This window comes from Arvicola amphibius, chromosome 10, assembly GCF_903992535.2.
Source record: "Arvicola amphibius chromosome 10, mArvAmp1.2, whole genome shotgun sequence".
Classification (NCBI taxonomy): Eukaryota; Metazoa; Chordata; class Mammalia; order Rodentia; family Cricetidae; genus Arvicola; species Arvicola amphibius.
Window position 1 is genome coordinate 33,462,597 of NC_052056.1, and position 72,089 is coordinate 33,534,685.

Here is a 72,089-nt window from a genome sequence, read left to right on the forward strand (position 1 = left end):
CATCTTAAACTAACCCATAAGTCTTGTCTGTGTTAGCCATGTGACTTAGTGCCTTTTATCAGTGAGGCATTCTCATCATGCTTCCTCTGCATCTGGGTGATGACTGCAGACTTAGCCTTTCTTCTTACCAGAATTCTGCTATTCTGGTCGCTCTGCCTATACTTCCTGCTTGTCTATTGGCCAATTAGTGTTTTATTAAGCCAATACAAGGACAAAACTTTACAGGGTACAAGACAATTGTTCCACAATACTTCCTTTTTCCCCCTTTTCAAAACAAGAAATCTGAATCTAATCTCTGAAGGTTCAAGGTCCCTGCCACCACCAAGAAGCATGTTCTTGGCTCTTCATAAACACCATTTAAGTGTTTGCTGGTGGGGCATCTTTTTTTTTTTTTTTTTTTTTTTTTTTTTTTTTTTTTGGTTTTTCGAGACAAGGTTTCTCTGTGGCTTTGGAGCCTGTCCTGGAACTAGCTCTTGTAGACCAGGCTGGTCTCGAACTCACAGAGATCCGCCTGCCTCTGCCTCCTGAGTGCTGGGATTAAAGGCGCTGGTGGGGCATCTTGAAAGAACTGCAAGGGTTTTGCTGCTAAAATTGAGTCAGGAAGCCTCTCTTAAATGAGATGCACTTGCCTCTATGAAACAGAGCCTACCCAAGAAAATGCTGCTACCAAGAAGCCATGCTTGACTTATATTCTTTTTTGTCTAGAATTACCTCCCAAGCTCTCTCAGGTTTTATGTGGATGTAGTTTCCCCACTATGTCACCCATTTTGTTTAAAGAGGTTTCTGTCCCACCAGATCCCTCAGTCATCCTGAGGTCCCAAAGAAACACAACAGAGGCCTACCTTATTATCCTTAATTATATGGTTGGCCTATTAGCTTAGGCTTCTGATTAACGAACTCTACATCTTAACCATAATTCTTGTCTGTGTTAGCCATGTGACTTGATACCTTTTTATAAGTTAAACATTCTCATCTTGTTTTCTCTGTGTCTGGGTGATGACTACAGACCACACAACCTTTCTTCTTCCCAGAATTCTCCTATTCTGGTTGCCCTGCATATACTTTCTGCCTGGCTATGGCTAATAAGTTTTCACTAAACCAATACAAGTGACAAATCTTTACAGGGGTATAAGACCATTGTCCCACAGTACACCACATAAATTAAAAAAGCATATTCCCTAGAAAAGATTGCTACAAATAAGTAGGTAAATTGATAGTAGTAACTAACTTTTTGTTTAATTAATAATTTGGCAATTGGTTGGTTTTATATAAAAATAGCATAGAAACAGGTGTTAGTTTGTTCTCTCTTTTGTGCCAAATAGAATTCAGAGGGAGTTAATTCTACCTTCTAAACCCTGTATTTCCCTACCTAAGTCAGCCATACAATTCATAGCAAAATGGAAGGAAATAGAGAGTATGGAGAGTAATCTATGACAACCTGACACGCAGAGGCCATATAAATATATTCTATCCTTAGTACTAGTCCCCTATCAAGCCACACCATAGTTGCCTCATCAGGAACAAAGTATTACATTACATGTGGCTTTAATGATCAAAAAAACAGTAAATCATCAGTGTTACCATGTTTTTGACAAAGAAGAACACTTGAGAGTATGTAGTGTTTGGGCTAACACTATGTAGTTTTATGTCATTATTATCAAAAGTGTGTTAAAATAATATGTCTTTGTGATATCTTACAATTTGCCTGGCAAATTCTTTTATTTTTAATGTTGAATTATTTGAGTGTGAGTCCAATGGCTACACTAGAACACATTCAGATTAATTGTACATGTGAAAACTTTGGATATATAGGAACTGATTAACTATACAGACTGAACATATAAGTAGGTAAATCCCCTTTGTTGATATCTTAAATAAAAATCTGATCATGACAGAGATAAATTGTGGAGCTATATTATCCCTTTTAAAGGAATTTTTGTGGTTTTAAGGGTAATGGAAGTGATCTTAGATCTTAGAGAAACCTGAATCTTTTTCATCTTAATATAGTGAACTGAATCTTTTCCATCATAATATTGTGGTGTTAGCATATGATTTTAGGTGTCATAGAATTTGTAGTAGAAGTGATATTCATGTGCAAAGTGCCTAACACTGACTTCTTTGGTTTTGTGACTTCATAAGGACACACAACAGCATGTCTTTAGATGAGCAGTTTATTGTTTAATTATTATTAATATTTATTAATATTAATATTATTCACACACTGTGGTGGTTTGGATGAGAATTATCTTCATAAACTCTCATGTTTGAATGTTTGGTTCTGCTCCCAGTTAGTGGAACTCTTTTGAGAAGGAGCTAGAGTCTTGTTGAAGGAACTATATTATTGGGGATGAGTTTTGAAGTTTCTAAAGCTCCCATCCCTCTCTCTCCCTGCTTGCTGCCTACAGATCAGGAGGTAAACTCTCAGCTTATGATCCTGAGCCATGCTTCCTGCCATGATGATCATGGACTACCCCCTGAAACTATAAGCAATCTCCCAATTAAGTACATTCTTTTATAAGACTTGCCTTGGTTATGGTATGTTTTCATAGTAATAGAACAGTAACTAAGAAACATACACTGCATTTATTAATGTTCTATAAATCAAGGTCATGGATTAAGTGTTTGAGGGCCCCTCCAAATGCATATGCTGCAGCCTGAATGCCCAAACTGTGAGTGTTTGGGTGGTGCTTCTGAGAAGTAAATAAGTCCTGAGTGTTAGCTACTCATGTTGGCTTTAGTCTCCTTAGGAAACATGGTATGTTCATCACTTTTCTCACCGTTCTGACAAAATGAACTTAATAATAGAAGGACTTGCTTTGACTCCTGGTTTTAAGATAAACTCCATTATCATGAAGAATGCATGCTACCAGGAACAGGCAGCTGGTCACTGCTTCCCTGGTCATAAAGTAGAGACCAGTGAATAGGTTGTAAGTTTAGTCCCTCACTCTCATTTTGTTAAGGACCCTCTGCTCTCACACATCTCTAGTGCAGGCTTTCCCACCTCCTATCACCCAGAATAGAACCTTCCTCACAGATGTGCCCCCCAGGTTCATCATCTGGATCATTATCAGTCCTGTTCAGCTGACAACCTAACACACCGAGAACAGAATTTTTCTTTGCATTGTGAGATGGGAGAGGATATCCATCTATGAACAGGATCATAGGCCATCATTAATCATTAGATTGGCTGGTGCCTCCAGTTTAAACATTATTAGCTTTCATAGCTAGAAGAAATAATACTTTATGATTTAAATTGCCCCAGCATATAATATGTTCTTCTTTCAATTGTTCAACAACTGGACTCAGATATTCAGTATGTCATAAGGGTCTAGGCTCCTGGGCAGAGGCCCTCTGATATTGGGTATTGCTTTTGTTTCTGGTTTTATGACAAAGGGTAATAAATAACTTTAGGTGCACATTCATATTTGTCTCTGAGATTATGTGACTGCCTAGGTTTTCTCCTACCCTGAACCTTGCTCAACATATACAAATCTGTACCCCCTAGTGTGTCATTCCACATATCTGTAGATAGTTTATATTATTGACCAATTGACAAGGGCATAATGCTTGGTAATGAATCTACCCCTTACTGTTCTTTACAATAGAGTTGGAATCACGCATCAATGCTAACTGCCCACAGGCTAGCTCCTGTCAGTTTTCCTGACTAAGACCTTTATGACATTGTCCAGCCTGCCACAGTCAGGCATGTGTAACTTGTCATGATATTGGCATATCAAAATACTATGGAGTGATTGTGACTATTTTCTTTCTTTGGACAACTTTCTAAGGATAAATAAACATATGTAGCTATATATACAGCTATATTTTAATTTTGGAAATGTTAACCAAATGAGATATATATTTATATAAAGGTCAGCAATATTCAAAGAAATTATATAACATACATGAATTGATATCAATCATATGGTGTCTTGGCTCTTCTTTTTATATTTACAGGATTTTTCATATCCCTCCAAAAAATGCTTAATGACTGAACTTTTTCTCCTTAACAGTAGCTTGAGCTAAGAAACCAGAAGAACAGACAGTGATTTTGAGAATCATCATATAAATCAGCATGAAAGGATTCATTGTCCATTGGTAGAGATTTAGTGAATAGCATTTCCATAAAAACATTTGGTTTTATTTGATTCTTAATGTCTTTAGTAAGTCCGTGTGGCTGGTGAGTCCCAGGTGCTAAAATTGGTCCCCTGGAGAACACCCATGAGGATGAGGGGGGGTTTGGCTGCCTCTGTGATCACACCTGCTCCAGCTTTGCTGGTTACTTGCTCTGAGTACTTATTTTTGTCCTCAAGTTCCTTTGATTATTAGGAATCATCATGCTTGAAAAGCCAGCTCTGCTACTCCTCCACAGAGTGAGGGAGGGAAACGGCACATTTTGCAAATTTCAGTGCTTTTGAAAGGAATAATGAAAAGGAGGTGGTGCCGCTTCAGAAGGCGGGCTGCAGACGGAACAAAAGGTTAACTCCAATTTCTGCTGAAAATAGAAAGTAAAAATAGTAATGATGATCTATACAAGAGTAGAAAACACAGCAAAGTGAAGCTATTCATTTAGAATCAGCAACTTCTTTTAAAATAGCCTTCGGTTATTCAAAGGGTTTTATTTTACAAATTGGCAATCAGTAGGCACGTCCGACAACTGGTTCATTGTGTCTTTTCTGCCAACTGTTAGCATCTGTCTTCCTTTGGATCATCTGAGGAACCTCGATGTTTTGGGGTCGTTTTTCTGAGGAAAAAAAATGTTCCAAATTTCTCTCCAATGTTTGCTTTAAAGAACTTAAAGCTCTGTCTGTATTCAGTGGTTTTCTGTGTTGTCTCTGTGGTTGCTCCCCACTTTCTCTACCACTGTAAGTGAGAATATTCTTACTTTTAGATGTCAGACTTTTTGTCTGCTAAGGACCTCACTCAATAATAAAAGGATATATATATATACATATATATACACACATACATATATAATGTATATATATGTGTGTGTATGAAAAGAAAAATATACAAATGCAAATATATTATATATGTATACAACCATTATATATATATTTATTTATTTATATATACCTGCAGATATGAAGTTGTTTTTCTTAGACTGTTTTAAAGAATGTGGAAGGGGTGTTTGGAGGGGAATGCAAGTGAAATTCAGGAATCCATTCTGAGTATTTCATATGTGAGACTTTGAATAGCAGTTGAATAATCTGAGAAGATGGGTGTTAGTTACTTCATGTCAAGCCAGTCTGTGATCAGTGATGAATACCTTCAGATCCTTTTGAATTAGAAAGAAGGAAAACAGCAGCAGCAGCAACAACAACAACGAACCCCCTCCCAGTTCTCTGCTTGTTAGAAAGAATGACAAAGATTGGAACTGTATGAAAGAAACCAGGAATGACATAAATGATATATTAAATCTGGTAATTTACACTCGATAAAATTTCTTCTGTTATGACCAAGATGTTTCTTTAAAACCCTGCTGAGAAGCAGTTTCTTAAGTATTCCAGGCAACAGTCTGACGATGGGAGCTTGGACATCTAGTGCTCACAATTATGATGGCATGGCAAATATAAAACATTGCTTAAAGCAAACTCTTTTATTAACAAAATACCCTAGGTGAAGATTTTTTTGTTTGTGGACTCTTTGAACGAATAATACCATAGTCTATATGAGACAAGAATATAAATCAAGTGTTTTATATGTGTGACAGACCTTTTAGAACAGGACACTCATAATCACATTCTGAAGTACAGATATTCAAATCCCTGGTGTGGGTGAACTTGTTGTTTACAAAGATACTGCATTTTGAATAATTTTATTGTGGTAGATTGTGCAAGTCTTCCTTAATCTATTCCCTGGATTTTTGTTCATAAATTACAACCACTTCCCACTTTGCCTTGTGACTATGACAGAGTTTTCACCAATAAAGTATAAGCAACCATGCCATTTACAGATTCCAAATGTGTTTTAGAAAACCATAGATATAACCCCATTTGAGATCTTCTTTTTCTTTTTCTGGAAAGGAAGTCTGAAGGCGGAAAAGGTAGGAGACAGTGTGCTCACTGAAGATGAGAAAGTGGCTGACTAAAATAAGAGAACATTGCTGGGAGGGACACACATTTGGGCTGGAAAGAAGACTTAGTGGGTGAAGATGCTTACCTCCAGAGTATTCAGACTTGAGGATCAAAATTTGGTTCCCAAAACTCACATAACAGAGGAAAGACAGAACCAACATCATATAGTCATCTTTTCATCTATGATTCCCATGACATGCATGTCCCTTATTATAAAAATATATAAAATTAAATTTAAAAACAGAAGCATAGTACATATTTGGTTTGCCAGGTTATTTAGATGCTAAGTGAAAAACTCCTGTTGGCTGCGTTGGATTTTTCTCCTTATAGGATTTCATACAAATTTTATTTCGTGTTATAAATATAATCCAGGTATTCACTTATTGCTATAGTAAAAGATCTGCCTGACATTAGTTCATCTGCTCTGTGTGAATAGATATGTATGTGATCCTTATACTTTGTCTTGGATGTAGCCTGCTAACTAAGGTATCTTCAAGATTAGGAGCAAACTATTTACTGTTTTTTTTTTTTGTGTGTGTGTGTAGTGTGGATCGCATTTTGATGTGGATGTGTTTTAAATGCTTTAGGTACCAAGTATTTTGCAGCACATTTAAATAATTAATTTTTATGCAAGTACAATGCTCCACATTATAGTACTTCATAGAGATGTGAATGAAGATATTAAAATCTTCTTTAAAACTGGATGAAGCTGGCAGAAACATTGGTGTTGGGATGAGAAACGGAATGGTTAGACTACAGTTCCTCTCCTATCATCAGTCTGGCTCATTCACTTCCTTCCACTGGATCCTCTTAGTAAAGCTCCCATTTCCTCCAAACAGCTGGTAGTCTTGTCTCCTAATGATATACAACACATTACAAACTGAGACTAATCTAAAAATTCTCTTCTGTAAAGATAAGCATATGGTTTAGAAGATGAAAAATGCTGACTACGTGATTACTTTCCTGTCTGCTTGGATTGTACAGGATCATTAAGCCGTTCATGATTTTTCTGTGGACTTAATTTGTGGATTGGGGACAGGGAGATGAGGAAAGCAGAGAACTGAGTAACATTTATTTGGCAGACAAAGGGTTTGAATCCTGTTGTTCTATATCTTTCTCATCTGAATTGATCATCCAGATTTTTAGTGACCTTCCAGGTCATTATGGGTCATGATTATCTTTGAATCTTAAAACAAACAGAAAAACAAAACAGTCTTGAGATTTTGTAGTTCCTTTCCTATTTCAAGAAGTATATTTTATCCTCTGTATAATCTTGAGAAAGGAACTAAAACTTGTCTGAAATCCCTTCTACAACCCTTATTAGTCATATGATAACGAAATACTCCTCAATTTATTAAAAAAATCTAATGGCATTCTATGTTAAAAGTATAGTCCCAGTTGTGTGTAAGAGTGCAGACAAAATCCTTTGCATGGGGACTCCTGTATTGCAGGTGCCATTTCTTCAGCAAGTAATTTAATATATAACAGGAAACAAAAATAGGTAAGAGGAATCCTCGGTTGGGTTAAGTAACTTGTTTAATAAAATACAAAAACCTCTAACTTTTTATTCAAGGAAGTAAAGCGTTTAGAAGGGAAATGTTTAAGTGCAGGTGGTCCCAGGGACCTTACTTCGGTCTCATAGCAGTGCAAATTTAATTCACAGCAGTTTCACACGCACCGCAAGTACAAGAACATGGTTTTGATCTGAGTGAGCCAACTGGATTTTAAAAATGAATTCATGAATTCTTGTTCCAAGATTTTAACGTATAGAGTCCTTGTGTGTTCACAAACTTTTTTTCCCTATTTGTTGGAGGCTCAAATGGTTAAAGTTAGTCGCACTGTTTACTTTTCTCAGAAATCAAGGGCTTGTTTTTCATAATGGAGAAAATGACAGAGCCCCACATTGGAGCACCGGATTGAGCTCCCAAGGTCCTGATGAGGAGCAAAAGGAGGGAGATCATGAGCAAGGAAGTCAGGACCGTGAGGAGTGCGTTTACCCCTTGAGACGGTGGGACAGATCTAACGGGAGACCACCAAGTCCAGTTGGAATGGGACTGATGGAACAGGGGACCAAACCGGACTCTCTGAATGTGGCTGACGGTGGAGGAGGACTGAGAAACCAAGGACAACAGCGATGAGCATGAACTCTACAGCATGGACGGGCTCACTGTGAGCCTTGTCAGTTTGGTTGCTCACCTTCCTGGACTTAGGCGGAGCTGGGAGGACCTTGGACTTAACATAGTGAAAGGAACCCTGATGGCTCTTTGGCTTGGAGAGGGGCAGAGTGGGGGTATGGGTGGAAGGGAGGGGAGGGAATGGGGAGGAGGAGGGGAGGAGATGGAAATTTTTAATAAAAAAATAAAATAAAAAAAGAAAAAAAAACAAGTAAAACTGAAGCAAACATGTAATCCGTGACTAGAGTAAATGTGAAATTTAACTTGGCGTACTGTGAGTTTGGAAGTTCAAAATTTGTCTTTAACATTAGAGAGTTTTTGGAAATTCCATAATAAATTCAGTCTCAGTTTCCATTTTTCACTAAGAATAATGGCGATTCTGCTAGCATTTATCGAGAAACTGTAGAATTAGTTTCATGAAAAAGAATTTGTTGACCCAGGTACTAGTGGCAAACACCTTTAACCCCAGCACTCATAGACTGGAGGCAGGCAGATCTCTGATTTCGAACCCAGCCTGGTCTACAGAATGAGTTCCAGGACAGCCAGGACTACACAGAGAAAGCCTGTCTCAAAACAAGCAAGCAAGCAAACAAACAAGAAAAAGAAAAAAAACAAAAACAAAAAAAACTAAACCACAACAAAAAGCATTTGTTTTAACCCTACTGGGAGTTTAGAAAAGCCTCACTAAGCATATGCCCTCTAAGACTAAATGATAAAAATAATAAATAGTGTTGGCGCTGAAAAAAACCAGTAAAAACAGTAGCACAAGAAATAGACCCAGAATCTCAGCCTCCTTTTTCCCCTTAGTACTTCTTAAGAGAAAAGACTTCATTTTGTAGTTCTAAAGTAAAATTATAAAGTAAATTCTTATTTTAGAGTAAATTCATATTTTTTTGATTAAATGGGAGGAAATGAATTACTCAGAAGACAAGCTACTTGGGCTGACCACCTGCTAGCATTTCATTTCTGCACATGAACCACCCAGTGGAACAGACCTCATCACGCTTGGTTGTGGGCTGACAGCCTGTTAGCATTTACTTTCTGCATATGAACTGTCCAGTGGAACAGTCCTGATCACGCTTGGTTGTCTGTTAACGCAGTAGAAAGCAGTTAACCTGTAGGAGTTAAACTCTGGATTGTAGGACCCATTTCTTCATTTGATTCGCTTGACATCCAAATCAAACAAAGAGGCAGTTGCTGAGTTGTTCATTTCAATATTTTTTACCATTGTTTTGTATGAGAGCTAAATTTTAGCATGACTTTCTCCCCTTCATTCTTTAGAAAAAAAGAAACCATGAGAAATCTAATAAACATATTGTACCTCCTACTTGAAAGTCTTTTTGGTGACTTGATAGTTCATATTGTGTTTTGAACTAAAAAATAAAAGCAGTGAATTTATTTTACTTACTTTAAAATTGCACTTGCATCTGATGTTCTCCACAGTTTTTCCTTTATAAATTCAATTTTATAAACTTGTAACTTACCAAAGCACACACAGTGAAAAATTATGTCATACAAATACAATAATAACATTGACAAGTTATATTTGAGTACATCTACCTGATGATAACTAGGCCATCATAGTCAAGTATTTCAAAATAATCTTTGGACATATGGGTTACTTTTTCAATGTGGTAACAAAAATATTAAAAAAATATATTTTTCTGTTCATGCAGACAATTATACCTTAAGTTTGTCATTCAAACTAACTTCAGGCTTCCATAAATAATAATTAAGGAGCCCACAGTAGACTGCTTTGTGGTTTTTTTCTTTTTTTTTTAATCCACTGGATTTCTATTCTCACTAAGAAATGAGATCTATGAGACCAGTCTAGATCACATACAAAATTTTTCAGGAAAGTTCAAAAAATGTTAATTGTGATTTCAGTGAGGTGGAACATAATTATGGGACTATTTTTACTCTTAGTAAAATCAAAGAAAGAATGTAATTTTAAAAGATGTCTCTAGGATAATCTTTTAGACTATTTAATGACTGAAAAAGACAAAAAGAAAAGAAAACAGGAATGAGTTTTCCCATCTTATCAATAGGCAATTTGCTCATAACTATTGAAACCAAGTTTCACTTTTTATAAATTCTTTTTTGACTTTAGAAAATTTTAGGACATTGACTAAAAGCAAACCAAAACAAAGAATAAGAGATGCTCATGCATGTTTCTATTTGGTTGTCTAGGTGTCTTAATTGTTTTTAAGTTTTTCTGCTCTATTTATTTGTTTATTTATTTATTTATTTTTTAATTAAAAAATTTCTGCCTCCTCCCTGCCTCCCATTTCCCTGCCCCTCGCCCACTTCAATCCCCCTCCCTCTACAGTCCAAAGAGCAATCAGGGTTCCCTGCCCTGTTGGGATTCCAGGGTCCTCCCCCCTCCATCCAGGTCTAGGAAGGTGAGCATCCAAACAGGCTAGGCTCCCACAAAGCCAGTTACATGCAGTAGAATCAAAACCCAGTGCCATTGTCCTTGGCTTCTCAGCAGCCCTCATTGTCTGCCATGTTCAGGGAGTCTGGTTTTATCCCATGCTTTCTCAGATCCAGTCCAGCTGGCCTTGGTGAGCTCCCATTAGATCAGCCGCACTGTCTCAGTGGGTGGGTGCACCCCTCGGGGTCCTGACTTCCTTGCTCATGTTCTCCCTCCTTCTGCTCCTCATTAAGACCTTGGGAGCTCAGTCCAGTGGTCCAATGTGGGTCTCTGTCTCTATCTCCATCCATCGCCAGAGGAAGGTTCTATGGTGATATGCAAGATATTCATTAGTATGGCTATAGGATCGGGCGATTTCAGGTTCCCTCTCCTCAGCTGTCCAAGGAAATAGCTGGGGACATCTCCCTGGACACCTGGGAACCCCTCTAGAGTTAAGTTTCTTGCCAACCCTAAAATAGCTCCCTTAATTAAGATATAAACTTCCCTGCTCCCATATCCACCCTTCCTTTATCCCAACCATTTCATTCCCCCAAGCTCTCCCATCCTCCCTTTCACACTTTTCTCTCCCCATCTCCCCTTACCCCTGTCCCACCACACCCCCAGGTTCCCAATTTTTGCCCAGCAATCTTGTCTACTTCCAATATCCAGGAGGATAACTATATGTTTTTCTTTGGGTTCACCTTCTTAATTACCCTCTCTAGGATCACGAATTATAGGCTCAATGTCCTTTATTTATGGCTAGAATCCACTTATGAGTGAGTACATCCCATACTCATCTGGGTTACCTCACTCAGGATAGTATTTTCTATTTCCATCCATTTGCATGCAAAATTCAAGATGTAATTGTTTTTGTTTTTTTTTTCTTACTGCTGAGTAGTATTCTAATGTGTATATATTCCACACTTTCTTCATCCATTCTTCAATTGAAGGGCATCTAGGTTGTTTCCAGGTTCTGGCTATTACAAATAATGCTACTATGAACGTAGTTGAACAAATGCTTTTGTAATATATAGGGCGTCTCTTGGGTATATTCCCAAGAATGGTATTGCTGGGTCCTGGGGTAGGTTGATCCCCGATTTCCTGAGAAACCGCCACACTGCTTTCTAAAGTGGTTGCACAAGTTTGTATTCTCACCAGCAATGGATAAGTGTATCCCTTATTCCACAACCTCTCCAGCAAAGGCTATCATTGGTGTTGTTGATTTTAGCCATTCTGACAGGTGTAAGATGGTATCTCAGTTGTTTTGATTTGCATTTCCCTGATCGCTAAGGAGGTTGAGCATGACCTTAAGTGTCTTTTGGCCATTTGGATTTCTTCTGGTGAGAATTATCTGTCCAGTTCGTGCCCCATTTTTTAATTGGGTTAATTAGCATCTTATAGTCTAGTTTGTGATTTTCCTTCTATTACTTTTTGTAAGGCTGGATTTGTGGCTACATATTGTTTAAATTTGTTTTTATCCTGGAATATTTTGTTTTCTCAATTTATAGTGAATGAAAGCTTGGCTGGGGATAGTAGTCTGGGCTTGCATCCATGGTCTCTTAGTTTCTGCAGTACATCTATCCAGGACCTTCTGGCTTTCATGGTTTCCATAGAGAAGTCAGATGTAAGTCTGATAGGTTTACCTTTATAAGTTACTTGACCTTTTTCCTTTGCAGCTCTTAATATTCTTTCTTTATTCTGTATGTTTTGTGTTTTGATTATTATATGGTGAGGGGATTTTTTTTTTGATCCAGTCTATTCGATGTTCTGTATGCTTCTTGAACCTTCAAGGGAATATCTTCTTTAGATTGAAAAAGTTTTTGTCTATAATTTTATTAAATATATTTTCTGGACCATTGAGCTGTACTTCTCCTTCTTCTACCCCTATTATTCTTAGGTTTGGTCTTTTTATTGTGTCCCAGATTTCCTGAATATTTTGTGATGAGAATTTGTTGGATTTGCTGTTTTCTTTGATCAGTGCGTTTATTTTCTCTATTATATCTTCAGAATCTGAGAGTCTTTCTTCTATCTCTTGTATTCTGTTGGTTAGCTTGTTACTGTAGTCTCTATTTGTTTACCTAGATTTTCCATATCCAGCTGGCCCTCAGTTTGTGTTTTCTTCCTTGCCTTCATTTCAGTTTTCAAGTCTTGAACTGTTTCCATTATCTGTTTGATTGTTTTTCCTTGGTTTCCTAGGATATCATTTATAGATTTACTCAATTCTTCAAACTTTTTGTTATTCTTCTCATCCATTTCCTTAAGGGAGTTTTTCACCTCCTGTTTAAGGGCCTCTATCACTTTCATAAAGTCAATTTTTTTCTACTTCTCTTCTTGATTGAGGTGTTCAAAATCCTCCTTTTGTAAGATTGCTGGGTTCTGGTGATTTCATGTTGTTTTTCAGATTGTTGGAAGAATTCTTGCATTGGCGCCTGCCCATCTCTTTTTCCAAATGCTCCTTTATGGATCTTCTTTTATAGAATCAGGTGTCCTTGCTTGCCAAGGAGCTTGCAGACAAAGGGCCTACCTTGCTGCAGGCAGGCTATTGAAACAAAGAAACTCCTGCCAGCCTGGTTGCACTCACTACACAGTCCCAGCGCCCCATCAGGCTGAGCTGGGGATGTTATGACCCCGAAGAGGGTAGGAAGAAGGGAGGGTTTGTCTGGATGTAAGCTGGGTGGGGTAGGAGGAGAAAGGCAGTAGCCAGGAAGAATAACCCCAGCCGGAAGACCAGGAAGTATAGGGGGTTAAGCAGTGTCTGTGCTCGGTCTCCCAGGCTGCTGCCACAGGGACAGGAACTCACTCACCTCCCAGATGTATCTTCTGGTATTAAGATCAGGTGTCCTTGCTGGCCAGGGAGTTCGCAGACAAAGGGCCTACCTTGCTGCAGGCAGACTATTGAAACAAAGAAACTCCTGCCTGCGTGGTTGCACTCACTACCCAGTCCCAGCACTCTGATCAGGCTGAGCTGGGGATATTATGAGCCCAAAGAGGGGAGGAAGAAGCTCTGTTCTTTTTTAAAACAATGTATTTATTATATATACAGTGCTCTGCCTGCATGCCAGAAGAGGGTACCAGATTTCATTACAGATGTTTGTGAGCCACCATGTGTTTGCTAGGAATTGAACTTATAACCTCTAGGAAGAGCAGCCAGTGCTCTTAACAACTGAGCCATCTCTTCAGCCCTTTCTGCTCTATTTGAAAAATTATTTCTTTTATATTTTGAGAACAAAATATAATCCACCATTTTCCACTCCCTTTGCTACTTCCAAACTCCCCAATATACAACCCCTCTGCTCTCATTCAAACCAATGGCTTCTTTTTTCATTAATTACTGTCACATTAATTGTTTTCATATATACATCCATATATATATACACACATATATATATATATACACATACATATATACATAAACACACTCAGCTCATATAATGTTGCTTGTATATATCTTTTCAGGGCCTATCATTTAGTATTAAATAATTAGTTGGTGTACTCTTCCCTGGAGAAGACTATATCTCCTATGCTCAGCTTTTCTTAATGACCTGTAGTTCCTTGTACTGGACTGAGTTCTGAGCTTTATGCTGTCCAGTTTGGCATATCTATTGTTGCTGTATCCAGCTCTTTTGGACACTTTAAAGGTGCAGCTGCTGGCATTACTAGGAGATGCAATCTCCCAGCAATGGTGCTCTGGTTCTTACAGTCTTTGTTTCTCTTTTTCAGAGTGTCCATTGAGTTTTAGACATAGGCCTTTGTTTTGTAGATCTATCAGAGGGGACTGTCCTCCTATAACTCCAAGTTTGAAGTGCTGTGGTTTACTGTAATGGTCTCTATTGCAAAATAGAATTTTCCTTATGTATTTTAGTCTTTCTCTTCTCAATAATCCACAAACCCTACTTTTATCAACATTTTTTATCTCCTTCCTTCCCTCCTTCCCTTCCTTCCTACCTTCCTTCCTTCCTCCCTCCTTCCCTTCCTTCCTATCTTCCTTCCTTCCTTCCTTCCTTCCTTCCTTCCTTCCTTCCTTCCTTTCTTCCTTCCTTCCTTCCTTCCTTCCTTCCTTCCTTCCTTCCTTCCTTCCTTCCTTCCTTTCTATTTCCCCATTTTGCTATTCCCTCATATTGCAACAAGCTATAGTGAACCATCATAATTCAGTTAATTTTTTCTTCATTGTATCCAAATATTTTTGTTTGTTTTTGTTTTCAAACACAGGGTTCCTCTGTGTAATTTTGGAGCCTGTCTTTGAAATTGCTCTGTAGCCTGTTGGAAGGAGGGTGCTGCTTGTTGGTTCCTAGCTGCCTGGCTAGCTTGGACCCCAAATAATCACAAAGAAACAGTACTAACTGAATCACTGCTTGGCTCATTAGCTCTGGCTTCTCATTGGCTAACTCATATTAATTTAACACATCTCTATTAATCTGTGCATCATCACAAGGCCGCAGCCTACCGGCAAAGTTTCAGCAGATCTAACTCTTGCATCTCCATGGCATCTCCCTCACTCTGCTTCCTTTCTCCCAGCATTCACTCTAGTTTTCTCCACCTAGCTCTGTTCGTTTCCCTATCACAGGCCAAGACAGTTTCTTTATTCATTAATCAATAAAAGCAACACATAGACAGAAGTACCTCCCACACCAGTAGCCCAGGCTGGCCTCAAACTCACAAAGATCTGTCTGCCTGTCTCCCAAGTGCTGGGATTAAAAGCATGTGCCAGCACCAGCCAGCCATGTCTAATTTTTTTGTTTTTGTTTTTGTTTTTTTGTTTTTTGAGACAGGGTTTCCATGTCTAAATTTTTGTGCACACATGATTAATAGAAAAAAAAAATCTGTCTAACAACCTCTACAGTTAGCAATAACAGAAAGAATAGTTTCTTTGTCATGAATCCAGTTTTCTAGGGGGAAGTTCTTCAAATTGTTTTATTATATTGAGGGTGCTTGTTGGTTCTTGGCTGCTCAGAGCCCTGAAAGAATCACACGGAAACTATATTATTTAAATCACTGCTTGGCCCATTAGCTCTAGCTTCTTTTTGGCTAACTTTTATATCCTAGTTTAACCCATCTCCATTAATCTATGTATTGCTGCATGGCTGTGGCTTACTGACTAAAGTTCCAGCATCTGTTCTGGTGGTGCTACATGGCATCTCTCTGTCTCCATCTCCTTTCCCCCAGCATTCAGTTTAGTTTTCCCTACCTCCCTAAGTTCTGCCCTATCAACAGGCTAAGACAGTTTCTTTATTCACCAATGATATTCACAGAATATAGAGGGGAATCCCACATCATTATTTTAAAAAGATTCTTTTTTTCTTCTTTCATCAGAACTGATAATAAAATCTGAAGAGGGAATGGATCTTTCATTTTTATCTTATATCAAAAACATACAGTAAAATGCAGTTTCATTTCTCCATGTAATTCAGTTAATAAGTAAAATATTAGTACCAGAAAGTTAAAGATTATAGTGAATAATTAGCTTTAAGAATTCTGTTTAATTCAATTTCCTGTCTTAGTATATTTAATAAGGCATAGGATAAACTGGTACAAGCAAAAAAGCAAAACCAAAAATAAATTCCAAGTGTGGATAGTAAAATAAAAAATGAACAGACAAATAAATAAAAATCTGCTCATATCAATGACTGTAGTGAGCAACAGTCAGAAAGGGGTGATGAGTTGCTTGCTTTAAACTGTTACTTCCATCTTGATTTTACCTACTGTATTTACCCATCTATAAGATGGAGGGGCCAAAGTAACAATGTATATTCTTCATAAATCCTAGAGCTGATTGTACTATTTTTTTTTGTTCCCCATTTGCCTTCACTTTGTCAACTTTGTTGTCAGGCATGAAGTAGCTATCTTAAATCAAAGAAAAATAGGAGTTTTACTTCAGTTCAAAAAATTTCTTTGGAGACAAATTATAAATTATTCCCCAATCATGAAATGCATATAGTTTTCAACTATGACTTATTTCAGCTGTATTATAAGATAACTAATGACCTTCAAGACTTAAAAAATGGTTTTAGTGTTCCATCAAATAGATATTTTATACATTATATGGCACATGGTTTTCACATGTCTATGGATATAAAAAAAGGTTGTATTGTGCCTTATTTATATGCACATTTATGAAAAATTTCTGACAGTTAATATCAAATCTTGGCATGGTAGCTACATTGTATACTGATTTTCTTGCTAGGCACCAGATGCTTTCTCTCTCTCCTATGAGCCTTGATGTCCATGGTCCTTCTTCCAGAACTTTCTTCTTTTCATGATTTTGCAGGGTCTGTCACCATACCCCCCATGTCTTTGTTTAAAAGTCATCTTCCTAGTAAGTACCAATTCTACCCTAATTTCAAATTTTATTATAAGAAATGATTGTTATGTAGTGAATGTTTTCTATAGTCTTACATACTTGTTGTAAAAAGACCAATGTGTTTGAGATAGGTATAAACATCCTAAAGCATTAAAATTGTCATCCAATCTGTCTAAATATCAAATCTCAGATATTATTCTCTTACTTTGTTGTTGTTTTTTGTGAAATTTATTTGTTTTCATTTCAAAACAGAATCACTTGGGTCCAAGGATGAAATTCTACTCTTTCTGCTTCTGTCTTCTGAAAGTTGATGTCACAGGTGCATACATCCAAACTCAGTTTTATGTGACCAAGGTCCTTGTGTATGTTAGGTAAAGTCTCTACAAACTGAACTACATTCCATGTCCTAAATTTTTATTAGTATGCATTGATTTTTGTCAATTCTAACACAGTATACCTGTTATTTACAGTTTTTAGTAGGTGTTATTAGGACTAATAGCAGAGCTCTATGTATCATGATGTACATGATACATATTTCAGCATATGAAAATATAGTACATTTGATAGTTTCAGTCATGCATATAATTTTCCATTTAAACATGACTTATTCTTGTGTAGGTATTGCCTTTGTCTAAAGTCATCCCATGCAATATTATGCATTATGTGTTCTGTGAATCCCAATTAACACCCAGCTAACAGTTCTTCACCTTTACCCATTTCTACTATGGCACGGAGTGATTTTGAAAATCCCCATGGAGAGAATTGCAAACCAGTTTTAGGTGTAAAAGCATTTATTTAGTTACACAGTCAATACAGTTCTGAAAGTTGTCTAAACAAGGTGTACTTGAACATATTTTTTTCTGGGTGTAATTGTCAAGAAAACTTCAAACTGGTAATTAAGGAATAGCAAATGGTATCCCCATGGGAATCAATCATCGGGTAGTAAAAAGCTTAACCTTTATTACACAACTTAAGTACTTAGTAATATCTTCTATTTAAAGTGACTTCACAAAATGTAAAAATTAAAAAAAATAAAGACTGTATTGTGGGAGGCCACAGTCACTCCATTCCATCTTGACATAAGGTCAGAGAATTCAAACTTGTTCTTGCTCCTCAAGGCTAAGTAAGAAGGTATGTAGGAGGGTCTTCTTTCTATGTGTTGCTTTCATTGGTTTGATAAAGAAAACTGCCTTGGCTTTTGATAGGGCAGCCATTAGATGGGCATGTTAGACAGAACAGAATTCTGGGAGGAAGAAGACAGTGTGGCAGATGCCATGACTCTCCTCTCCAAGATGGACGCTGGTTAGACTCATGCCAGTAAGCCACAGTCAAGTGGCGGTATACATTAATGGAGATGGGTTAAACAAATATGGAAGAGTTAGCCAATAAGAGGTTAGAACTAATGGGCCAGACAGTGTTTAAATGAATACAGATCTCCGTGTGATTATTTCAGGCATAAGCTAGCCAGGTGGCCAGGATGACAAGCAGCCTGCCAGTCCGGGAATAAGCTAGGCAGGCGGCCAGGAGCCAGGTGGTGGGAAGTGGCCCACTGCTCCCTTATTGCAAGAGAGATGTTTGATCAAAGGCACGGTTACAAGATGCTTTGAGAATTAAGGAGATGATTATGCTTGTTTATTCTTTGAACCATGGTAAGGTAGTCTTTTACTCTACCCTTTTTGCTGCAGGTATAAAAGGGGATATGAGAAATAAATTCTGGACTGCTGCAGTATTCACTGAGAGTCCTCTCAATTATGTCTTCTCTCTTTTGTCTCTTTCTTTCTTAATCCACACTCCCCTCTTTAGGCACTGTTCAACATGTTGACTAGTCCCAACACTATATCTTGATAAACTGTACAAAATTTGTGTAGATGAGAAAAAAATCTATTGTATAATACCAACTAACATTTTATATTGTTTTTCTTATCTTAATAAATTAGTGAAGAAAATGTGTTGTGTAAAACTTTTCTTCTACAGGGGAACACTTTGTTGTGCACCATTGCAAAAAGTTTTGCTTACCATTCTATCATTATGCAGAATTCAGCATTTACATTTTGGTGACAAGAGCTAATATTTGTGGTCTTTCACTGGCATTCAAAAATAATGACCACGGTAATAACCTCTATAAAAACAATTAGCTTTCTGTGAGCACTTGTGTGCCATACCTGTGTTCACTGATTTCCATATATAATTTAGTTTTCAGGCCAATACTTTGATGTTATCATATTTATGTGAAAGATAAAAAAGTGTCATATTAGCCAGAGAAGTGGATTAAGCTCAACTATTTTATTTTAGAATTCTGAATCTTCATAATAGAATCTTACCAGTGCAACTAAAGCAGATGGGCATTTCTTTTCTCACCATTTGTGCTTTGTACTGTTTGGAGAATTCTCTTGATTGCGAAGCTCACACTTCCAAAGATTTTAGTTGTATTTTCTGTGGCCCATACATGCTCAAAGAACTGAATGTAATTATTAACTTATTGTTAGATTTTTTACAAATCATGAAGAACATACTCGGTTTTGTGTATATGAAGACTTGTATTCCTCTTTTTCATCTTTTTCTGTTTGCTGGCTCAGGAATGATGCAACAGTGTTTTGTTTAGGAAGTGAGGTGCACTCTAGCACTGTAGCATTACCTAGCATACTAAATTATAACTCCAAGTTTCATTTAAATACAGGACAAAACAGTGAAAAAGAATTAATCTAAAATGTCCTTTAAAGCATCACTTATATTGTTCATACCTTATCACCTTGGGTGAAACCCTGTTGACCTTATTATGTTTAGAATAATTATGTACCCTTTGATCTAGACACTGACATTTTAAAATGTTTTGAGCAAATTTTATTAGCACTGCACCTTCAGTTTTCTTCTGGGTACAATGGATATACTTTCATGTTTTCTAATGCTGTGATGCTTATTAAATAAGCACGTGAAAATGTGTGGAGATTATAAAGCTGACAATAGCTTGCAGGAGACACAGTAATGGGAATAACATGGTGCCAAACAGCAACAGAATACTAAGAAAAACAGTCTGGGTAACCCCCCCAAATTTTTCCTCTTTTAAATACATAGTTTAAAAATTGATACATGATTACTGTTTAAACAACATGAAAATGGTATACGCAAACTAGTATATATAAACATGGTATATGTATATGTTTTCTCATCTCGATTCTATTGTTGTGATAAAATGTTATATGACAATAAACAGCAGACGAGAGACAGAGGAGATGGAGGAAGGGACTGAGAGATGTGGAGAGAGGGGGAACTGTGGCTGGGATGTAATATATGAGAGAAGAATTTTTAAAAATGAAGAGAGTAAGGTTTCTTTTAGCATATAAATTTAAGTTTCTTGTCCATTATTTTAAGGGAATTAATGGAAGAACTTCAGCCAGTATGTCACAGTACATCCATAGAAAAAAGCTGAGAGAAATAATGAGAAACGAAGCATGCATGCTTTATTCTCAGCTTTCTGTATTCTTTTATAGTCCAGGCCCAAAGGATGGGAATGTTACTTCCCAACATAAATGTGCATCTTCCCACATCAATTAAGGCAAGCAAACTGTCTTCCACACAAGTAACAGTACACAGATTGAGCATGTGTACTTGTGTATTTATGAATGTGTATCATTCATGAAAAAAGATGCCACTAATTTGAAACAAAGCAAGGAGGGACACAGGAGGGCTGGGAGGGAAGGAGGGAAGGCAGTCAGAAGATTTGTAGGTACATTATAATCTCAAAAAATAAGAGAAATAACTAAAAATTATAAAAACAAAAATAAACAAACAAAAATCCCAATCCCTACAGATATGTCCTGAATTCAACCTATTGTGAATTCTCCATTAAGAAAGTCCTTTTGTTCAGCTGATAATTAATTTAATCATCATGCACAGTATACTGAACACACTGGGATAATTAACATATTTGTTATCTCAAACATTTACGATTACTTTTTGGCAAGATCATTGAAACTTTGAAATACCCATTGTTGACTTGTCACTGTGACACTGTTAAATGCTAGACTTTGTTCTTCATAATGAAACTTCTCACCCTTTGACCAATCTCTCTCCCAGTTCCTCTCCCTCAATCTGCCCTGTTTCCACTGATAACAGTACTGTTTGCATTAAGGCTTCACCCCAGCCCATGGCATCCATGTACTCAAAATGTCTGGGATGCTTGGGTGGAATGTTCCTTCCCCATGGGAGTCACCTCAGTCCAGACTCCTTGTCCGAGAAAGTCCACCAAATGGTGATCTCCCTCCCCAGATGCTCAAGATCACTCCCACAGAGTATTTAAACTGAGCCCCCTGATCCTGAGAACAAACACATGGTTTGCTGGTCTTCCTTCCCCATCTCCACTCTGAGGGCATGGAAGGCCATCCGGGACTGCTTGGTATCCAAAAACCTGGGCTTTTTCTTATTTGGTTTGATTTGGTCTGATTTTGATTATTGCTTTGGTGGAGAGGTTTATCAGGCCATAAACCCCTTTCAAGTACCTTCTACTTCCACAAGATAACATGCTTAGGTTCTGTATATGAACCGTCCCTCACCATTTCACTCCTGTGGGATGTCGAGGGTCCACCTGTGGCCGACATAGTTCCCACCTGACACACAAAGGTAAGATGCCAGCGCTTTTCAGCAGCCTGTCACACTGATTCCCAGTGAGCCCTGGGCCAACGTTCTGTTCACCTATCAGCAAAGCAGGAAAACAGAAGGCAGCTGTGTGAAGCATTCTCTACCGAAACCTGTTTCCTTGAAAGGACGCTGCTTATCTAGGTTATTGATTTGGGACACTGTAGTCCTACGAGGCTGCTTCGCTCAGTCACTTTTGTTCTAAGTTTTTTAAAAGTGGATCATCTAGGTCAATGTCAGGTCACGTCTGCAGTCTTTGTCGTTCAAAGGTGAAAGTAAACATGCTGAGAGCCAGGGAAGGGCATTTTATATTACACTTTGAACGGTGCAGTGACTCGAAAGAACTTTGAAAATTAAGGTAATTAGGCAGGGAGAATGAGAGCCCCTAATGTAAAAAGCTGTAGGTTTGACTTCCAGATTCCAATAGAGAGATAATTTAAGATGTATTTTTTCATTTTAGTTAGTAATGAACTACTATGACCCCAGTATGTACTGTGACTCCATGTATATTTTCTGACAGAAGTGGGAGAGTTAAGGGAAGAAGGAGAGGAAGGGAGAAAGGGAGGAAGGATGAAAGAAGGTAGAGAGCAAGAGGGGACAAGAAAGAGGGAGGGAGCTGGGGGAAGAGTGGGTAGAGGGGAGAAGCACATCACTTCTCTAGAGACTTGTCCATAAACGGTCCACACTGGTTCCATTGATTATAGACATTGTTTCCCATTTCCTAAAAGGCTGGTTCTTCCTGATGGTAACCAAAGTAATGGCAGAGTTATTTTTAAAAATATGGCATTATTTAGATAGCCAAGTCACTGTCAGTCTGCTCAGAGAAGTGGCAGATATGGAGTGCTGCTAGTTGCTCTTGTCAAGAAATTACTAGAAGGTGCACTGGGCATTCATGTGCATGCACACACACACACACACACACACACACATGCACAAACACACACAGAAAGAGAGAATCAGAAAAAGTGTAAAAGCTTTTGTCTGAGCAGAGAGAGGGGTTCTGTTCTTACTGTAGAGCTCTAGGAATTATGTTGTTTGTATTCACCTAGGCAGCTTGCTTTTTCAAATGATAGATGACACACCATATAACACTGTTTTATTTATTTATTTATTTTTGATTCATGTGGTGTAGGAGGTCCTTCTGTATTTGTGTTGATTTCATTGGTTGAATAAAGAAGCTGCCTTGGTCTTTTGATAGGGCAGCCCTTAGGTGGGTGAAGTAGACAGAACAGAATTCTGGGAGGAAGAAGGCAGAGTCAGAGAGAGCTGCCATAAAGTCGCCCAGACATACTAAATCTTTCCCGGTAAGCCACGACCTTGTGGTTCTACACAGATTACTAGATATGGGTTAAAGCAAGATGTGAGAGTTAGCCAATAAGAGGCTAGAGATAATGGTCCAGGCAGCAATTTAATTAATACAGATTTCCATGTGATTATTTTGGGCATAAGCTAGCCCGGTGGCCGGGAGCCAGGCGGGACAGAACAAAGGACCTGCTCATCCTTACAACATTCATGTGCTCTTGTTTCTGGCCATGGGAGGCATGATCTATTCAGGAATGAAATTCTGGCTTTCTGGAGTAAATAGCTGCACAGGGGGAGCAGCATAGCTCTGATGACTTAATAGCCCAGCCAAGAAAGTCAGTCAGGAAAATGAAAATTCCCACAGAAGCCCTTAAGCACACTTCTCTTTCCCTGATTCAGTTCTGACATATGGGAAAATAACAATGGTCTAGGAATGACTAAGAAGAGTAATATATGGCTATTTTTTGGAAGACCTTCAAAACCATAGATATTCAAATGGCCGGAGAGTTTAAAGTACCAGTAAACACAAGAGAATCTCTGGTTGAACAAATTTCAAACGCTTCTTAGAGAGGACTAAGTGTCAGTTTTCCTAACAGACAACAGAACCATTAGTGTGCACACACCTCTAGCACTTCAGTAGGATTATCAAAGTCTTGGTTAATAGCAAAATTCCACAGGTTTGTACTGTTTTCATACTTTATACCTCATGCTATTCTAGACCTGTCTTCCAAACTGCTTTTCTTGTAAAATGTCTACTAGAGATAGGTCTCACATTGCTGTAAACAAAGAAAAATACCACTTTCCCAAGGTTTTTTGCCATTCCACTTAATTTTCTGATTTACCTCTCCCTGACCACCTTCTGATTACTTCCTCAGCACCTTCATCCACGCAGCTGAACGAGGCTGAAAAAGAAAAATAAGTATTTTCTTGACTTCAAATTCTTTTCTGACTCTCTTCTCTGAGGACTCCGTATGCTACAGAATAACATGCCACACATTTTTGACTTGATTACTTCTTGCTCTCGTAGGTGGTTGTGGAACACATTTTTTTCTTTTGTTTGATAAACAAACTTGAAATTGATTTTTCACCAACTGTACTTTCACTAATGGTCATATTTGCTTATTTATTTGGAAGTTAGACAGATAAAAGCTTCAGATATCTCTCACCATCCCTTCCATTGGCTTGTATTGTTTTGCATTGACTCCTATTCCCACTTCTTTACTCTGTAGCATGAGAATCCTTCCTCTTGATCTTTGAATGGTAAATTGAGCACATTGCTCTTTGAGTATCCAGCTCTTCTTCATTAGTGCTCCCTCCCCAGCTGAATTATTTCCATACCATACAGATTGTTTGAAATGGCCAAACACCAGCAGAACAGTCAAAGACAGGCCCTGCTGCATGGTTAGGACCCGCACAAGAAGATTGAGCTACACAACTGTTGGTTTTATGCAGAAGACCTAGGGCAGTCATATTCAGGCTCCAGAGTTGTTGGTTCAGTCTCTTAGCTCCTGTGAGCCCAAGTTAGTTGATTTTGTGGGTTTTCTTGTGAAATTCTTGACCCTTCTGTCTCCTACAATCCTTCCTTCCTCTCTACAGCAGGCTTTCCAGATTTTAGGCTCATGTTTGATTGTGGGTTTCTGCATCTTTTTCCAACAGTTGCTGGATGAAGCCTCTCTGATGACTACTGGGCTAGGCACCGATCTGTGAGTGCAGCGGAATATTGTTAATCATCATTACGATGGCATTTTTTTCTCCAGGTGTATTTGGTTCTATCTTAGTTAGGTCTCTGAGCCATCAAGCTTCTGGGTCCCAGCATTCTAGGTAATGTCAGAGATGGGCTCACTTTAATGGCATAGGTCTCAGGCTGGACCAGCCACTGACTGGCCACTCCCACAATCTCTGTGTCACCCTTGCCCCAGCACATCCCATTAGGATCTGATTTAAGCCATGCTTCCCTGTGTTTGATACAGTGTCCAGACTTCTCTTGTTAGTGAAGCTACCAGCAGCCTTGAGAGTTCTCAAATGATATGATTCCTTCTGCCAGCTTTCTTTCCAGCCTGGGTCTGACATATTCCAACCAATTTCCAGTCTCCCTTTCCTCTAGTGTTATCCTCTAAATGCTCTTAATTTCAGTCATCAACTCACTCTTTGCAGTTATTGAACTGATGGCTATGAGAGGGAATTAGCTGTATCTTATAATTGCCATACAGTATACCAGAAAATTCATTAATACCAATTCTTAATATTTTTATCTGAACCTGTTTACTTCTTTCCACTTGACTATCAATAGCTTAAACTGATTAGGCTATCATCTACCCTGGTGTGAAATATTGCCATAGCTTTCTAATTGTTCTCCTTTTTTTTCTTTTACTTATAGGTAGAGTCTGCGAAGTTATATATTCAGTGTGATTCCTTGGATTATAAGTTACATAATATTGTGTAAGGGAACTATAAACATTCACACACAAGTCACCTCGGGGTCATGACTGGATTACATGGTGTAGGCTTAATTATTTAAGAAACCTTGTTTTCCAAATGCTAAGCACCATTTTTTACTTGCAGTAGTAGTGTATAAGGAATCAAGTTCCTCTACATCATAACTAGAAAGACAGAAAGGAAATCAATGGACACCTAATATTAGTAAATGGGGAAGAACAACCATAGTGATGGAAAATGGATTCAGATATGCACTAATAAAGATTTTGAGACTATGGATATGTTCATTATTTTGGCTGTGATAATGATTTCCTAAGCATGTATATGTATGTATATATTTGTGAACATATATTTAAAATACTTTAAGTTTTACAGCATATATGTACTTCACTGAGTGCAAATTCTACTCTTAAATAGTTATGGGAGCTGTGATATTCTATTTAGTTATCATGCACGTTAAATGAGGTAGTGCATGCAAAGTACTAGGCAGGAGAATAATTTATGTTAAAGTGTGCAATAAATGGTAACTATTATAACTTTATTATCACTAGTAAAGTAATCTTCCACTTTGCTGCCTAGAGATATGTGGTACTAATTCAGAGGTAGAGACAGGAATAACCTCTTTCAAAAGGTACTTGTGCTTTTATGGTAAATGCTTAAGAGTTTTTAGTTGTGAGGAATTCTAAAATAGATTCCTCAATATGAAAAGCAATAGTTAACATACCATGAACATATCAAAAAGATGAGAAATTTGGGCCCTTTTTATAAAACATCATGGAAGCAAATTTAATCCCCTATTTCAATACTTTTAATCTGTCCCATAAAATAGAGTCCTATGAAATTACCCAGGATGTAAGGATAAGGCCATGGAACAAAAGGAGCCAAAGGAGACTCCAAAGGAATATCCACATGATCTTTTAAGAATGGGGCATTGTATGGACTCTGGGTTGCATCTCATGGTCATAGCAGAGAGCATGCAAACACCACTGAAATGTGTTCCTCATTGTTTATTATTGACTCCCATTTTGACTGTCTTATTGTTATATTTCTTAGTTATTAATGCCTCAATTCAGGAAATTTTGATTATCTTGTTTGACAGTTAGATTTCCACCTTAAGGACATGTATTTTTGTTTACACATGTGCCACACTGATCTTTATCAGAAGTTAGTTCATTTAGAGGGAGAAAAAGGCAAAACCAATTGTAACAAAAATCTGGGTGTGACTTCTGACCTCTTTTTCAGCAACAAAAACATATAATACCACTCTTAATTAAAACAAATGTGCTAAAAATAACAAGGTTGCCATGGTGCTATGGAGGAAAAAGAAGTTCAATTATACTCTGTCAGAGCTGGAACATCATTAAGAATATTGACTAACAAAGAGGAAAAGCATTGCCTTTTTCTGTAATTTTCCCTCAATTTATTGTTAACTATTAAGTTCACTTCATATATATATATATATATATATATATATATATATACACACACACACACACACACACAAATACACACACACACACACACACATGTGGCTTGGGCCTCAAGTTAGATCAGTCGTTGGTTTGCCACTTCCACAAGCTTTGAGCCACCATTGCTCCAACACATATTGCAGGCAGGACATGTGTTGATGAACGTTTTGCTGTTCTGTTGGTGTCCCAGTGCCATCACTGGGAGACTTACATGGTTGCAGAAGATGGCCATTTCAGGTGCTATATTACAGTTCTCACCCGAGTCACCCTCATATGTCCAAGGAAGTTTCCACACTGCCCCATGAGGATTTGTGTCTAATCTTATTTAATCTTGTTGTGCTTTTTCTAGTTGATATCATTGGGAAGCCTGTTTTTTTCTGAAAGGAAATGAAGGAGTAGTGTATTTGGGGGAGAGAAGAGGTGGGAAGGTGCTGAGAGTGGAGGGAGGAGAGGCTTCTTCTCTCAGGATGTGTTGTATGAGAGAAGAATAAATAACAAGAAAAAATAATGAAACAATGAATACAGAGCACACAGACCTTTACCTGATGAAATTGACCACTGAGGAACAATTCTTGTGTTGGTCTTTTAATGGAGTTTCCTTTATACAGTAAAATATTTTGTTATGAAAATTTGGTGAATATTAATTACATATTAATTTTAAATATAAGTGCAATGTTTCTGGGATAGCTGATTATGCTAGGGTTGGTTTATACAAGCTTTAAGTCTACTTTTAGACTTTCCATATAGTTATATGATTAGCTTATAGTCATTAATTATAGTTTTGACTTACACAGTCCAAGTTGTGGGACATCAACTTCCTCTGGTGCATATTACAAAAATAAATCTGCTCTATGAATCTCAAAGTCACTTACTGAGGCCGTTTAAATGATCCTTGGGGCAGCAGAGAAGGCTCAGTGGAAAGGCAGCTGCAAGTAGTGCAAGCATGAAGACTTGTGTTAGAGTCTACACAATCCTTACCTTCCTCTCTCTCTCTCTCTCTCTCTCTCTCTCTCTCTCTCTCTCTCTCTCTCTCTCTCTCTCTCTCTCTCTCTAACACTGTTATTACACAGTAAACACAAGTCCAAGTTTTCTTACAGGATGGTATCCCCTTTTTAAACTTTTCTTTTTTTGTTCAAGCCAGGGTTTCTCTGAAGCTTTGGGCTTATCCCAGAACTAGCTTTGTAGACCAGGCTGGCCTCAAACTCACAGAGATCTGCCTTCCTCTGACTTCTGAGTGGTGGGATTAAAGGCTTGCACCACCACTGACCAGCTTTAAACTTTTCTATTAAATATATTTTTTTCAGAACATATATTCTAATAGACCAACATGTTTTTCTGAAATTTTCAACTTATAGAATAGTACAGCATCATATATTAAAATTTGACTTTAAGAACATTTTGTTCCCAGAAACATTTAGGTTGCTGTTTTGAGTGATAGGTATGTTTTATTTTTCAGATGTGTGATGTGGTAAGATATTATGCTTACTATTGTCATTTGCAAAGCTTTATTTATTTTTTACTCACATAGGCACAAAAGAAAAATTTGTAAGCCGGGCGGTGGTGGCGCACGCCTTTAATCCCAGCACTCGGGAGGCAGAGGCAGGCGGATCTCTGTGAGTTCGAGACCAGCCTGGTCTACAAGAGCTAGTTCCAGGATAGGCTCCAAAGCTACAGAGAAACCCTGTCTCGAAAAACCAAAAAAAAAAAAAAAAAAAAAAAAAAGAAAAAAGAAAAATTTGTATTTATAAAGTATTGTGTATTTTCAGGGAGTTTTTTCCTTTTATCATATTTAAACCCTCTCTACTCTAGTACAGTCTGCTACTCTCTAATATATGAACTTGGTAGCTGGTGCTAAGGAAATCTAACTGAAAGTTGTGTATTCTTACACTTGTTTTATTTGTCCTGGTGTGTTGAGATTTCCTTAAAATAAACTAATGCCTGTCACGTGTCTCAAAATAAGATAATAACAATAAAATTAATATCATTTATTCTATTGTTTTTAAAGAATGAGTATTTGCTTATTTATACAAAGAGATAGATATAGATATAACAGATAAAGACATAAATATGCATACAACTGAATGGCTGAGTGTGTATTGAGAATAAAATCACATCTCAGAATACCTTAGAAGTATGCTTGTAATGATTAGAGTCACATTTAAACAATTTGTTAATTGAGGAGAATAGAGTTGTTCTGTGTGTCTCAATTGCTATTGAATGTGGCAGAAGATCTGATGGTCAAGAGAGAGAATGCTGAGTTTAGGGTTGATTGAGATCTTAACTAATCTTAAGGCAGCCATTTAATGATTGTGTCTCCAAAGACTCATGTACATGATAGAGATATTAATACTTTAAGTAGTTGCATTGTCACAATACATACATGCACACACACACACACATTGCGCATACACACACAGATGTACACATACACAAGTATGCAGAGGTAAGGTACACTTAGAGGCAAGCTACAGCTTCTGGAAATATACCTCTTTGCTTCACAAATGTCAGATGTTAATATTTATAAGCAGGAATTTCATTTTAAAGGTAAAAATCATTCTTTCATTTCATTAGTGTTTGAAGATAGAGTAGCACTGTGGGTATACATTTCTTTGTTTTGAGAAAAACCATTTTGCAGTAAATGATAAAGCAAAAATCATTTTTGAAAAGAATATGGTCAGTACTCTTTAGTGATAATGTAAAGGTTTATCTCTATGGGCAGCATTCAATCTCTAAGTTTACTTTTAATAGGAAAATATGTTTAGCTTTTAAATATGCATTTAGACTTCTTCATCTTGTAAAGATTTACATTAGTGGTTAGATAAGAAGACTAAAGTTCTCTCTGCACAGAATCAGAGATTTCTCAGGTGTAAGCTGTGACCTGACTGAGCTTTGTAACCTCTGTGTCTCTGGAGATGTAACTGGATCTCCTTCCTATTGTAATCACAAGCAAAAATATTCATGTATTCTTAACATATTACCACAAACATGAGTTTGCATCATGTAGTTAGCTCAACTGATACAACTGAGGATTCCTTTAAAACATTTTTTTAAAGAGGAAAGTATAAAATTTTTATTATACTTACAAAGGGATCTTTACATGGGATTAACTTCAGAACAATTGGGAAAAATAATACTTTCATATTTAAAGAAATTGCCTTAAATTAAAATTTTCCATTGTACACGAATACATTTTATTTTGATCAAATCCACTTGTAACCTTTTACTTTAACTCTTCCCAAGTTCCTTCCCCTCAATACCCCTCCATGTTTCATGTCTGTTGGCTAGCTCACATGACATTTGGACCATTATTATATCAACGGGCATATCTTGTTGAGTCAATCATTGTTGTAATTTAAAGATCACAGATGGGGGCATCCCTCGCAGTCCAGACTTCCTTGCTCATGTTTTCCCTCCTTCTGCTCCTCATTTGGACCTTGGGAGCTCAGTGCGGTGCACCAATGTGTGGCTCTGTCTCTATCTCCATCCATTGCCAGATGAAGGTTCTATGGTGATATGCAAGATAATCATCAGTATGGCTATAGGATCTGGCCTTTTCCAGGCGGAAAAGTGCAGATCCTATAGAGCAGGCGGAAGAGCATGGCCAATTCCTGCCACCATACAGAGAGTTGTTTCCAGGCTGTGCGGTGCTCTGCGCATCAGATTTGTCTGTAACTTGGATGAAAAGAGTTTCTGTGCTGCACGCCCAGTCTCAGAATTAAACTGCTGAGTGTGGCTCCAATGTGGACTGCTGTGTGCCTGGAACTGTGTGCGGCTCAGGGGCACCAAATGACTGAGGCAGGAGCAGCTCGGCAGGAGTGGCTCTGGCTCCGCCGTGCTGAATTGTGCTGATCTCAGACAGGATCTATTGTAATTATTATAATAACAGAGCAGTTAAGGTTTAGACTGGGCAGGACACAGGCGGTACTATATTACCTCTACATGGTGCGACTTAAGTTTTTAAGAAGTGCTCCTGGATAGTAAAAAAAATATTACAGATTAACAATAGGACAGATTCAGACATAAAAGACCTTTAACTGAGTGAATGTACGTAGGCTTGAGAGAGAGAAGAAAAAAATATAGAGAATAAAGTTAATGCCTTTAAAAAAGGTAAAGTCTTTAAAGAGACAGAGTACAGATAGTTATAGATTAAAAGAAGTAAAGAAAAATAAGCCATGTAAAAATGGAAAATTCACAGAGAGTCTGGATTATATATTTTATTGTGTTTTCTTTGAAATTTTTGACTGTAAAGGAACTAAATACAGAGAGACGTTTCATTATATGGGCTGCCAGGCTAGACCAGAATGGACATCTTAACAGTATGACTTCAGAATTTGGATCTAAGAACATGATGCTTTGGAAAAGAGGGTCTTCTTTTGTTTTCACAGAGGATGACACCCTCTATCCCAATATGGTATGATAGACCACGCCCTCCTGAAAGGTTGCTGTGAACACCCTCAAAAAATTACTTCACTCAACTGCCAACTGAGATGAACCTGGCAGACAGGTTACACCATGAAAGATCTTATTAACAGCGCCCCCATTCAGCAGGAAGCAGTTTGGAGAGAAATAATTGCGCCCATATTCCCAAATATTGTTTATAAATGTTCTTTTACATTTAAAGGGGGATATGATATAGATATGAATGATTTGCATTGGTATGGATTTTAAAGTCAATTTTGTTATATGTATATGTATTTCTGATCTTGATTAAGCTATTGTGATTGTGTAGTTCATTTTTAAAAATGTAATGTATAAGCCAGGCGGTGGTGGCGCATGCCTTTAATCCCAGCACTTGGGAGGTAGAGGCAGGCGGATTTCTGTGAGTTCGAGAGCAGCCTGGTCTACAAGAGCTAGTTCCAGGACAGGCTCCAAAAGCTACAGAGAAACCCTGTCTCGAAAAACCAAAAAAAAAAAATATGTAATGTATAATTAGGTAATATAGGTTAATGGATAATCATCAATAATAGTCAAGCTTGTAGTCATGTTAGTTAGATTTTCTAGATATATAGAGATATATTTCAGTTAGATAGGCATTCTTCATATCTTTCAAAGGCTACAGAATATGGCATTTTAAATGTTTTAATAACTTAGGGCTTTTCATGACAATGAGACACGTCTGCTCCTGGCAGCACCAATCTACTTCAAGAGGAAGATGGGCATCAAAGAGGCTCCTTATGGAGTTTGATAGACATTTGGGCAAGAAACTGCTCTTGCCTGGACTGTTGCATAAACTGGACACAAAGAACCCGCAGAGAGAGGACTGCTGAACTTGCCTAAAGGTGATATGGTCTTTCGGGGTTCCTGATTCATGAAAGAGTCTGTGAGATGTTCTGCAGGACACAGCAGAAAGTGACTGAACTGTCTTTGGAATTTCCTGCTTCATGGAAATGTCTGCTGGACACTATGGGCCTGCAGGCCAAAGATGGATGCCCCAATGGTACAGAGGAACTTTGGGTGACTGTCCAGGCAGTGAGTTGTCTTTGTCATTTCTAGAGTTTGAAAGTTGCATATTTCTTGTTTACTTAGGTAGTATTATATCCTTCTGGAGTCTTTGATGGAGTTGAAGAATGGTACAATAGTTATAGTTTTCCTTAGTTATGATAAATGATAAAATAGATTTAAATATTGTAATTGTAATTCTTGCTTGATAACTGTTTTGTTATATGTAATTTTACTATGTTAAAGTTAAAGCCTTTTTTTGTTTAATCAGAAAAAGGGGAAATGATGGAGAAGTGTCTATGTGTTACTTTCATTGATTAATAAAAAAACTGCTTGGCCCAATAGGTCAGAACATAGGTGGGTGGAGTAGACAGAACAGAATGCTGGGAAGAAGGGAGTCAGGCAGACGCTTCAGGCAGTCACCATAAGCAGTTGCCATGCCTCTCGTCTCCAAGATGGGCGCAGGTTAAGATCTCTCCTGGTAAGCGACCACCTCGTGGTGCTACACAGATTACTAAATATGGGTTAATTAGCCAATAAGAGTCTGAAACTAATGGGCCAGGCAGTGTTTAAAAGAATACAGTTTCCATGTAATTATTTTGATGTAATGCTAGCCGGGTGGCGGGACACAGCCCCGCTGCTCAGTCAACCTGGTGGCGGGACGCAGCCCACTGTTCCATCTACACCCAGCTGGACTGGGACTGAAAAAGCATGGGATAAAACCGGACTCCCTGAACATGGCAGACAATGAGGGCTGCTGAGAAGCCATGGACAATGACATTGGATTTGGATCCTACTATGCATACTGGCTTTGGGGGTCCTGGCCTGTTTGGATGCTCATCTTCCTGGACCTGGATGGAGGGGGGAAGAACTTGGACTTCCCACAGGGCAGGGAACCCTTACTGCTCTCTGGATAGGAAAGGGAGAGGGTGTGGAGGGGGGAGGGGGGTAAATGGAAGGCTTGGAAGAGGTAGAAATTTTTAATAAAAAAAAGGTCACAGATGGGTAATGCAAAAGGTACCTGTTCTCTTCTGGTAGCCTGTCTAGCAAAAGGAAGATGCTTCCAGTTCACCATCAACTTGATTTCTTTAAGTCCTGTGACTGAAGTATATATTGTCTTCAACACTAGGGTTTTACTTTCTACTTCTGTTGTGCAGTCAAGTGCAATGGCAAGATCCGGTGTTGTTTATGAGATTCCCAGACTCCCTTGCCTTGAAGGAAAGTATCCCACATTTCAGTCTATTTATTTGATAGACTTTTGTTCCTGGAGGAAGCATTATCCATTATGTAGGATTATTCCAATCAAGTTATTATTGTAAATACTTTTTTCTAAGAAACAGAAAATGAAGGCAAGGAGATTTAAGTAGAAATAAGATAAGAAATAAAGTGATTGGGGGACAGTTAAGGTAGATGAATAATATTAAGAATTTTTGAAAAAACCATATAGAAACCTATTATTTTATAAACACACACACACACACACACACACACACACACGAGTTTAGCTGGAGATTCTTGAAGTTACTAATTTACTTTGGGTTGCCAAAGGATTCTGACATGATTTGTAAGAGTGTATTTTCTCAACTAGAGAAATGATAGTTAGGAGTTTAGATTTTAATGAATTGTCCCAATTGGAACTTTATGCAAGGACAACCTTAATGAGTAAAAAATATCCACCAAGTTGCCAAGTATTCAAGAATGCTATTAATCTTAGGGGAGAGATGAGCATGAAAGACAAATTAGAAAAACTTAGTTTGATATAACATGGAAATGTTTTTAGATTTCTAGGACAAGTTGATACTTAGATATCAAGAGAAGAAAATGTCTGTGCACTAATTATGGAGAAATTGAAATGATGGTGCTGTACCACAGCAAATTGGCAAAGATGAACTAAAGCCATCAGAAAAACTTAATGCTGTGGGTCCAGGGATGTCATGGTTTTGTTCCAAGTTTAAATTATTTGCTTTGATGTTCATGAGTGGTGTCAGCAGGCCTCTGGAAGATATGTGTATCTATCATCACCAGTAACTTGTCAATCAGAATAAAAGAAAGTGCTTATGCTTATTTGAGAATCAATGTGATGCAGAGAAAGCACTAGTGATCTGTGCATCTCTCATCTCAAGTGAGTAGGAAGTGAGCCATGAAAGAGGGCCATTGCAGAGGTGGTTTCAAGGCACACAAGCTGGGAGAGGTAGCTCATACAATAATATGGTCTCAGAAGAACACACCAGTGTTTCTCAGCCAGAAAACTCTGATACACTGCATATAGTAAGTGATAAAATCTGTGAAAAAATTCGGCTCTTGTAATATGGACACTAAAGTGCCTGCTTTGATAGAAAAAGTGGTTAAGCAGCAGTTTATTTATACAAGTATGTTTAATACTTGTATAACACTCAAGTATTAAATAAATATTTTCATTTGTAGTTCTGAGCACACATTGGGCTTCCCAATATATATATAGAAAAGGTAACAGTATCATTTTTATTCATATATGTTGCTTTAGTTCTTTTTATTTAATGAATATTTATTATTCAATATTCTCTTCTCCAATTTTACAACGTAGATAATAATTGTTTAATTTGTAGGTGAAAGGTGAACCATTATAAACTAAGAAATGCCAATTACAAGTCAGAGTCCAAGATAAATTCAGATTCTGCTTGCTTCAGGCTTGAGTAGCATAATATCACCAAATGCTATTTCATCCTTTATTCCCCAGCGGTAGTATACCAAGGATATTAATATTTATTTCTTATCCAGTATAACATGCTGGTATATTGTTAATATGTAGTGTTACTACATGTATCAAGAGAAGTGCTGACAATTTATAAGAAGGTTCTGGCAGCTAAAAAATTTTGAAACTCTATTTGGAAAACAGAGTAAGACACACACACACATTCTCATATACACATATACACACTTCAGCATTGTGGTGTAAGATATGTTTTAAAAATTAAAGGCATTGCATTAAAGTCTTTTATTTGAGGCCACTCATGAAATCTGACATATCTAACTTCCTATAATTATTCTGTCAGTCCTACATCGCTGTTTCTAATTATATTATTTGGCAGCTTTTCATCTTTTTGACATTGACTAGATTGCAATGAAATGATAAGGATAAAATATAATTTCTGGCAGATCATATTTCATGGGTTATGAGTTTTGTGTAATGTTTTGAAGCTGAATCTTAGAAGGAAATACTATTGAAATGCTACAGCAGTCTCAGGAGCAAACTGTCTTTGTAAGAATCACAAGCTGATGTTGATGAGTTGTCTTTCTTACAAAAATGACATTGGCAGAATGCACAGCAGCTAAAGGTGTATTCCTGTACTTGTTGGTTTGTTCATCTGTTAACCTCTCTGACACAGAAATTTCTAGCTTATGAAATATCATTATGACATTACTTTGCTTATAGCATGATTATATAAAATAAATTAATTAGTGTATCTGAACTACCCACCACATAGTAAATACTGGATAAGAGATAGCCCCAAAATAACAATGAAGGATAAGCCTGGGGTAGCTTCTTCCTGTCTAAGGATGGAATGAGTGCATTTTACATATTAAGGAGACATAAATTTGGGGATGACATGGATAGAAAGCAGTAGATTTAATATCTCCTTCCCTTAAATTAATGCAATTTTGACCTTATATGCCAATGTGAAGGTATTTAGAAATTCTGAGAGATAATTAGCTATAAGTGTGGAGCCTTCGCAAATTCATTTAGCAACCTTAGAATAGTGTTTCAAAAGACACAAAGCAAGTTTTCAGCCATGGGAGGATACAGGAATTAGTTATCACTTTCTAGAGCTTGAAGACTCTCCCTAGTATATGACCACACTTGTAGATGGAGCTGTGGGCCGCTTCTCAGCTCCCAGCCACCAGCTAGCTTTACCCAAAATAATTACACAGAAACTGTATTCATTTTAACACTGCCTGTCCCATTAGTTTTAGTCTCTTATTGGCTAATTCTCATATCTTGCTTTAACCCATATTTAGTAATCTGTGTAGCACCATAAGGTGGTCGCTTACCAGGAGAGATCTTAACTTGCATCTGTCTTGGAGAGGAGAAGCATGGCAACTGACTATAGCAACTGCCTGAAGCATCTGCCTTCTCTCTCCCAGAATTCTGTTCTATCTACTCTGCCTACCTAACTTTCTGTCCTATTAAAGGGGCCAAGGCAGTTTCTTTATTAACCAATGAAAGTAACACATAGACACTCCTCCATCACACACTGGAACCTTGATGTCTTAAGCACCTCCAGTCCCCAGACCAGTGAGTTATAAGGCCTGGATACTGATAAAACACTCAGTCTATAGCACTCAGAATTAGAATAACACTTTAAGGCATTGATAATCATTGATTTATTTGTCTTCATGTATAATAAGGTGCTAGATCCATTGCTTTAAAAATTCTCATGTGATAATGTCTCATTTATTTTCAGTCTGAAGAATCTCCCTTTTAGCCCCTGATATCATCATCTGTTCTAATTGATTTATACATTTTCGGTCATTCCATTTTTAACTGTATCCTAAGAATCTCTGCTACATCCATTTTGTAAAAGGCAAGTTGAGTCTATTACAGTTCTGGTTTGTTCTTGTCATGGTACTAAGGTCTATGAGAACATTTATACCTTTGACATACACTGAGCTTCAGACACTAAGAGACCATGTGGATGCAAGCCCAAAGTAGTATGCCCAGCAAACCTTTCCATAACCATCACTCGAAGAAACAAAATATTCCATGAAAACCAGATTTAAACAATATCTACCTCCAAATACAGCACTACAGAAAGTACTAGAAGAAAACTGCAACCAAGGAAACTAACTGCACCCACAAATACATAGGCAACAGATAACCTCACACCAGCAAACCCCAAAGAAAACCTAATCGGATACAAAAATATTGAAATAACCCCCCATACCTATTGGATCACCATGGTTTAAAATTAGAATTAAACAACAACACTAATTGCAGAAAGCCTAGAAACTCGTGGAAATTGAACAGTGCTCAATTGAATGACCCCTGAGTCAAGGAAGAAATAAAGAGGAAAATAAAGACTTCCTAGAATTTAATGGAAATGGAGCATAACTTACCCAAACTTATGGGAAACTATGAAAGCAATACTAAGAAGAAAGTTCCTACAAAAAGTGAAGAAATCTCACATTCATGACTTAACACATGTGAAAGCTCTAGAACAAAAAGAAGCAGACTCACCCAGAAAGAGTAGATGACAGGAAATAATCAAATTGAAGGCTGAAATCAATAAAATAGAAGCAAAGGAAATAATACAAAGTTCCTATTATTCTATTTACTCTTTGGTGGTGATATTGTGTATTCATTTCTCTTCTTTGGAATTTGGTGATGTAGTATTACTTATTTCCTGTGTTTTTGTAAGTGTAGCTCACTTCCTTTGGTTGCAGTTTTCCTTCTAGTATTTTCTGTAGGGATAGATTTGTAGATAGGTATTGATTCTACCTGTTTTTGTCATAGAATATCTTATTTTCTTCATCTATATTGATTGAAAGCTTTTCTGGATATAGTAGTCTGGGCTGGTATCTATGGTCTGTTAATGTCTGCATGACACCTGACTAGTCCCTATGTGGGTTTTATTGTTTCTATTGAGAAGTCAGGTGTAATTCTGATAGGTCAGCCTTTACTTTATATGCTTCATATTTTGATTACTATGTGAAGAGAGGATTTTTTTGGTCCAGTCTATTTGGTGTTCTGTAAGCTTCTTGTGTTTTTATAAGCATGTCCTTTCTTAGGTTGGAAAAGTTTTCTTCTTTGATTTTGTTCAACATATATTTTATGTTTTTGAGACGGAATTCTTTCCCTTCAATTCCCATTATTCTTTTTTCCATATATTTTTCTCCCTTCCCTCCTCCCATTCTCTCCACACACCTTCCCACCTCACCCCTATGTAATCCTCAGAGTGGGTAAGGCACATTGTGGCAAGGTCAAGTCTCTCCCTACCTTATCTAGGCTGAGAAAGGTATACATCCAAAGAGAATAAGATCCCAAAAAGTACATGCAGTAGGTATAAATCCCGGTGCCACTGCCAGTGACCCCTCAGTTTTCTGAACCACATTCAGAGGGACTAGTTTGGTCCTATGCTTGTTTCTTCCCAGTCTGGCTGGAGTTGGTTAGCTCCTATTAGCTCAGGTAAACTGTTTCAGTGGGTGAACCCATCATGGTCTTCATTTCTTTGCTCATATTCTCATTCCTTCTACTCTTCAAATGAACTCTGGGAGCAGCTTCCTCTCATGGTAGCCTGGCCCATGATGCACAATTAATAAAACCTCATGGTCAGAATTTGGGGTTCCACTTGAAAATCTGAAAAGCGAAACAGCCAGCCACTGGCTTTTACATTCGACCTCGGTCTGAAATAGTAATTTTTTTCCTTTTTGATGGTTTTTATTTATTAAAATACAGTTGAAAAGGCACTACATAGCTACATAAGCCGACATGGAATATGAATTCAGATGCCATGGTCATTTAGTGCTATAATGTGATAGAGTGAAACCATATCAAGTAACATACAGTCAGAAGTACCTAAAGTATTCTCATACTCTTTTCTAGTTGTAGTCAATGTATCAAGTATCAAGAAATAAGATCTAACTATATCCCAAGTCAATTTGTAAAATAACCTAAAAATAAAACAAACACTATATATTATATAGAGAGATTTGGAAGATTCTTTTTTTTTCTTTCTCATGGTTTATTTTTTTTATATTTAAAAATTTCCATCTCCTTCCCTCCTCCTCCCCCTCCCTCCGCTCCTCCTCCCCCTTCCCGCCCCTCCTTCTCCCCCTTCCCTCCCATTCCCTCCACCCATACCTCCCCTCCCTCCCTCTCAAGGCCAAGGAGCCATCAGGGTTCCCCACTCCATGCCAAGTCCAAGGTCCTCCCAACTCCCCCCAGGTCCAGGAAGGCGATCGACCAAGCCGAGAAGGCTCCCACAGAGCCTGTCCATGCAGAAGAATCAGAGCCCAGCGCCAATGTCCCTTGCTTCTCAGTCAGCCCCCCCTGTTGGCCACATTCAGAGAGACGGGTTTGGTCGCATGATCCATCAGTACCATTCCAACTGGAGTTGGTGATCTCCCTTTAGTTCTGTCCCGCCGTCTCCATGAGTGAACGCACCCCTCACGTTCCTGACTTTCTCCCTCATGTTCTCGCTCCTTCTGCTCCTCATCAGGACCTTGGGAGCTCAGTATGGGAAATAGACACGATCGCCAGGCAAAATTGGGAACTTGAGGGTTGGGCGAGACTGGGCCAAGGGAAGATGGGGAGAGAAAAATGTGAAGGGGAGAATGGGGGGAGCTCGGAGGAATGGGATGCTTGGGATATAGGAAGGGTGGATATGGGAGCAGGGAAGCATATATCTTAATTTATGGAAGATTCTTTTGAATACCAATAAGAACATTTTTTTTTTTTTACCTTGAAGAGAACATTTAAAACCTAAATTATGACCTAGACTTTCCCTTCAATCTGTGTTTCTCAATCTTTCTAAAGCAGAGATCCTTTAATACATTTTCTCATGTTATGGTGATCCCTCCCAACCTTACAATTATTCTTGATTCTACTTTCTAACTGTAATTTCACTACTGTTATGAATCACAATGCAAATATCTGTTTTTTTCTGGTGATTTTAAGTGACCTCTGTGAAAGGATTGTTTGCCACCCCTCCAAAAGAGTTGCAACCCATAGGTTGAAAACCACTGCTTTAAATGGAAGTGTGTGTGTGTGTGTGTGTGTGTGTGTGTGTGTGTGAGGGGGGCCACTGGAAAAAGAAAATGAGGCAATGCTGAACTTCTCACTTCCCTTCATTGTGAAAGACTCAATCTATTCTGCTTTCCAAATTCTTTTATGTTATGTTGAACTTGCATTGTTACTAATTACTTTATTTATATTAGAAATAAGTTTAAAGCTGTCCATTTCTTTATGAGTTTTTAAGTGTGTGTCTATGTAAATATGTATCTATATCAATATATATTTGCATATATATTTGAAGGTACAGAAGACTTAACATTTTCTCATAGAAAAAGGGAATAATTCTTGTACTTGAAATTCAAAATTCAATCTTTATTTTATACCTTTGATTCCATATTCCTTCCCCAACTATTTAGGCTATAAAATGCTTTTTTACAAATTTCTAGTTTGTTTGTTTTGTGAGTTTAAGAAGTACAACAACAAACACGGCAACTGATGTGTTCAATACTATGTAATTAAAATACCGAGTGGATTATGCATGTGGATATGTATATTTGTTTTTCTTCTAAGAAATGCAATTTATGTTGCCTTGGAGTGCTTTATAGTTTCAAATACATGGTTTTTGAAAGGAACAATTGAAGAACAACATATCCATCAAGGAGCTCTGGTATGCAGTGTGCCCTCTGGGCTGGCCAGCTCGAACAGATGGCCTTCATGCTGTAGTAAAGGTCAATTTATTTGTCCCATTGGCACATAAGTAGGGAAAGCAATTTGAAATTCTGTCCTTCTAATAAGTGGCTCACCGCATAATTTTTTGAAATTCAAATTAAATTACATGGTTCATTTTGTTTTAGTTTCCATCTTTTATTCTTCTTTAATTCTCTTTATTTATTTTTTAAAAAGAAAACAAACTATCTTTTTTCATTTTACCTACCAATCCCAGTTCTCAGTCCCCCCCTTTCTCCTATTCCTTCCATCTCCCCCAACCTCCCATCCACTCCTCAGAGAAGGTAAGGTGCATAACTTCTGGGAAGGTCTAAAGCTCTCATTACTATATCTAGGCTAAGCAAGATATCCATCCAAAGAGAATGGGTTCCTCAAAAGCCAATATGTAGTAGGAGGAGCGGTCCACATCCCACCACCCAACCAGCTTACACCTGAAATAACTACACAGAAATTGTATTAATTAAATCACTGCCTGGCCCATAAGTTCTAGCCTCTTATTGGCTAACTTTCACATCTTTATTCAACCCATTTCTAATAATATGTATGTCACCATGAGGTCATGGCTTATGGGGAAAGATTCAGCATGTCTGACTCTGGCGATTTCATTGAGGTTCTCTGTCTGACTCTTCTTCCAGCATTCAGTTCTGTCTCCCCACCTACCTAAGCTGCTGCCCTATCAAAGGGCCAAGGCAGTTTCTTTATTCAACCAATGAAAGCAACACACAAATACAGAAGGACTTCCTACACCAACAGTAGAAGCAGTAGTAATAAATCCTGGTGACACTGCCAGTGGCCCCATAGTCTGCCCCAGTCATACAATTGTCACCCACATTTAGAGGTCCTGTGCTGTTTTGTCCCATGCTGGTTCCCTGTCTGGGTGGAGTTGGTGAACTCCTATTAACTCAGGTAAGCTGTTTCAGTGGGTATCCCCATCTTGATCTTGACCTCTTTACTCATATTTTCACTCTTCCCACTCTTCTATGGGACTTTGGGAGCTCAGTCCAGTGCTATGCTGTGGGTCTCTCCCTCTGTCTCCATTAGTGACTGAATGAAGGTTGTATGGTGACATTTAAGATATTTGTGAATCTGACTACAGGGCAAGACCAGTTCAGGCACTGTGTCCTTTATTGTTTAAGATCTTAGTTGGGGTCATCCTTGTGGCTTCCTGGGAATTTCTCTAGGGCCAGTTTGTATATGGTTCTTTTCAATTCATTAGAAAACCCTGGTGTCCAACTTTAAATCCTGAATGAAGTTTAAGTTTATAGTATGAGATTTATCATTGAAACTATAGGACCATTGCAGATCCATTATTTGGTCTATTTATAAATCTCTACATGACTCTGAATGGGTCTCACAACCAAACAGTAAGTTCTCACAGTTCTCTTAAGCCTATATGGAGCCTTGCTTGGCCAAAGATCACTGTTTCTCCTGTAGAGTTGCCATCCTTATGCAAGACTTTTCCCAGTTTGGTTAATAAATTTGCTCTTTCTTTTACATGCCTTTAGCCCTTGCTGTGCATTTCATTAATTTAACTTTTAACATTTTAATGATGTTAATTTTTTTAACGCAACTTTTCTGCTCTCCATGTGGTGTGTTAAAATTGGGCCTCCTCTAATTCCTTTTACGAACAGGGAGGAAATAATTGGGCCTCAGCCAGCATTCTAATCAGGTCATTTTCCTTGTGTAATGGAAGAAAAGAGCAAGCCTGAGGCTTTGGCCTTTTCTCATCAGCCCTTTTGCTTCTGGGGACTTCATTAACCACTGAATGTTTAGGCGTATGTTCTCCAGTAAGTAATTGGAGAGGTACCAGTGATATGTTTCTTGTTTTCATATGCATCGTATGATGCTTATTTGCACATGAAGTTGGAAACCAAGGTGGACACATCCTCATCACACAGTACTAGCCCTCTGCATCTGGTTTAACTTTTTACTTCTAATGTCAATTATTTGTTTAGTATCTCTTAGCACCATGGTTCACAAACTTCCTAATGTTGTGACCCTTTAATCCAGTTCTACGGGTTGTGGTGACCTTCAGCCATAAAGGTATTTTCATTCATAACTGTAATTTTGCAATAGTTATAAATCATATTGTAAATTCTTGAAGATAAATATTTTGTCATTGGGATCACAATTGACAAGTTGAGAATCATTAATGTAGAATAACAAATAGCTATAGAAAATGCATATTTTAATAAGGATACCAGGGTCTGTCAAATGTTTTTTTTTAACAAAAACTGTCTGTCTTACTATGCTTGTAAAACTACATTTTTTCCAGATAAGCAAAGTTGCTTCCCATACCATGTATGGACATCTACAGAGATAGGAATTACCTTCAGAGAAGGCACAGTAGGGAGCTCTGTCATGTTCTTGGATATTTCAGAGATTATTCTCTGTCGTACTTATTATTTTCCTGCTGATATAGACATAGATACAGGTAGAGGTTGAGGTAGTTATAGATGTAGGTGTAGATATAGATATATACTCTTCCATGATTAAAGTCATACAGGAGTAGGGTGGCTGGAAGATAAAATAAGGACACAAACACATACTATATTTTGTCTTATTCTGTTTCATTTGATCTTGTTCTTAATTATATGTTTGTGTTAGGGATGCCATGGAGGCAGGAAGAGTGCATCAGAATCCCTGGGTCTGGAGTTGCAAGCAGTAGTGAGCTGCCCTAGGTGGATGCTGGGTTCCAAACTGGGGTCCTTGGAAGACTGGCAGGTGCTCTTAATGCTGATCCATCTCTCCAGGTCCAATTTTTAATGTTATCAATTGAGGCTTTATCCAATGACCTTGATGCTACCTTTCCCTAATTCCCTTCCTTCTCTTTCTGTATTGACCTCTTTCCCCCCTCGCCAGTTAGAGTTCATTTCTCACTATTCTGTTTCTCAGTTTGTATCACCTGTATCTTGTTCTTTCTTTCCAAATATCTCCCCACCCCCCAACAGCTATTGTCGCTGTATGTGTTCCTGGTTTTTGCAGTTACTCCATGTGTTTACTTACATATATCTGAGGATTTGAAAATATGAACCAATGATAAAAAAGAAACGTGTCTTTGTCTTCTGTTTTAGGTAGGTTACCTATTCAATATAATATTTAAGTCTATTCATTTATCTGCCAGTTTCATGATTTCATGTTTACAGAAGGATAAAATAAGATGAGCATCTATGACAATGAACTAAAATAAGGTTATCAAATAACCAATGAACCAAATAAGAGTATCAAAGACCCCAATTTGAAACCTGAAGGACCCACAACTGTTAGAAGGGAACATAATCAGAACCCTACAAAATATAACTGCCGAAAAGGACTTCCTGAAAACAGACTACATTTACTTAAGAACTAAGGCCAACAAATGACAAGACAGATCTTAAGAAACAAAATATCCTCTGTTCAGCTAAAGAAGTAGGTAAGCCAGTGGAGGAGAAACCCACAAAACTGCAGAATTGGAGAGTAAGACATGTGTGTGTGTGTGTGTGTGTGTGTGTGTGTGTGACAAATAATACATAAAAAAAGAGCCAAAGAAACAAATCATGCAGTTAAAAATGAACTAGGGATATAAACAGAGAGTTCTCAATAGAAGAAACTAAAAATGGTCGGGAAATACTTTTATAAAAAGTCCATCATTTTTGGCAATTATCAATTATGGAAATATAAATTGGAATATTTTTAGATGTCATCTCATTCCAGTCAGTATGGCTAAAAATCAATGAAACTGAAAATAAATGGTAGGGAGACTGTGAAGAAGAGAGAAACCTTATTCCCAGTTGGTGGAGATGAAGACTGGTCTAAGTACTCTAGAATTCAGAATGGAGCATTCAAAAAATACACAAAACCAAATCCATCAGATAACTCCACTATACCACTCCTTATATACACCCAAAGAACTCAACATCCTACTGCACAGATACTTGCTCAGTTATTTTCATTATCACTCTGTTTATAGTAACTAAGATATTCTGGAATAGACTTTAAATTGTATGAATCGAAATGTTGTTTAAAAGTTTTCTCTCTGTGTGTGTCTGTGTGTCTCTCTGTGAATGTTCGTGTGAGCATGTATTTGTGTGTCTCTGTGTGTATATGTGTGTGTGTTATCCCGAGTGTAAAGGCAAGTAAGTTCATGTCATGGTGCATGTATGGACATCAGAGGACAACCTCAGGTTGTGTTTTCCTCATTTGAGACAGTTTCTTGTTTTCCTGGGTGTTCCAGGGCAGGTGTTCTATGAGCTACAGGAAGTTGTTCTCTCACTAAATTCCTGGAGAAAAGCTGGAATTACAGAAAGGCATCCTACTGCATCTGGCATGAGTTCTGGGGATTCAAACTTAGACCTTCGTGCTTGTGGGAAGAGCATTTTATCTACTGAGCCATTTCTCTTCCCCAAGAAGTATTTTATTTTATTGCACAGATGAATAAGGATACACAATTTAAAATATGTAGAAATATTATATAAATGACATAAAATTTGCAAATGTACATGCTTAATATTTTAAGTATATAGTCTCCAGCCACTTAAGAAAACTTTTTTGAACAAAGGCTAACAATCTAACTTGCCAAAAGGTTTTACTAATTTAAAATATAAAAAAGTTAATCCTTTAGTAATTTCAAAAGTAATCTACTAGATTCTTTATTTTCTGACATATTTCAAGGGGAAATGGTATTGTGTTGTTGCTGTTGTCATAATGACAAGGTGTCATAGAAAATGAACTATGAATTAACTATAGTATGCAAACTCAGAGTGGGTTCTGCAATATTGCAACAAAACTGGTTTTCTATTCCTTTCTTGGCTTGGTTCTGTAACCTGATAACAATGACTTTGGGAGCACTTCCTCACTGAAACAATGACAAAACAGGGTCTTTAAAGGAGTAAGCTAAGGTTGTCATTGAAGCATACAAATGGACTATGGCATGCCATGAACCAGTATTAAATCACTGCTCAAAACAACACGATACATTTTGTCATCAGAGACCTTAAAATCTCCAAGAGCTATTTCCTGAAAATAAAAACATAGAAATCATTTAGACTGGATATATTCTTTTCTTCTTTTTGCTAAATTTCTGTGAGAAATTGAACACTGGAAAATTATCTTCATTTTATCAGAGAAGCTGTGATGCAATAATAATCTATAGTTTGTTCAAGTGGCACCTGGTTGAAGAGGATCAGTGTTGTTTGTCTTTGTGCCCAGTGGTGCTTGGGCCATGGGTAATTAAGTCAGAGTAAATAATAACTTTTATGATGAAAGTGAAAGCCAGGGATCATGGTCAAAATATCAAGATAGAACATTTCTATATATGAAGACTTCATCACTCTGTAAACATTTTAGTTACAGCAACTACTATTTGAATGCAGGCCAATCAGTTCAAACTATCATGCGAATACTGGAACCTTAACTCAAAAGTTCTATAATTCATCTACCCATGTCTGATGCTTGTTACCAAAGGTGGTTAGTCTGTTTCCACATACTCAGGAAAATGAACCTTTGCCATATAATCATTCTGTCATTTCTGTAGTAGAAGAGACTTAGATTGATAGTTTTGGTTTTGAACCTTGGTTAGATATAAGCAAATCTATTGATACTATTCATAATTTATTAGACTAAGTTAGTTTCATTGACTGCTATACATTTACTGTTGGGAAGGCTAGGAATTGTAGAATGATCATTTTAATGCTTTATGAATATTGAGTGTATCTTTAATATGACATCTCCTGTTTAAACATCACAGTTTTTCTATAAAGGATTAGAAGAGCCATTAGTCTTAAGATTTCTTCTTTGTACTTGCCACTGCCCCATAGGCAAGGATAAACTAATAACTTCATTAATGACTTAGAGTAATGAGAAGATGCATAGAAATTATAACAAAAAAATTGTTCCAAGATACAGCTGTCTCCTTTCATTTTGAAAATATCTCTAACTGAATTCCCGGTCACATCTATTTTCTCCAGTGGCTAGAAGATAAGAGATTTCCATTTTGTACTTCACTATCTCATCAGCAAGTTTTTCCCATCGTCTGCTATGCAATCTTGGGAGGCCTGGAGACCTGAAAACATTTAGAGAAGCTAAATGCTATCTCACCATCTCTTTACATATCTTCAGGTTCAATTGCTTTTTACCAATACTTATTCCATCTTCTTCAGGCTAAAAATTATTCTCTCAGTCAAAGAGTTGAGAAGTAAAATGGAATTTTTAGAATTGCATTTGGTAGAACCCTTTCAGTTTATAATATCTTGCCAGATATAGTGCAGATGACCTCTTTGTTCTTTCTGTGAATATTACCATAATTTAAAATGTTTTATTTTTCCAGGCACAGTCTATTCACAAACATCAAATTATCTTTGCTTCTAAACACTGTATCCACAGGCTTCGGTTTGGTTTTTACTATGTTTGATGATACATTTCTTCTCACCTCTTTTTGATGTTCATATTTAAAAGTTATAACCATCAAATAAGGCCTTATAGGGACAGCAAAAGTTTTCAGATACTTTCCACACTGAGGTTTTTTTGTAATTTTATAGGTAGAAATTCAATTTCCCATTACTTCTATACCATCTAAACTTTTCTATATCAGAGTTTGAAGTCACACACCTATTTATTTCTGTCATTTCAACTCTCTGATATCTTTCTATTCTTATTGTTAAAGTAACTATTTTTTCATGGTCATTATGATTTCATTATGTCCAGAATATTTTTGGTCCTCAATAGATGGTTTGTGAGTGATTGAATTTAGAGTTAATCAAGGATATAATTCCTTTTCATGAGAATCCTATCAATATTAAATTTCTTTCTCTCAAAAATGAGTCATTTGGTAAGCTTCTAGAGACAGTGGTGATGTGCCCTCAATGCAATTTTATAGAAAAGTGAGACTTTGAATCAATTTTGAAAATTTCTTACAATCTTATTCATGGACCTTAAACTTTGTACTGAAAATCTTTTGAATTTTTTGCTTGCGTTATTAGGGTCAAACTCATGTTTAACATCTACATAAAAGTCTTGTACTTCTGCAAGTAATTATATGAACTTATAGCATTAAAGTCAAGTTTAGATGATCAAAATAAGAAAAGATCAAAAGAAGAGGTGAGTCCAATTCTTCTCTTATTCATAAGAGAATATTCATAAGGGGTTGGGATGGGGCTAAGGGGAGATAGGGAGAGAGAAGTGAAAAGGGGAGGATGGGGAGAACTTGGGGGACTGGGACATTTGGGATGGAGGAGGAGTGGATATGGGAGCAGGGAAGTATATATCCTAATTAAGGGAGCCATTTGAGGGTTGGGAAGAGACCAGACTCTAGAGGGGTTTCCAGGTGTCCAAGGAGATGTCCCCAGCTTGTTCCTTGAGCAGCTGAAGAGAGGGCACCTGAACTGGCTCTATACTATAGCCAGTCTGATAAATATCTTGTATACCACCATAGAACCTTCACCTGGCGATGGATGGAGATAGAACTGGACTAAGCTCCCAAGGTCGAAATGAGGAGCAGAAGGAGAGAGAACATGAGCAAGGAAGTCAGGACCATAAAGGATGCGCCAACCCACTGTGATGGTGGGGCTGATCTAATGGAAACTCAACAAGGCCAGCTGGACTGGGTCTGATGGAGCATGTGATCAAACTAGTCTCTCTGAACATGGCTTACATGGAGGGCTGACTGAAAAGCCAAGGACAATGGCACTGGGTTTTGATTCTACTCCATGTACTGGCTTTGTGGGAACCTAGTCTGTTTGAATGTTCACTTTCCTAGACCTGGATGGAGGGGGGAGGACCTTGGACTTCCCACAGGGCAGGGAACCCTGACTACTCTTTGGGCTGGAGAGGGAAGGGAAGGTGGAAGGGAGAAGGGGAAAGGAAATGGGAGGAGGGGAGCAGGTGAAAATTTGTAGTAGTAGTAGTAGTAGTAGTAGTAGTAGTAATAATAATAATAATAATAATAATAATAATAATAATAATAATAATAATAAATAAAAAAGAACAAAAAATTTTAAATATCACTTTTGTATCTGTTTGGTTAAGATTTTGTTAAAGTTGGTTTGTACTGTGTATGTAACCATTTGTACAAGTTTAACACATTCTTAATGAAGTTCTGCAACTTTGTATCAGAATAAAAGGAACAAAATATATTAAGTTTAAAGAAGTAATTAAGTTTGTATTAGTTATTAAAAAGGAACGAACTCATAATCACCAAACTGTACTTTTGTTTTCATAAATATGATATTGTCTAGGTTTACAGAGCAGATATTTTTCCACCCGATGATCCTCTACCCATTTATTTACAAATCTAAGATGTCTGAATAGTTCTGCCCACCAGGTTTAAAAGAAAAACCCTAAACAGGCACACTAGAATTTCCCTTTATCTTTCTTCTAAGTAATCTATTTCTTGGGTACATACTTTAATAGCTTCTGGAATTCTTGCAGTTCAATAAGAAAATATGATAATCTGCTGGAAAAGACTACGAACTTGAATGGATATTTCTCTAGAGAAGGCACACAAAGGCACACAGATAAATGAAGAGCTGGATGCTTTGACTCATCATCAGGGAAATGTAAATCAAAATTACAGTGAGCTATCACCTCACTCCTGTCAGCGTATCTATTATAAAAACACAAATGATTCAGCCCCTATGGAAAACAGAATGGAGGCTCCTCAAAAAAGCCTAACACAACTGCCTCATCTTTAAAAAAAAATCTGTTTATCTAAAAGAACTCAAACTAAAGCCCTAGAATAGAATTGCATCAAAACTGAGCCGGAGTGTAAGACAAACAAATCCTCAGAAAACTTTCCACAATAGCCAAGAACCAAAACAACCCAAACACCACATATCAGAGGAAAGAATAACGGGAATATGCTATATGGTTCTAACTTGATGTTATTCACCTATAAGAAAGCAGCGAGCATAGCTATGGACCACAGCAGTGTGAACGCTGGGACATTACAAGGAAGAACATAAATCAATCATAAACAGATATCAAACAATACAAAAGAACCTTTCCTATAAAACAGTACTAAGTGGGTTTACTTATATCCAGTATCTAAAATTCTAAAAACCGTTGATCAGATAAAAAACAGTGGGTAGAAGTTGGCAGAGGATAGAGGAAAGACAGCAAGAAGCACTAATGATAGAATATAGATTTTCATCTGAATTAGATGAATAGGCTCTACAGACATGCTATGTAGCACTGTATCTAAAAGCAATAATCAGATATTATATACTTAAAATTTGTTAAAATGGCCAATTGCATGTTAACCTTTCTTTTCACAACAAAATAAAAATATTAGAAATAATTTAAATGAAAGAATTATTGTAATCATGAAGATATGATAGATAAGTTATTATGTTAGTCAAATATAAATATACATCTACCTTACAGTTTATTAAAACTATTTTTATTCTCACTCCTTAATTTGAGTGATATTTTATAGTAGACTTTAAATTGAAGATAACTGTTCTTCAAATTTGTAAGCAGTTTTTCCACACCCATAGATAAAATTATTCAGTCTGAAACCACTTAAATTTATTGCTTCTGATTTCCTTTCTCACTGGGAACTAGTAGAATAATTTAAATGGTCTGTTCTTTAGCCAGAAAGACTTTGTGATGGATGATCTTAAGGAATTTCTTTACTATTAATCAATACATTGATTAGATTTTTTTTGTTAGTTTCTTTCTCTCTAACATCTCTCTGTCTCTGTTTCTCATTCTTATGATTATCTTCCTTGTTAACTTAGTACCTTCATATTTAGTGAAATATTTGTTGGTATCATTTTCTGGGAAAAGGTCTTGTATAAAAAATGAGTTGAGTTCAGAGTGTCATATTTTTATTAGGAACTGAATTAAGAGTTAGGGAAGGAAATAGAGTATGAGACAAACTGAAGTGGATTGAGCGGACAATAAAACTTGACTAATTGGAAATCTCTAGAGCAAACAGTTCCCATCACAGTGTTCTGAGCAAGATCCCAGTGGGTTGATATTTTACAGTAGTCATATTGTCTAGTCTCTCATTATGTACTTCCTGTGGAAAAAATGCTTGAAAAAAAGGAAGCTGTTAACTAATCCTGAAAGAGCAGTCTATTGGAGGTTCCCGTTAGGTCACATTTGCTGAAGATGGATACTAAAAGTTGCTCTTATAATGTTCTCCCTGTCTATATTACAAACACACACACACACACACACACACACACACACTATGGAAATCTGGTAAGAGGATAGTTTTCGGGACTATTTGAATATAACCTTCAAGGAGCCATTTTTCAATATCTCTGTAATAAGTACAGAAAGAAGGTAAGTTATTTAGACTTTTGGTTACTATGAACTTGAAGCTGGAATATATGTTCTTTCTTCCCCTTAGCCAGGAAAAGGATTCCTTCGCTTTCAATAGCATTCTTTAAAGTAGATCAACATGAATCTACTTCCAAGTACTTAGTGTTGTCAGTACACAAAATACATGAAATGCATTTATTCTTTTAGAAATCTGTTGAAGCTTTGATCTCCTAATAGCACACATATAAATCTCCCAAATAGAAGTATAAGTTTATGCATTTTAATCTTTCAATAATTGAGGTGATAAGAAGAGTTAATTTTAAAAAATGCATGATGTATATGGCAGAGTTAAAATGAACTTAACAGTATTTAAATAGTCTTCATTGAAAAAAGTATTTCATGAATCTAATTGTATGACACATTTGGAATAAACAAAATATCAGTAGAGCATAAAATAATGATTTACAAGATCTGGCAGAAAGCAGAATATTACTTGTTGATTATTTTAGAATATGAATAAATTCTGAAGATATGCAGTATCTTCAGATTTGCCTAAAGTTAAGAAAACCTATACTGCACAGTTGAAAAATAATGTTATAATTGCCTTGTTAATTGCTTTTATTATAATAAAAATAAAAACAAAATAAAAAGATTCTATAAATGATTAACATTAAAAAAAGAACAAAATAAGGAAAAAACCCGGTCTTAGATATCTTAGATACTTATGACCACTTTATGTGACCCTTCTTTTTTATACATTTCACATAAATTTTCTTTATTATTAGAATGATTTTTTGATATGACCATTAATTGTTATTGGAATCAAATTTTAGAAATAAGAGCACAATTAATGTGACTTAGTTTAGTTACTGTAATTTAAGAACTGAGTTCCCTGAGAGTGTTAAGATCATAGAGAATCAGTGACCCAAGTCTAGGTCTGTTATTTGTCTTTATTATTCCCAAGCTCATGTTCCGGTCTTGAGTTGCAAACTTTGAAGATACTTTATGGTAGAATTCATCTGTGCTTCTTATGTTAGAATGATAGTAGACAGTGGGAGGAAGGACTTTTCATCTTGTAATATGGAAAAAAGAATCCACAATTGCTTGAAGTGCTCAGCATGTTTCATTTCATGCTGTATGTTTTTGCTCCAATGTTTTCCTGAATTTTCCAATTCCTGATAGCTTAATAGGTATAGGGAAAGGTTAGACTCTGCTGAGATTTGGAGCTGAGAGAACACTGTTACTAGAAACAAGGTAACTATGTGTCTTTTCCTCCTCTGCCTTTGTAGAGGATCAAAAGCATGTTAGCATGGTTGTTGTTACTTTGGATGTACTATATTTATAATATTAAGAACAGAATACAAATCCCTGAACAGCAAACTTGTCTACTTCCAATATCCAGGAGGATAACTATATTTTTTCTTTGGTTTCACCTTCTTATTGTCTTCTCAAGGATCAGGAATGTGGTGGGTTAGGGGCAAGGGGAGATGGGGAGAGAAAAGCATGAAAGGGAGGATAGGGAGAGCTGGGGGGGAATGGGATGCTTGGGATATAGGAAGGCTGGATATGGGAGCAGGGAAGTATATATCCTAATTAAGGGAGGCTTGACTCTAGAGGGGTTCCCAGGCATCCAGGGAGATGCCCCCAGCTAGTTCCGTGGGCAGCTGAAGAGAGGGAGTCAGAAAAGGCCAGATCCTATAGCCATACTGATGATTATCTTGCATATCACCATAGAACCTTCATCTGGTGATGGATGGAGATAGAGACAGAGCCCCACACTGGTGCACCAGACTGAGCTCCCAAAGTCCTGATGAGGAGCAGAAGGAGGGAGAACATGAGAAAGAAAGTCAGGACCGTGAGGGAACCTTCATCTGGCGATGGATGGAGATGGAGATAGAGCCACACATTGGTGCACTGGACTGAGCTCCCAAGGTCCAATTGAGGAGCAGAAGGAGGAAAAACATGAGCAAGGAAGTCTGGACTGCGCGGAGTGCTCCCATCCACTGCGATGGTGGGGCTGATCTATTCGGAGTTTACCAAGCCCAGCTGGACTGGGACTGAAAAAGCATGAGATAAAACCGGACTCCCTGAACATGGTGGACAATGAGGGCTGCTGAGAAGCCAAGGACAATGACACGGGATTTGGATCCTACTACGCATATTGGTTTTGGGGGGCCTGGCCTTTTTGGATGCTCACCTTCCTGGACCTGGATGGAGGGGGGCGGAACTAGGACTTCCCACAGGGCAGAGAACCCTTACTGCTCTCTGGTCAGGAGAAGGAGGGGGTGTGGAGGGGGGAGAGGGGTTAGTTGGAGGCGGGGAGGAAGCAGAAATTTTCTAATAAAAATATGAAAAACTAAATCCCTGAACAAATGAGAGAACAAAAGGACTGAAGGGAGCCAAGACTAGAGGAGCACAACTTGTGTTATCTCAGATACATCACACTCTAGAAAATGTAAAATCAGAACAGGAACCAAATGGAAATGGAAGTAGTGTCAGAGAAGAAAGTAGGAAAAAGAAATTTCAAGTGATACAAGAAACTTTTATTGGAGCATAGTATCTCCAATAATTACTTGCTTGCGCATGCAAGGTAAATATTTTCAAATGTATACTTTAAATATATGCAGTGTATCATCCCTCTATACATGTAAATAAAGCCATTGAAATTGTTAAGATAATATTGCAAGATGAATGTTAAAATAAACAGCAATAGTTTCTTTGGAATTAAATACAAAGATCTATAAATTTAACTGAACCAAACTCTGTTCGAATGTGTGTCTAAAAAAATCAAAACAACTCTATGGAGAAGACTGTAAGACCCAAGAGAAATAGATTTTAAATGTAAAAAAGGTATAAACATTATGATAGAGTGAAGAGCAACCCATGTTCATATATGAAGAAACTTAACATCATATAGGAGTTTCATTTCCTGAAAATTAGATTTTAAGGAGCCAGGCACTATGTGTGAATCCATAACTTGATATAGATTTTATTCCATCAGGGGTTATAGAATTCCACTGAATTCTGTAGTGTGAATAATGTCAAGTGACTTTGAGTACCTTGTGTCAGCTGTTAGCAACCCACAAATGTAACTATTGTACATCAAGATTAATGCCAGGCACTGAGGCATAAGGGAATAATCTGGAGCCCAGAGTTTCAAATGTGTGTCTTTCAATGGAGTGCTTCTGTGCATCTGGGTAGCACTAAACAACCAAGTGTACCAACTTCAACCTAGAACAGGAAAATCACAAAAGCTACAGAACTCTCCTTTCTAATTGGCTTTGAAAATATGCAAACTACTTCTCTATTAAAAACTACAGGTATGACTTGTTTTAATTACAAACTTGGTTTAGAATCAAGGACAGCTTCTCAGGCATATGTTGCTTTAATTGATGTACCTTTACTATGCTTTTGTGTGCATTTATCTCTACTATTATAATATACAACACAGGTGTATGTTTATAGTAAAAATGATTTTAATGCTATAAATTTAAAAACTTTCTAAAATTTTCTAAGTGATAAGCTTTACTAAAATAATAAAATAATCTAAAATAATAAGCTATGGTACATTTATCTTCTCTTCCTAAATTTACCAAGTCAGGATCATAAAATCAGTGAAAAGGGATAATCTTTGATTTTTGTTAAAATCCTTTGGAACATGCTTTCAAGAATGTCCCAAGACATGGTGTCTTGATGTTGCTGCTTTGCACCTCTTATGTATAAGTGGAATCTTCAGAAGGAAAATTGTCCTACCGTTAAGTGAATGAGCCTTCATTTCAAAGAATCCATTTCCTCCAAATAAGGATAACACAGCAGAAGCCCACAGGGGTAGTTTTTTGGAAGATTATAGCTCTTACAAATGATGTAAGCTATATACTTTCATAACTGATGAGCAAAGAGATACAAAGAATAAGGTAGAGAAAAGAGTAAGGTATCTTTTCACTATTGTGGCCACTGAATCAAAGCTGGCTGCATTTACTAACCATCTGAAAAATATGGAAGTTTGAATGCTGATATCAGTTTGGTTTTTGCATATTTTAAAATTTTGAAGTATGTATTCTCATAAATCTAGTGAGGGAGTTTACATCTTTATTATTTTCTCTTGTTAATGTTGTGATGGGGATTGGACCCGGGTTCTTGGCATGCTAATCAACAGTCTCCTACTGATTGATATCACATGTCTGAATTTTCATTCCTAATATTCATTAATAAATTTTGTTTTAAAAATTTTATTCATTTAGTACAAAGATGTTCATATGCAAATTTTCCATACATTGAGAAATCATTTAAAAATATTTCATTACTGATCTGTGCAAATTTCACTGGTACCAATAAAATATGGGAAATTTCATATTAAAATTTTCAAAAGTTTTTTTTACATTTTAAGATTTGCTCTTTGTATTTGGCCTACCAAATATTTAAGAATTCAAATATTTGTAGCATCATATTGTAGTCCTTAAAATGGAGCGATGTGAAGTTTTATTATCTCCAAATAACTATGACAATGGACTTCATGGGTATCATAAAGGCCTTGTTTCATTCCTTTATTTAAAAAGCTTAGGAATGTTTGCTTAACTGTTGTTACTAAGTGGTATAAGTTTTTAATTTATCTGATAATCTCTCAGAGGAGTTACATATTAAAACTGAACAGGTTACTCAGGGCTTGTAGTTAAATTCTTGATAATAGAAATGGACCAAGTAAACAATTTCTTTGATGTATTTGTAACACTCAGTCATATTTTCTGAAGAATCAATCAGGTTCTGGTCTGATTAATTAACTTTAATTATGTTGTTCAGGCCTTGCCAATCTTCAAATCCTGTACTACATAATCAGTATAAAACAAACCACAATTTTTGGAAATGAAGGAATGAATCTTACTTGGTTACATGATTAACAATAGGAATATTTTTTTTAACCTAAGAATATACTAATGATGAGTTTAGGAGAGCAGTGAACTGTTCCTTTGGGTTGCAAGCTAAATAGAGTATATTAATTAACTTCTTTATGACAGGTAGGTTCTTTTTTATTGATTTTTATTGAGCACTACATTTTTCTCTTCCTGCCTCTTCCCTCACTTTCAACCATCTCCCAAGGTCCCCACACTCCCAATTTACTCAGAATAGATTCCTTTATAGGTGATATTGAAAATCTAAAGAGTTCTGTTTTGACTTAATTCATTAAAGACTTTGTCTCACAATACATAAATGCAGTTTGAAATTAATGTTATTATGACCCTTAATAGAGCAATTTTTAAGTTTTTAATAGTTATAAAGAAATTAAGTCACTTAGTTATAAAATTATTAATGATAAAAGAAAAGCAAAGAGATGAACTGAGGTAGGAATGATCAAATAAAACAGGACACTTGAATTGCTGAATAATTCTTAGTATGGAAGTCAGCAAATCATTTAATTTTATATTGAAAAAGAGAGAATTGACACAGCCCTATGATAAGACTATAAAATTACATGAGTTTTAAGGGCATGCTAAGGCAAATTGGCTGTTATTGTATTAACTAACTCTAATATAAATAAGTTTTGTTGATTATCCAGTACAAAATGGTCAGTCCTAAAACTTATACATAGAAGTAATTTATACAGACTGAGTAGGTTGTTCAAATATATGTACATTAATGTATGAGTGTATATATAGGTACATCCTGGTCAGTCTGTATAATTTAAAATAACACTCCCCCACCCACACTCACACGTGTAAGCTCCTGTGCTTACTTACCAGTGCAATGTTACCTGATATGGCTGTCAGGAATGTAATCAAGTTTGGGTTGGAGGGGACCACAGCAAGACTAAGACTTTGACAATTTTATTGAGAGCAATCAAACTTTTAAACCTTTATTAGAAATAGAATATAATAACAATTGCCAGGATCAATACAGTTGTTGTGGTTGCCAGAATATAATGATGTTTGCAGGCTATACAGGATACACAAGATTAATGTTCCAGACTAATTGTCCTGTCAAGCTTCCATGTTTCCTAGACTTGTAGGGGAACATACAGAGACACACAAGGTGGACTGAACTCATCACTGCCTGAGGGAATACATTGGTCTCTCAGAAATTAGAAGGTACATTGTGCTGCAGGAGCCATAGACTGAAAAACCTAAGATGCATGCATTTCAGGGAAGCTAGGTCATGTCATCTCCATGGTTCCCTTAACACATACATACATACATACATACATACATACATACATACATACATACACACATACATACATACACACACATACATACATATATACACACATACATATATTTATACACACATCTATGTATATGTGTATATATTTATGTATCTCTGTCTATGTATCTATCTATATATCTACATATATATGTATGTGTGTATGTATGTATGTATGTATCTATCTATCTATCTATCTATCAATCATCATCTTTCTATCATGTCTCTATATAAGAAAGGAAAGGGAAATGATGTAACTACATTATAGTCTCAAAAAATAGCTTTTTTATGTGTGGTGTCCTTGGGCTACTAGGCATCCCTGTTTCAATGCTGAGGAGTTCCATCTGGATGAGTGACTGTCTGCTATCCTGGGAGGGACAGGCTACCCACTCCCAGCTCCTGCTTCAGGGGTTTCTTTGTTACACACGACCCTGCCTCCCCCAAGCCTGCCCTATTGTCTGCAAGGTCCTTGGCTCAGGAACAGCATCCTGCTCCTGCACTAAGGCTATCCACCCAGAGAGAGCTACCAGGCATCTTTATGTGCTGAGGAGTTCCATCCAGACAGGAACAGTTCCTGCTCCTGCACTGAGGAGATCCACCCAGAGAGTCAGTCACAGCAAAGACTGGACCAAGACACCAAGACTCTCCTGGCTCCATTTGAAAGAAGAGATGGGCAGGTGCCAATGCAAGAATTCCTCCAACAACCTGAAAGGCGACGTGACATCACCAGAATCCAGGGATCTCAAAACAAGAAGAATTGAACACCCTACTCCAGAAGAAATAGAAGAAATTGACTTTAAATGTAACTTTATAAAAATAATAGAAGACCTTAAACAGGATGTGAAAAACTGCCATAAAGAAATGGAGATAAACAAAAAGGTACAGAAAATAGATAAATCTCTCAAAGATACAAAAGGAAAACAAGAAAAACAAGAAAAAGCCATCAAACAGGTGAGGGAAACAATTGAAAACTTAAAAAATAAAATGGAGGTAATGAAGAAAACAAACTGAGGGAAGGCTGTATATGGAAAATCTGGGTAAACGAACAGGAACTACAGAGACAACTATTACCAACAAAATACAAGAGACAGAAGAAAAAAGCTCAGACACTGAAGATACTACAGAGGAAATAAACTCACTGATTAAAGAACAAAACAAATCCAACAAATTCTTAACAAAAAACATGGACAGGTCAACCAGACAGAAACTTAACTGAGAAATAAGAGAACTGCAGATGTAATGAACCAAATGGACTTTACAGACATCTATAGAACATTCCACCCAAACAGAAAAGAATATACCTTCTCCTTATCATCTCATGGAACCTTCTCAAAAATTGATCACATAATTTGTTAACAAAGCAAACATCCATAGATACAAAGAAATTGTAGTAACCACCTGTATTCTATCGGATAACCATGGAATAAAGTTAGAATTCAGCAACAATTCTAACCCCAGAAAGCCTACAAACTCATGGAAATTCAACAGTCAACTACTGAACTACCCCTGGGTCAAGGAAGAAATAAAGAAAGAAATTAAAGTCTTCCTTGAATTTAATGAAAACAAAGACACATCATATCCAAACTATGGGACACTACGAAAGCAGTGCTTAGAGGAAAGTTCATAGCACTAAGTGCCCACATAAAGAAAATGGAGAAAGTACACATTAGAGACTTAACAGCACAGCTGAAAGCTCTAGAAACAAAAAGAAGCAGTTTCACCCAGGAGGAGTAGAAGACTGGAAATAATCAAACTGAGGGCTGAAATCAACAAAATAGAAACACAGAAAACAATCCAAAGAATGAAAGAAACAAAAAGCTGGTTCCTGGAGAAAATCAACAAGATTGACAAACCCTTAGCCAAGCTAATCAAATGGCAGAGAGAGAGCACGCAAATTAATAAGATTAGAAATGAAAAGGGGGACATAACCACAGACACAGAGGAAATTCAGAGAATCATTAGATCTTACTACAGAAGCCTGTATGCCACAAAATTGGAAAATGTAAAAGAAATGGACACTTTTTTAGATAAATACCATATACCAAAATTTAATCAAGACCAGGTGAACAGTTTTAATAGACCTGTAAGCCACGAGGAATTAGAAGATATCATCAGAAACCTCCCTACAAAAAAAAAGCCCTGGACCAGATGGTTTCAATGCAGAATTCTACCAGAACTTCCAAGAAGACCTAATACCTATACTCCTTAATATGTTTCACAAAATAGAAACAGAAGAGTCATTGCCAAACTCTTTTTATGAAGCTACAGTCACCCTGATACCAAAACCTCACAAAGACTTGACCAAGAAAGAGAATTACAGACCAATCTCACTCATGAACATCGATGCAAAAATTCTCAATAAAATACTGGCACACAGAATCCAGGAACATATCCAAAAAAATATACATTATGAACAAGTAGGCTTCATCCCAGAGAGGCAGGGCTGGTTCAACATATGAAAATCTATCAATGTAATCCATCATATAAATAAACTGAAGGAAAAAAACATATGATCATCTAATTAGATGCTGAAAAAGCATTTGACAAAATTCAACACCCCTTTATGATAAAGGTCTTGGAGAGATTAGGGATACATGGCTTATTCCTGAATAAAATAAAAGCAATATACAGCAAGCCAACAGCTAACATTAAATTAAATGAAGAGAAACTCAAAGCCATCCCACTAAAATCAGGAACACAACAAGGCTGTCCACTCTCTCCATACTTCTTCAATATAGTGCTTGAAGTTTTAGCAATAGCAATAAGACAGCATAAGGAGATCAAGGGGATTCGAATTGGAAAGGAAGAAGTCAAACTTTCATTATTTGCAGATAATATGATAGTGTACATAAGCGACCCCAAACACTCTACCAAAGAACTCCTACAGCTGATAAACTCCTTTAGTAATGTGGCAGGATACAAGATCAACTCTAAAAAATCAGTTGCCCTCCTATACACAAAGGATAAAGAAGCAGAGAGGGAAATCAGAGAAGTATCTCCTTTCATGATAGCCACAAATAGCATAAATTATCTTGGGGTAACTAACCAAGGAAGTGAAAGATCTATTTGACAAGAATTTTAAGTCTTTGAAGAATGAAATTGAAGAGGATACCAGAAAATGGAAGGATCTCCCTTGCTCTGGGATTGGGAGGACCAACATAGTAAAAATAGCAATTCTACCAAAAGCAATCTATATATTCAATGCAATCCCCACCAAAAATCCCAACAAAATTCTTCACAAACCTTGAGAGAATAGTAATCAATTGAAGGGACACGGTTTATCGGCAGTTATGATTAACCAGACTAGCTTTAATATATATAATATTCAGCTTTAATAAAGGAAAGGAAAGGGAACTTACAAATCCAAGGTTCTAGCGAGGAACGCAGAAAAACAAAAAGCAGATGGGCCACAGGCCCACAAGATTTTATAAGTAAATATTAGCCTAATTGGGACATGCATTACAAATAAGGTGATTGGCTGGGCTTCTCCTTCATCTCCCCCTTTTGTCTAAATAAGACAGAACCAAACCAAATACAACTATATTCAATAGGAACAAACAATAAATATAAAATTACAAACAATAAATAATGTTAAACATGAAACCTATAACAAAAGTTTTACTAAACATTCTATTTCAAGGAGTCTAAATAATATAGAGGGTAACTACAATCATCTAATCTTCAATCCCATCAAAAATCTGAGAAGGGAAGTAATATTACTTAAGCAACCAGGAAGTACAAACAAGAAACTTTCAAAATATGCAACAAATGACAGAGACAACTGACTACCTGGGCAATCACCCAAAGTTTTGTCTTGCAATGTTGAGGCAACCAACTTCAGCTAAGGCCTAACACAACTGACATAACATCTTTCAAAGTCAAGGAACTTTTTGTAGAACTATCCTATCCTGTCTTGGCAAGATAAGACAATCCTGTTTTATCCACTTATGGATATTCTGTATCTTTGTCAGTAGTTGAGGTTTGGGCTTTTCTTTGCCCAAAGGCCAGTTCTGCCAAGAAGAAGACAAGCTCCCAGTGGAGTGCCATTGGTGCTCAACATTCTCTCAGGAGTAGAGCGGTGTTGCCAGGAGTGATTGTGTCTCATAAGTACAAAACTCTAGGTTAGATTAAAGGCCATTTGCTACAGCTCTTCAAAGAGGTCAAAGAATATACTATCTATACTAAATATAATTTCTATGTATCTAAAAAACCTGAATATCCTAAATATAAATATGACAAACATATATGACTATTGATATATAATTCACGATACCTATCTAACTTGGAGACTAAGAGAATAAACAACTGTGCAATAAATGAGGACAATGATCTCCAAATGTATACAATGTCATTACATAAATAGTATCAGAGGTAGAAATGTACATTGCAATATGGTAAATATCTCAATATAACAATTGTTTTAAACAGAGGTAGAAGCATACTCACATACAATGTTCAATATACAAGAATCAACACCAATGCAATTTTCACAAATACCAATCATCCCATCAAACCAGTTAATCCCCCCTTTTTTTCAATAAACACCCCTGAGTCCATATAATACCTCCCCTATCCCCTCAACCCTATACCAACTACTAAATGATGTCCCTAAACCTGAGGGCAAACTCTGTTGGTTGAGGGGGCGTCATCCTCTAAGATTGCTTCCAGCTGACATGGGGGCGACGTCCTTCTCAGAGGGTCCTGTGAAAGCAAATGATGGTAAAATTCCCAGAATAACATTTGGTCGAGGAAATTGTAACTAGCCTCTGAATGTTTTGAGGAGGTCTGGCCAGAGTGTTGTCAAAATTGTGCACCATTTGAAACTGTCTTATGCAGTTGGTACCAAAAAACAGGTCTAATTTTAGCACTATTAAAAACATGATGTCATAGTAACCAGGTGAAATTGATGTTGTGGGGCCCCATCTTCATCCTGGAAACTCCAAAGATCACTGAAGGAAAATTTGTTGTTTGCTACAGAAAAGGTAAACGTTATCTACAAAGACATATACAGAAATATATATATATATATATATATATATATATATATATATATATATATATATTCAATGGAAGATGCAATAAAGACAGACACAGATATGAGGAAAGGCAAAGAAAGTTTATCAAGTATCATCATCATCATCATCATCATCATTATTATTATTATTATTATTATTATTCTGTCCCATTGCATGGCTCCTAACCTGAGACAGAAACTCTGAGATATCTCTTATCAACAGGCTTGGAATTGAAGAGGGACTGAGCCATAGTCCTACTCCAAAACCAGCTCTACATATGTATAAATAAAAGCACAGTAATGTATATATATATATATATATATATATGTGTGTGTGTGTGTGTGTGTGTGTGTGTGTGTGTAAAAATGTTTTATACTTACTAAACCTATTTGGGTTCCATGTTGATCCATATTGGGTCATAACTAGTGTCCATCAATCAGTATTTAAATATCCAGGGTCCCTTAAGTTCTTTGAAGATGAGTGGTTTCCTGTGGAGATAAGAAAAGAACCCTGCCCCCAACCTATATGTTTTTCTTACCATCAGTATGATCGTTATCCTTGTGAATGAATTATTTTTCTTTTCCAAGGGGCTTCTCCTCTTCAAACCAAACCTTTATTAATTTTGATGGTATCCACATTTTTTTCCTCTCCTGTGGAGACAAGAGCAAACCCCTTCCCTAACGCAGCACATCTCCTGGCTTCCATTGCGAGGTCAGCACATCCTTGAAATAAACTGGTTGATTTAATTCAGCAGACTTTTCCATTATTCAATGTCTTTCTGCAGCTGTTGTCCCTTTCTCATTAGCATTGAGAAAATTCAAGGTTAATAAAGCACTATGTAACCTATTTCTAGGGGTATTTTCTACCCCTTTCTGTTTGTTTAACATATCCTTTATAGTTCTATTTGATCTCTCTATGACTGCTTGACCTGTAGCAGTGTATGGTATACCTGTAACATGGTTGATATTGTAATAAGCAAAAAACTGTTTCATTTTCCTAGAGACATTAGCTGGACCATTATCCGTCTTTATTTGTGTAGGTATACCCATGATGGTCATAACTTCTAATAAATGAGTGATTACTGAATCAGCTTTTTCTGAGCTTAAAGCAGTTGCCCATTGAAAACCTGAATAAGTGTCAATGGTGTGGTGTACATATTTTAATTTGCCAAATTCTACAAAGTGAAACACATTCATCTGCCAGATTTCATTCCTTTGAGTGCCCTTAGGATTAGCCCCTGCAGGCAGTGGTGTTTGGTTATAGAAAGAGCAAGTAGGGCATTTCTTTACAATCTCGTTAGCTTGTTGCCATGTAATAGAAAACTCTTTCTTCAAGCCTTTGCTATTGACATGATGGGTGTTTTTTATGAAATTAGGAGGCTTGCAGCACACTACCAATCAACAATTGATCAATTTCTACATTACCTTGTGCTAGAGGACCTGGCAGACACATATGGGATTGGATGTGTTTTATATACATAGGGCAAAGCCTGTTCCTGATCATGTCTTGTACCTGGAAAAACGATGAGGTTAGTTCTGTATCATCAGGTATAAATTCAGCAATTTTAATATGTAAGATAACTCTTTGGGCATATTGTGAGTCAGTAACTATATTAAGAGGTTCTTTAAAATCCCTTAGCACCATAAAAATGGCATATAATTCTGCCTTCTGGACAGAATCATAAGGACTTTGTTCCACCTGACTCAAATCTTCTGATTTGTAACCTGCCTTCCCTGATTTATTAGCATCAGTATAAAATGTACAGGCTCCGGTTATCGGAGCATCACGGATGATTCAGGGAAGAATCCAAGAAGTTCTCTTTACAAAGTTAAGCCTCTTGCTTTTTGGATAGTTGTTATTGATTTCTCCCAAAAAATTAGCACAATCTCTTTGCCATGGTTTGTTATCTTCCCACAACATTTTTAGTTCATCAGCAGTAAAAGGCACTATGATTTCTGCTGGGTCTATGCCTGCTAGTTGATGAAGTCTCAATTTGCCTTTTACAATTAATTCAGAGACTTTTTCAACATAAGTTTTTATTTTCTTACTTGGTTTATGTGGGTAAAAATATCCATTCTAAGATAATATCATCTCGCTCCATTATAATTCCTGTAGGAAAAATTTTGGGAGGCAATATGATGAGAATACAACTGAGCTCTGGATTCACCCTGTCAACATGTGCTTCTTGTTATTTCTCCTCAATCATTGTCAGTTCCTTTTCTGCTTTAGCTGTTAATTCTCTGGGACTCTTTAAGTCTTTTTCACCATCCAAGGTTTTATTTAAATGAATTATCATATCAGGTATTATCCCAACAGCCGGTCTTATGTTGGAAATGTCTCCCAACAACCTTTGAAAGTCATTGAGAGTCCGTAGCCAATCTCTCCTAATTTGTGCCTTGTGTGTCTTAATTTTTTGTAAACCTATTTTATAACCTAGATAATTAAAAGAATCTCCTCTCTGAATTTTTTCAGGAGCAATCTGCAATCCCCATTTAGGTAAAAGTATTTTTACTTCTTCAAACAGTCTTTCTAAGGTATACATGTTTGAATCAGATAACATCCATGTAATGATAAATTATAGACTTGGGAAATTGCTTGCGTATTATTTGCAATGGTTGATTTACAAAGTATTGGCACAGGGAGGGACTGCTCAACATCCCCTGTGGAAGGACGGTCCACTGGTATCTCCTTGTAGGTTGAGAGTTATTATAAGTAGGCACTGTGAAGGCAAACTTTTCTCTGTCTTTTTCTTGTAAAGGTATAGTGAAGAAACAATTCTTTAAATCAATAACTATGAGAGGCCATCCTTTTGGTAATAAAGAGGGCAGAGGAATTCCAGATTGCAGAGAGTCCATAGGTTGAATAACCTGTTGATAGCCCTGAGATCTGTCACCATTCTCCATTTACCAGATTTTTTCTTAACCACAAATACAGGAGAATTCCAAGGGCTCGTAGATTCTTCTATATGTCGAGCATCTAATTGCTCTTGTACCAGCTGTTCTAAAGCCTGCAACTTTTCCTCAGCTAAAGGCCATTGCTTTGTCCATATTAGTTTCTCAGTCAACCATTATAGAGGCAGGGCTGTTGGTATCTCTGAAGGGCCATCAATTGTTTTGCATTCTTGTACAGCCTGAATGGCCGGTTTCTGCCTTCTGTAATCTTTTAATATTTTCCTCAGTAATATAGGCTCTAGAAGCATCAGGAATGTTAATTTGGGTATTCTATTGCTGCAATAGGTCATGGCCCCATAAATTCACTGCAATATTGGCTACATATGGCCTTAACTTTCCTATTTGTCCTTTTGTCCCTATGCATTCAACCCATCTCGTGCTTTGCCTTACTCAAAATAGGGCTCCAATTCCCAGGAAGTGAACATTTATGTCCTGAAGAGGCCAATACAAATGCCAAGATTCTGGAGTAATGATACTTACATCTGCACCTGTGTCCAGTAGGACAGTAATAAAAACGCCATTTACACACACTCTTAACTTTGGTCTTTGATCACTTATAGAAGTCTGCCAAAATTCACGTAACTCATCTTTCAGGCTGTTTTTGCTTTTAAAAGCAGGCATGGGCTTTCTAATTTTCCTGACAAGGCATATTCTCTGCAGTAACTGGAAATGTCTGACCACATTCGCCATGAGGGGCTTGTGAGAGGCCCCCCATTGCATTTCCCAATGGCAACGGGTTGCCTTGTCTATCTCTTGTTGACCTACACTCATTCATCCAGTGTCTGACTTTTCCACATCTACTACATAAACCTGAAGGCTGAGTCCTCCTATGTCTTTTATTTCTAGAAGAGGCATTATTATTATTATTATTATTATTATTATTATTATTATTATTTCTGGCAATCCGTTGTCTGCAATTCCTTTTCATATGTCCCATTTTGCCACAATTAAAACATTTGTTAGCTTGATGGCTCCTTTTTGCATTAGAAATTGCTTCTTCTACCCACGCTTCAGTGCCATAGTCAAATGTATCAACATTCATTGTATGCAAGACCCATTCGTCCAAGGGCGCTGATCTGATCTTTAAAGGCCACAGGATCCTTTTGCACTATCTCTTGACTCTTGTGACAAAACTAATATGAGAGTTACATTAAATATACATTATATCCAGTGTTGATTTAAAAACTATGCTGAGAAAATTTCAAGTCTTACCTTGTCCAGAGGAACATGATGATGTTTTTGGTTTTTGAAAATATCCATGAGTTCAGATACAGTAACTAAATAAATTCTGAAGAACTAGTATACCTCTATACTAATTTTGGTAAATAGTGTTGATTATATTTTAAACTGAATACATGTGTTTTTAATTAAGGTTAGACTAAGCCTTCAATATGTAATAGTTTCTAAGTTTATATTGACTTAGCTGTGATAACTGTGCTGTAAGTCTTCAAAATGACAAATAGAATTGGACTTTCCTGAGAAAATCTACTACTTTTCATTCTCTGTATGTCAATACAATTATGTGGATTTTAGGGAACCATGATTTCTTGTTTCAGAAGCCATATATAATTATCAATAGCTTATTTATTTATTTATTATGTATACAATATTCTGTCTGTGTGTATGCCTGAAGGCCAGAAGAGGGCACCAGACCCCATTACAGATGGTTGTGAGCCACCATGTGATTGCTGGGAATTGAACTCAGTACGTTTGGAAGAGCAGGCAATGCTCTTAACCACTGAGCCATCTCTCCAGCCCTCAATAGTTAATTTCTATGGACTATTTTAATGGCTATTTGTATGGCTCAGAGGATTCACTATTTTCCTACTATGGGTTATTATATAATGGTTGAAATCTTTTCCTTGGGCAGAACACACATCTTCACTATTGCTTTAAAACCCCATTGATACCACTGCTATCACAAAGTGACTTTGACTGAAAATTTTCACATTGATATTTTTACATCAGAAATAATAACCACAGAAATCATCCTAAATGTTTATGTTTTCCTCATGAAGCCATTTTTCTGAGACAGGGTTTCTCTTTGTAGCCCCGACTGTCCTGGAACTCACTTTGTAGACCAGGCTGACCTCAGACTCTAGAAATCCACCTGCCCCTGCCTCCAGAGTGCTTGGATTAAAGGAATTCACCACCACTGTCTGTAAAGCACTCTTAATTTTAAAATTTTTTTAAATTTTAGAATTTAAAGAAGTAGAAATAATGTAGTAATGCATAAAGGGGTGAGGTTGTATGGGTTATTTCCTGCAAACTAGACATTCTCTGTCGGAGTGAGTAGCAAGGATCATAAGGTTCAGGAAGCTGATGAAACTGACGAAATTTAGGTCGCTTCACAAGGGTCCTCTACCATGACAAGAGCAGTAAACAAGAGGGGACTGTATAATGGAGGTGACTAAAAGCTGTGCAGAGAGATCCACGGAGGCAACTGTTGGGATTAATCCCATTCTGAGATAAAGGATTCAGTGCTGTAGCTCCCATCGAGTCACTCATGTTAAGTAACTCTTCACCCTGTAAATAACTCTTATAAATCCACTAGTATACTATAGTAGTATGATGTTTTTTGCCGCACACTGCACCCCCCCCCCCCCCCACACACGTCTGCACTCTATGTGCTATAACCAAGTTCACGAGCTTCAGGCAACGGGCTGAAGGTTGAGGAAACACACGCAGAGACAGACCAACACACGGACCTCCAATCACTGATACAAAAGCCCTTCTTTAATAGCACCATGGAGGCTTAAATACCCTGAAGTCAATGGCCAACAGATGAAAATCCCTTCCTCTGATCCTCTAGGAAAAACACAGCTTTTAGTAACTTGAATTAGAAGGCTCTAGCAGGGAAGAGCAGCTGAAGGCCAGGACTCAATTAGTCCCAACAGTTTTTGACTCTTTGGACTTTTTGGGGAGCCCACCACCCAGCTCCCAAAGGAATCATACAGAGGCTTATTCTTATTTATAAACATCTGACCTTAGCTTGCCTTGTTTCTTGCTTGCCATTCTTAACATTAATTATCCTGTCTACCCTTTGGCCTCCGTGTCTTTCCTGTTCCCTTATTCTTTAAATCTTGCTCTTATTCTGTGGATTGTTGTGTAGTTGGATGGCTGTCCCCAGATGTCCTCCTTCTTTTCAAGTTTCTACTCTGAACCCCTTCTCCTAGTTTTTTTTTTCCATTTATATATTCTCTCTGCCTGCCAACTCCACCCATCCTTTCTCCTGCCTCAGTATTGGCCATTCGGATCTTTATTAAATCATCAGGTATTCTAGACAGACAAAGTATCACAGCTTCACAGTGTTAAACAAAATACAACATAAACAAAAGTAACATAGCTTAAAATAATATCCCTAACAATTTGCCATGCCAGAGAAGGGTAATTTTTTTTTTGTCTATCATTGGTGCACCTTGTGGTGGAAATAGGTCTTTGTTTTTCTCCAAGAAAAGTCATGCAATGTCACAGGTTGGAGACTAAGGCTTCAATGCATGTATCTTTTGGGAGGGAGTCACTATAGTAGGCTATGATTTCCCAAAAAACCAGAGAGATGAGAGTAAGTGACATATGAGAAGATTCCCCATAACATATCCATTACAAGCCTAATGCCCTAAAAATGATAAAATCTTCCTTTGCATTACATGGGAGTTTTTCAATTTCATTAACTATAACTGTCTATTGAGGGAAGGGTAAGATTTGTCAACCTAGCAGAATATTAATAGCATGCATGGGTGCTCAAGCCTACATACAAATGCTGAAACCAATCTGAGTGCATTCATGCCAATTAATTAGAAACTAACGAGTCTTAAATTATATCTATGATCTAGTACACTGAGAACCAACTATGACTCATGGTCCATAGCCTTCCACAAATTTTATTTGTGAAGAATTAAAAACTCATTTGATAACCAACCAAAAATAAGAAACAAGGGTCAACTCCAAAAAACAGAAGACCTTATAACCCTAAAAATACATTGGGTGGTCAGAGAACATACACACCTCAGAGAGGTACTTCTAAAGGTAAAAAGTCCATGTAAGCTGTTTTAATGCAAAACTCATTATCTATAAAGCAATAATTACAGGAGCTGTGGATTGCCAATCAATAATACCAGATGTTGCTTAAAAATGTCTTTATAGAAATGAATTATTTAGAACTTTTGTGGTTTGCAGAGTCCCTGCAATATATCTTATCCTACAGAATTTTATTTGAAGGTATTTTATGGACTTCCAGTTATGTTTTGTCTGTATTTGATACCAATTCCTTCATAGTAGTATTTATATATTTTGTGGGCCAGGCTATCTCTTCCTAGTATAGAACTCTTACATTCTACAATATGAATACATATTATTCATCTGGAAGAATCAGAGATTGGTTGAAAATTAGTTTTACCATTATATAAACCTAAGTGTTTTAGGTATCACTACATTTTGAAGATGCATTGCTTTTCAATTCAAGTGGAGGGAGACAGGGAAATCTGAATCTTCAAAATCAGCCTCCCACCATCAGACTTACCCAATGGGGGAGATAGACTCACCAACTGAAGATAAGGAAGGTTCCTCTTGCCTATAGGTCTAAAGCCTTTACAGGAAATTTTCTGGATTCAAACTCAATACCTCCTGTCACAGACTGTGCTCATGAACTCATTCTTCTGTAGTTTACAGCCTCCAGACATTAAGACAACACATCGCTTCAGAGAGCAGCTGCTCTAGAAATCCATGAGAGCTGTAACACTTCTCAGACATGAACATTTGCTATGGAAGGGACAGATCTTAATCGTCATCCTGGCATTGCTGAAAGGGAGCTTTGGGCTGTAACATGGTTTAGAGCCATAATGGCTCTTAGCAATCATCTGCTGTTACTGAGAATTTAAATTGTCTCATTTATATCCCTTGTGGAAATATACCTGAATTGGCAATAAAGTACCTCCTGTTGGCATGTGTCTGCTCACTGCATTCTTGGAGGAAGGTGGGATAGGAATGGGGTTGGAAACAGGAGACAGGACACAGTTTCCACCCACCTATTATTATCAAAGTTACTTTATTTCATTCTCCACTAGCATAGAGGTTATATGTAAACTCAGAGATTATATGACCAATCTAATACTGGAGACTTACTATGAAGATATCTCCTAAGACATGCCTGGTATTAATACTGATTAGGCAACAGGAAGTAGGAGACACACTGAATTTGAGATAATTCTGAAGATGGTTTATTTACAAACAACTAAAACACAGTTTCTGGAACCATAGAAAATCTGTTGTCATAGAATAGAACTTTTGAAGTTTGTTCCATCATTACCCTTTTTTAGGCAGAGGTATCCAGAAGCAGTTGTGTAGAATCAGCTATATTATATACACCAATGACTTTCTTAAATGCTTTAATATTGACATGACTTAAAAGGAAATTAAACAGGGGACTTAAGCCTTACCTCACACAGTATCTTACAAATCCAGTGACCCCATGTGTGAGAGATTCCTTTGCTAGACAGAGGAGGTACAAAAGTTTTGATGATGCATAGCCATAGGCCAGCCTATTTGGGCTACAGAATAAGATGACTGAGGGTAGAAAGTGATCTGAGGAACAAATGAAAATGTGAAGTTGATTGATTATTTTATCCTGTGGAATCCTAAGTATAATTAGGCATTTTGTTCTGTCACAACTGAGTTTGCTGTTTATTTAAACCATTAATCATTTATTAAACATTAAAGGTACAATAATCTAATTTCCTAAAAACACTCCTCACAGAAAAAAGATCCATTAGCACATGCTCTGTGTGGTTGCTATAGTAACAATATAATTCATAAAAATAATGAATAGTTTTTAGTATCCAACTCCCAGTACTTGAGAGGTGGAAGCCAGAGTGTCAGGAGTTTCAAGGTCATTCACTGCTACAAAATAAGTCAAAGAAAAAAGAAAACATTCAGACAAAATCAAACAAAACCAAGCTAGAAGACTATCACTAGCAACAAAATAATATCAAGGCCTTGTTCTGATGAATTTTACATTTAGGATTATGTACCCTGAATTTGCAAATCATTTTTGCCAGTTTAAATTCAATTGAGGTGTTATGATAGTATGAGCAGGAACAAATCAAAGAGCCCTGGTCTGCATGGAACTCACTAGATAGACTGGTCTCAAACTCCCAAATATCCACCTGATTTCACCTCATGCCTTCTGTGGTGATTGCATGGTTCTAATATGTTTTGAGCAAAATTTTTGAAGCACTTGTATCTCTCTTCTTTATAGAAAACAGTTACTAAAGAATTGAAAAACATAATTTTGCTTTTATACTTTATGTTCATTTTATAACAGTTTTTTCCTTTTTTCTCTTTCAAGACAGAGTTTCTCTGAGAAGGTTTTCCTGGCCACTCAGTAATGAATAATCACACAGAAACTGTACTAATTACAACACTGTTTGTTAACAGCTTTGACATATTCTTAGTTAGCTCTTACATCTTAAAATAACCCATTTCTATTAATCTGTGTATCATGACAAGGTCATGGCCTACCTGTAAGGTTCTGGTGTCCTTCTCCTTTGGCAGCTATATGACATCTCATGACTCCACCTACTTTGTTTATATATCTCTGTTTGTATTTCTGCCTGGCTTAACTCTGCTTAACCATTGGCCAAAGCAGTTTCCTTATTAACCAATAGTAATAAAACATATTCACACCTTACAGAGGAGAATCCTTTTCTGTATCTGTCATCTCCCCTTTTCTGTCTAAATAAAAATGTAGGTTTTTTTCACTTTAACATAGTAAAATTACATGTAATAAAACAGGAATCAAACAAGAATTATACTTAAAATATTTCTTTGTAAGTCTAAAGCTTCATATCTAACTTATTTATCATAACTAAGGAAAACTGTAACTATAACTATTTAGTCTTCAACTCCACCAAAAAACGCAGAAGTATATAATATTATGTAAAGAAACAGAAAATACATTGTATTTGAAGAATACCTATTCATCCAAAATGAATCTCTATACATCTAGAAA